The sequence below is a fragment of the Odocoileus virginianus genome, chromosome 31 (assembly GCF_023699985.2).
Source record: "Odocoileus virginianus isolate 20LAN1187 ecotype Illinois chromosome 31, Ovbor_1.2, whole genome shotgun sequence".
Lineage (NCBI taxonomy): Eukaryota > Metazoa > Chordata > Mammalia > Artiodactyla > Cervidae > Odocoileus > Odocoileus virginianus.
Genome location: NC_069704.1, coordinates 8,068,424 through 8,131,600, shown reverse-complemented (window position 1 = coordinate 8,131,600; position 63,177 = coordinate 8,068,424). Strand labels below are relative to the sequence as shown.

Here is a 63,177-nt window from a genome sequence, read left to right as displayed (position 1 = left end):
ACTCACTTCCCATAGGACCCCTTGACTCCTCTGCTTCTCCCAACTTCCTCCTCCCCTTCTGGGGATGCATCTAATGTGCCAACTCCTTCCAAAAGTCCCACGTGACTCTGTGTTTGCCAGAAGTCTCTCCCGAAGCAGTGAAGGAGCTCCAGTTCCACACAGTGGGCTAGTCACTCCATTAGATGCCCTTGTTTGGGGTCAGGGCTCCCTGACTTGCTGTCTGCAAGGTTCTATGCAGTGCGCTTCCTCTCCATCTCTTCTCACTTCTTCGACAACCAAAGACAGAAAAGCTCAAAGACATCACTGGACGGTGAGTGAGGGGAAGGACAGAGGAGGGCTTCCCTGCCTGCTGGAATACGGTGAATCAACCAAAAGTAGGTTGTCTGGTCAGCAGGGCAAAGTGGAAACAGCTTTGGTGTAGAGTAAGTTTGAATCCTGAAGCTGCAGACTTTACTGTGTGACGCTCAGCGAATCTCGCCTCCTTTACGGCTCTCAGGGTACGCTGGTTACCAAACGAGATCCCTGAGGATGTTAGCAACTTCAAAATGTTAAGTAAAAAATTCAAAAAATAATTTAGAGGCCTCTAAGCCTCTGTACATTCCCATTCCCTTAAATAACCTGCCCTGGACTTTAGCCTCATGGCAAGTTCCTATTTTTCAAGATTTACTTCTAAGACAGTTTCCATGACCTTACCTTCAGAGAGAAGGATGCCTCAACCATGCTCATTATATTATATTACATTTTTTATTTTTAGTACATTGTATACTGGCCTTTTTTAGTTCATTAGGTCGTAAATACTTTGAGGGTAGGCACCGTACCTTTCCACATGCTTACTGACAGATCTGCCTGTAGCCAGCATCTGTTTATTGTTGGCACCTATGCCATACCACTAGTTAATTATTTTGAATATTACTCCTGCATATCATGGTTTTCAGAATGGCTTCTGATCTGTGGCAGAATTTTTAGGTAAACCATAAGCTTTCTTGAAATGATTTCTTACGTGATGAGAGCCTTTGCCTTAATTGTTATCACTGACTTACTCATCCATTTCCTCAAAGGCACTGTGAGAGTTCCCTGTGGCCAAGAACTGTGCCTTGCATCTTGAAGCACTGAGAAGTCAATTAACGTTCCTGTGAAAAGACTGAATGATGAGTTGAATGATGGAAAAGGTGGAAAAGGCCTAAGACTGGAACAAGCAGTTTTGGAGTCCAGCCATCTTAACTATTTTCAAGGTGAATTATCTTGAGAAAATCATGTCTCTTCTCTGAAACTCGGAATCCTCATTAGTGAGACCAAGTGCTGTCTTGCCTGCTAATTCTTCCTTCCTTCCTGTCTTTCTTTCTTGTGATTTTTTTGAAGTGAATTTTCTTTTGTTTGTTTATTTTAAAAAATTTTATTGGAGTTGATTTACTCCAGTGGTTGATTTACAGTGTTGTGTTTGTTTCAAGTGCACAACAAAGTGACTCAGTTATATACATATATCCACTCTTTTTCAGATTCTTTTCCTGTATAGGCTATTACAGAGTATTGGGTAGAGTTCCCTATGCTATACAATAGGTCTTTATCAGTTATCTGTTTTGTACATAGTTGTATGTGTCAATCCAAATCTTCCATTTTCCCCCTCCCCCTCTCCCTTACCTCCCGGTAACCATAAGTTTGTCTTCTGCATCTGTGACTCTATTTCTTATAGATAAGTTCATTTGTAGTCTTTTATAAGATTCTACATATAGGCTATATCATGTAATATTTGTCTTTCTCTGTCTGACCTGCTTCACTTAGTATAACTGTTAATACTTTCTGAGGATGACCTCTTAGCTGGAACCGAAGAAGAGGGGAGAGGGGAGGAGTCGAAAGACCAGCATTGACCAGTGCTAAGTTGGAAGGGCTGGAGTCGTGGAAGGGCTGGGGAGCTGGTTTTGGTCACGTTTACTGGTGTGTGTGCAGGCAGCTGTGATGAATACAAGTGAGTCAAACCATCTCAAGACTTAATGCAAATTACAGAGGGAATGCACGGCTCTGAGTCAAAGAAGTTTTTTTTTTTGACGGATTTGTCACAACTGAGTTAGATACTAGTAAAGATATTTCATTTGTCCCTTTTCCTTTTTCTCTTCTTGGTTTCTCTTAGATTTCTTTTGTGGACAATGATGCATAGCAGTGGCTCATGTTGACAGTGGTTCCCACAAGGCACTTTTTACGTAGTTTGCACATAAGAAGTACAGTGATCTTTACAGTGAGTACATTGAGTAGATATTATCATTATTCCTGTTTTACAGATGGAGAGAGGGATGAGGAATAGAGAGCTTAAGTAAATTGTCCAAGACACATGGGTAATAAATGGCAGCAGGAAGATCTAAATCCAAGCTGTGGACTCGATCCTCAACCTCCTGTGATTGTGGGTGCTTCCTTATGTATTTAATTTAACAGTTACCTAAAGGCAAAGATGTCATTCTTGGACTCAGTTGGACCACCGTGAATGATTACAGAGTTTGTGCATAACAGTCTAATGAGGCAAGAAGAGCTTTGCTTGTATTTCTACAGGCCGTATGGCCATAGGAAGCAGTGAGGAGTCCACATCTTCGGTGCTAATGCAGGAATTGTGAAAGTTTCTGGCATGGATTTGGTTCCATTGTAATTAACCACTAACTAGTTAGCACTCCAGTCCTCTTGCCTTGAAAATCCCGTGGATGGAGGAGCCTGGTGGGCTGTAGTCCATGGGATCAAGAAGAGTCAGACACGACTGAGCGACTTCACTTTCACTTTTCACTTTTATGCACTGGAGAAGGAAATGGCAACCCACTCCAGTGTTCTTGCCTGGAGCATCCCAGGGATGGGGTCGCACAGAGTCGGACACGACTGAAGTGACTTAGTAGTAGCAGTTAGGAAAAGGCTTGGCATCTTAGACAAATTATTTAACTTCTTTGTTATCGGTCCCTCATTTGTAAGACGGGTACATTAACAACCAATACTTCTGAAAGTTATTCTCAAGTTTAAATAAAATACACTTAATCAAATGTTTATGCTTGCCTCACTCTTAAGTAATCTCAAAATGATGGCTATGGGCTATTCTAGGCCTTTATTTTCTCATTTTTTTTAAATGATGGAAAAGTTAACCTCAAGCCATGTTCCAGAAATGTGCTCAGTAAAGTAAAAAGGGTTAAGGAAAAAAATGTGCAAGCATATAAAGAATACACAGCACCTTTTGTTACAGGCCTTGGGATTCTAGGCTGACCAAACTGAGGTTACTTGTTACTCTGTTTACTCAAATATCTTTCGTTGATTCCCCCTCCATCTTGCTGCGCGCCTGCAGTCAATGGCAGGCTTTACGGGTCCTGTTCTTCCCTTGTTTTCCCAGTCATCATGCATTCTATGTCTTTGGGTGATGCTGGAAAATTCTCACTATTCAGAGTCAGATGGATGGTATTGCTTGCCTCAGAGCTAGAGGCTTTCCCAGCAGGGCCTTGAGGTTGACGTACAGCTATCAGAGAGGTATGGGAACCACTTTCCTCCCCGGCGAGTTCCCCTGGGCTGGCCTTGGTCCTGAGAAGCAGTCTCATCAGTACTCCTTTCCTAGCCCACAAAGGAGCTGCAGTTTTCCAGGCACTAATTATTGACCAGACTGTCTTTTCTCCATTGTATATCCTTGCCTCCTTTGTCACAGATTAATTGAACAAAGGTGCGTGGGTTTACCTCTGGATTTTGTATCCTGTTCCATTGACCTGTATTTCCATTTGTGTGCCGGTGAAGGTAGGAATCCTGTCTTGATTTCTGTAGCTTTGTAGGATCCTTTGAAGTCAAACAGCCTGATTCATCCACCTCTGTTTTTCTTTCTCAGAATACCTTTGACTATTCAGAGTCTGTTGTATTTTTATACAAATTAAATTTTTTAATGTTGCAGTTCTGTGAAAAATGCCATTGGTAACTTAATAGGGACTGCATTGAAACTGAGTGATTTCCCAGGTGATGCAGTGGTGAAGAATCCGCCTGCCAATGCAGGAGACTTGGGAGGCACAGGATACGTGGGTTTGATCCCTGGGTCTAGAAGATCCCTTGCAGTAGGAAATGGCAACCCTCTCCAGTATTCTTGCCTGGAAGAATTCCAGAGTCCCTGGGGTCACAAAGAACTGAACATGACTGAGCACATTGAATACATTGAGCACATACACATTGAATCTGTAGATTACTTTGAGTAGTATAGTCATTTTGACCATATTGATCCTTCCAGCCCAAGAGCATGGCATATCTTTCCATCTGTCTCTGTCATCTTCAGTGCTTCAGTGCTTTTCATCAGCATCTTATAGTTTTCAGAGCACAGGCCTTTTGCCTCCTTCAGTAGGTTTGTTCCTAGGTATTTCATTCTTTTTGATGCAATGATAAATGGGATTATTACCTTAATTTCTCTTTCTGATCTTGTGTTGTTAGTGTATAGAAATGCAAGAAATTTCTGTATATTAGTTTTGTATCATGAAACTTCACAAATTCATTGAGAAGCTCTAGTAGCTTTTGGTAGCATCTTTAAGAATTTCTACATGTAGTATCGTGTTATCTGCAAACAGTGACAGTTTTACTTCTTTTCCAATTTGGATTCCTTTTACTTCTTTTTCTTCTCTGAATGCCATGGGTAGACTTCTAAAACTATGTTGAATAAAAGTGGTGAGAGTAGACATCCTTGTCTTTCTTCTGATCTTAGAGGAAATGCTTTCAGCATCTCACCATTGAGCTTGTTAGCTGTCAGTTTGTCATGTATGGTCTGTATTATGTTGAGATAGGTTCCCTCTATGCCCACTTTCTAAAAAGTTTTTATCATAAATGGGTGTTGAATTTTGTCAAAAACTTTTTCAGCATCTATGGAGATGATCATATGGTTTTAATTCTTTAATTTGTTAATATGGTGCATCACAATGTTTAATTTGCAGATATTTAAAAGAATATTTGCATCCCTGTGATAAATCCCACTTGATTGTAGTGTATGATCATTTTAAATGTATTGTTGGATTCAGTTTGCTAACATTTTGTTGAGGATTTTTGTACCCATGTTAATCAGAGGTATTGACCTGTAATTAACAAAAAAAGCTGTAAAAAACACAAACTCTTGGAGGTTAAACAACATGCTCCTAAACAACCAATGGACCACTGGAAAAACCAAAGAGGAAATTTAAAAAATCCTAGAGACAAATGGAAATGAAAGTACAATGATCCAAAACCTATGGGATGCAGTAAAAGCAGTGCTAAGATGGAATGTATTAGTGATCAATGCTAAGAAATAGAAGAAAATAATAGAATGGGAAAGACTAGAGATCTCTTCAAGAAAATGAGATACCAAGGGGACATTTCATGCAAAGATGGGCACAATAAAGGACAGAAATGGTATGAACCTAACAGAAGCAGAAGATATTAAGAAGAGGAGGCAAGAATACACAGAACTATACAAAAAAGATCTTCATGACCAGATAACCATGATGGTGTGATCATTCATCTAGAGCCAGACATCCTGGAATGTGAAGTCAACTGGGCCTCAGGAAGCATCACTATGAACGAAGCTAGTGGAGGTGATGGAATTCCAGTTGAGCTATTTCAAATCCTAAAAGATGATGCTGTGAAAGTGCTGCACTCAACATGCCAGCAAATTTGGAAAACTCAGCAGTGGCCACAGGACTGGAAAAGGTCAGTTTTCAGTCCAATCCCAAAGAAAGGCAATGCCAAAGAATGCTCAAACTACTGCACAATTGCACTCATCTCACCCACTAGCAAAGTAATGCTCAAAATTCTCCAAGCCAGGCTTCAACAGTATGTGAACTGTGAAATTCCAGATGTTCAAGCTGGATTTAGAAAAGGCAGAGGAACCAGAGATCAAATTGCCAACATCTGTTGGATCATTGAAAAAGTGAGAGCGCTCCAGAAAAACATTTATTTTTGCTTTATTGACTATGCCAAAGCCTTTGACTGTGTGGATCACAATAAACTGTGGAAAATTCTGAAAGAGATGGGATTGCCAGACCACATGACCTGCCTCCTGAGAAATCTGTATTCAGGTCAAGAAGCAGCAGTTAGAACTGGACATGGAACAACACACTGGTTTCAAATTGGAAAAGGAGTACATCAAGGCTATATATTGTCACCCTGCTTATTTAACTTATATGCAGAGTACATCATGTGAAACGCTGGGCTGGAAGAAGCACAAGCTGGAATCAAGATTGCTGGGAGAAATATCAGTAACCTCAGATATGCAGATGACACCACCCTTATGGCAGAAAGGGAAGAAGAACTAAACAGCCTCTTAATGAAAGTGAAAGAGGAGAGTGAAAAAGTTGGCTTAAAACACAACATTCAGAAAACTAAGATCATGGCATCTGGTCTCATCACTTCATGGCAAATAGATGGGGAAACAATGGAAACAGTGAGAGCGTTTATTTTGGGGGGCTCCAGAATCACTGCAGATGGTGGTGACTGCAGCCATGAAATTAAAAGATGCTTGCTCCTTGGAAGAAAAGTTGTAATTATCCTAGAGAGCATATTAAAAAGCAGAGACTTTACTTTGCCAACAAAGGTCCATCTAGTCAAAGCTATGGTTTCTCCAGTAGTCATGTATAGATGTGAGAGTTGGACTATAAAGAAATCTGAGTGCTGAAGAATTGATGATTTTGAACTGTGGTGTTGGAGGAGACTCTTGAGAGTCCCTTGGACCACAAGGAGATCCACCCAGTCCATCCTAAAGGAGATCAGTCCTGAATATTCATTGGAAAGACTAATGCTGAGTCTGAAACTCCAACACTTGGGCCACCTAATGTGAAGAACTGACTCATTGGAAAAGACCCTGATGCCGGGAAAGATTGAAGGCAGGAGGAGAAGGGGACGACAGAGGAAGAGATGGTTGGATGGCATCACTGACTCGATGGACATGAGTTTGAGCAAGCTCTGGGAGTTGGTGATGGACAGGGAAGGCCTGGTGTGCTACAGTCCGTGGGGTCACAAAGAGTCAGAAACAACTGAGAGACTAAACTGAACTGACTGAAGATGGAACTTTATAGCTATATGATCTTACCTCAGAAAAAAAGAAAAGTATCAAATAAACAACCTAATCTTACATGAAAGCAACCAGAGAGGGAAGAACAAACAAAGCTGAAAGCTAGTAGAAGGGAAGAATTCATAGAGATCCAAGCAGAAATAAATGAAATAGAAATGAAGAAAAAGAGAAAAGATCAATTAAACTAAAATCTGTTTCTTTGAAAAAATAAACAAAGTTGATAAACCTTTAGCCAGATTCATCAAGAAAAAAATGGAGAGGGCTCAAATCAATAAAATCAGAAATGAAAAAGGCGAAGTTACAACTGATACCACAGAAATACAAAGAATCATAAGAAATTGTTACAAGCAATTCTATGCGGATAAAATGGACAACCTAGAAGAAACGAGTTAATTCTTAGAAAGGTACAGTCTTCTAAGACTGAATAAAGAAGAAGCAGAAAATAACAACAGACCAATCACTTAAGTAATGAAATTGAAACTGTTATTAATAAACTAAAAGTCCAGGGCCTGATGGCTTCACAGGTGAATCCTATCAAACATTTAGAGAGGAGTTAACAGCTATCTTTCTGAAACTATTCCAAAAATTTTAGAGGAATGAACGCTCCCAGTCTTATTCCATGAGGCCACCATCACCTGATACCAAAGCCAGACAAAGATATCAAAAATGCCTTCTGCTTTTATCTCCTTTAGTGTGACTTTTAGGTGTTCGCTGGAAGATAGGCAGGAAAAGGGAAGTTGGAGGGCGCTGCAACCTCCGCCGTTAGCCTCACAGTTTTGAAGTGGCCTCTTCATAGGGAAGCTCTGCAGTGTTGAGTGATTTAGCCCAGGCAGAAGAGTGAAACAGGACTTAAAACCCTGCATCCTTATCATTCCACAGTCAGCCTGACTCTCATAAATGTCAAGCTTATCTGAGTAGCTGCTCGTCTATAAGTCAGGATTCATTCGCAGCCCACTTTGTCAAGTTGAAAAGAGCTAAGAGATCATCCTGCTCAAATCAGAGATAAGGAAAGGGGGCCCAGAGTCTTGCCTTCTCTGCCCACACACTATGAATCGTGGTTAGCTGAGGCTAAACTCCAGGTTTGCTGATTCTACACTGTTTCTCATAGAGGTAGCAACTTGTTGAGATTTCTGTAAGACCCACAAACATCAAAGAAGTTTATAGCTTAAAACGTTCTTCACATAGATCGAGAGTTTTCTCCTTAGAAAGGACTCAGAACGGTGCTTGGGAGGGGCAAGAAGACACGTGATATACAAGCTCTGTCTCTCTGTCTCTCCTGTTCCCCTCTGGTTTTCATTTGGCTCAGTGATCTCATCCAAGGGGGTTTTGGTGTGTGGGGACCAGAGTCGCCCCGTAGTGAGATGTCAAGCAAGTCTTTGGGGAAGTTCAAAGGCTTTCTGAAGGCTTTGGAACACCTTCCCAGGCTAGGGTTGACTTGGCTTGCAGATGAGTGGTATACAGGAGTGTTCTTCTGAGAGTATAGATGCATGACTCATAGCTTGAGGCAGATGATAGACGATTTCCTCTATGAAAATACTTTATAAGGAAATTACGGTGAAGACTTGATAATCCCCATGGACAGGAGGGAGCAGGGGCTGGGATGAATCAGTGAGACAGCTGCATTGTAGAAGACCAGCTGAGGGGTGCTCACCCTGAAGTCTATTCTGCCAGTGGCTCCTCTGAGCTAGTGTAGTATTGCCAGTGTGGATTCTTCCGGGAGCCCGGTTTAGTGAGCAGAAATTAGTAGTGCATGGTTGTTTTCCAAAGAAATAGAAGTGCTTTGGCTCTCTGGCAAGTTGCAGTCTTGTCTGCACACTTAATCAGTAGGTGATTTATATAAAATTACTGGTATTTGATGACATTTTACCTACAGAAATGGCACTTACGTATTAGTTCAACTAATGAACTCAGGCCTTGCTAAGATCTGCACCATGATGGGTTTGGAAAGAGCAGAGCCACTCACTTCTAGGGCTGTGGGCTTGCACAGTAAGGAGACCTGTCATGGCCAGAGAGGAAGGAGGCATGTAGCTGGTTCCCAGATGTTCTGGGCCAGGTAAGAGCCCCTTGACTCCTGAATAAGCCAGTAGGTAAGAGAAACAATGTCCAACACAGCTGAAATTAAGTTTTACCAGTTATTTGGGTTTTATATTTTGTCAGTTACCTTGGTGAGAACTTAGCACAGAAAGGCATGGTTGAGAGAAATGAAGAGAAATAAAGAAATGTTTCTTGTGCTCCAGTACTATATTGTACCTACTCCTGGGTTATATACATAAACCTATCAACTTATGGCCAGCCACAGAAATGCTAGTTATCTACTTTCTTCCCATGGAGAATAATCACAGATGATGTAATAGACTTTTCCTGTTTTCAGGGAAGTCGCATGATAATTAGAGAGAGAACACCTACAGGTATGCCATCCTTTCCAATGCCTGAACATTCTGCTTTGAAGTATCTTCCTCTTTAGCTAGGAAGTATTTGTTGCTTAATTAACTATTTCCTTTAAGCACCAGTTCCCTTCTCCACAAGTGCTGGTACCAGAGGATTAAGAGTTTATCTCCAAGATTTCTGAGCCCCTCTTTTTTGTCTCTCTAACCCAAAGAATCCAATAGGAACATCTGGCTTCCTTTGGGAAACTGAGAAGAATGCCCAGTGTCAAAATCATTCTCTCAGTCTTAAATGACTCAACAGGATTTAACCGTCGTATTTAACCAGAAAGGAAATCAGTCCTGAATATTCACTAGAAGGACTGATGCTGAAGCTGAAACTCCAATACTTTAGCCACCTGATGTGAAGAACTGACTCATTTGAAAAGACCCTGATGCTGGGGAAGATTGAAGGCAGGAGGAGAAGGGGACAACAGAAGATGAAATGGTTGGATGGCATCACTGACTCGATGGACTTGAGTTTGAGTAAACTCCAGAAGTTGGTGATGGACAGAGAGGCCTGGCATGCTGTAGTCCATGGGGTCACAAAGAGTTGTACGTGATTGAGTGAGTGAACTGAACTGAAGTTGAACAGTGGCTGGCACTCCATAGATATTTATTTTATGAAAGGTTGAATTTAATTATCTTTGAAGTGCAAAGTTAGAAATGGAAAGTCTGGCTCACAATCTTCCTTTGTAAATGTGGCCAATTTAATTTAATACAGTTATTGATTGCCTGTGTTTGTCTGAAACAGTAGAAGTAAGAACTTGAATCTTCTGTTTCTGATTGTTGGATGTTGTGTGAGCAGAGTTGTCAGCCCTTACGGTTTCTGAAGCTTAGAACTCGTGACATGGAAGGTAACTGAGTGGCGACTTTGTCTGAGTTCTACTTTGGCTGATGGATGCCCTCTAGGGCCTCAATATCTTTATTTTACACATTTTATTTATCAGACTTGGGCATGTATCCCACCTTGGGACCATTCACGGGGGTTAAACGGTGATCCATTCAGCTCTGAAGTAGTTTATAGACTCACAGGGAAGAAGAAGTGGGTAATTGCAGAACAGTGTGATTTATGCTTAGGGTGAAAGGCCCCCTGAGAGACGACGATGGGGACACAGAAGAATAGAGAATCTAATTGTTCCACTGCTTGAATATCTCCAGTGTCAGGAAACTCATTATCTTAGAAGAAAGTAGAAGGAATGCACTGATGTCTGTGATTTACTCAACATTTTTAAAATGAGTGTCTGCTATGTGCTGGGCTTCCCGGGTAGTGCTAGTGGTAAGGAACCTGCTCGCCAGAACAAGAGATGTAAGAGACATGGGTTCAATCCTTGGGTCGGGAAGATCCCTGGAGGAGGGCATGGCAGCTGACATCAGTATTCTTGCATGGAGAATCCCTTGGACAGAGGAGCCTGGTGGGCTATAGGCCATGGTGTCACAGAGAGTGGGACACGACTGAAGTGACTTAGCACACACAACTACTACGTGCCAAGTACTGTGGCAAGTGCTGGAGAGGCAGTGAATAAAAGAGATGCAGTTCCCACTCTTACAGGGCTTTCAAAATCAGGGTCAGAGATCCATTAAACGTGTAAATATACAAATAAGCACAAACTTACAAGCAGTGGCGAATGTGATGAAAGAAGAGTCAGGCAGAGAGAGTAGGACTCTCTAGGTTGGTTCCCATTACCTGGTCTCAGTTCAGTGTTGAGAGGTGAGTGTCTTAACCTCTATCCTGCTGAGGAGTTAGCAGAGGATCCCAGTTGTAAATTGCCTTGCCCCAAACCACACAACTGGTATGTGTCAGAGCAGGGATTAGAACCCAGGACTGTCCAATGTCAAGTACATGCTTTCAACTCCCAGTCTTCACTGAGGAGCCTCGTGGTATATGGGCCACCTCACTTGGGGACAGATAATTGGAAACAGAGTCATTAAAGCTTATTCTTTTTCTTCAGCATGCTGTTATATGCCTTTAACATGTGCCACCAATTAAGGGGTTAATTATGTACTTTTCTCGTGTTGATTTATAAACGGAATTTGTTTAAGTAAGAGCATGGAAAGTCTGATTCTTTCACTCAAATCCACCCACCTTCTGTCTAGGCTGATGCTGACTGTAGACAGTCTCATTAAATACTCATTGGTTTAAATCACAGGCTTTGGAATTTTTATAACGTTGCATACAGACTCCACAATAATGGACTGAGATAACACAATGGCTCTGAGTTTGGACTTTAAATCATGCAGACCTGGGTTCAAATCCCAGCTCAGTTACTCGTGAGCTGTATGCTCCTGGGAAAGACCTCCCGGGGTCCCAGTGTCTTCATAAGAAGAGATAAGAACACCTGTGCTCAGGTCTGTCATTAGGAGTCCATGAGATGCACTGCTTAGACACATGTTAGGATATAGAACTGCTGAATAGTTGGCGATGATTGTTATGTTTGTATTTGCCCATTTATTGAACAAGTATCATCTGAACGAACAAACAAAGCTAACTCCCAGCTTTCTACTTCACTTCTAAACCTAGATAAGGAGTTGGAGACTTACTGTCTTTTACTTTTTCATTGAATTCTTACCCCTGCCTTTAATAAGAAGAGGTCCGATTTATTTCATTCTTCAGTTTATGCCAATGGTTTTCTGTAGGGGGTGATATTGCACCCAGGGGTCATTTGGAAATGACTGGAGACACATTTGGCAGCCACACCTGGCGGGGGGATGTGCTAGTGTAAACTAGTGTGTGGAAACCGGAGATGCTAGTGAATATCTTATAAGGTACAGGGCAGCCCCCCACTATTAGCAAAGGGTTACCCAACACAAATTATCCAACGCAAATATGTCAGTACTGGCCAGACTGAGAAATCCTGGCTTATGCTCTACAGCAGCACACACACACACACACACACACACACACACACCACCATATGCACGCTTACACACACCCACGTCCCTGCCTGGGAGCTCCAGGATGATGTCATGCCAGGGAGACCCACACGAGCCTGTGGGGAGACTCAGTACATGTGGGGAACCTCACCATTTCCGTGCAGACCCCTCACCTCGCCGCCGCCGCCGCCTCATATCCTGCCCTGGTCCCCCGTGGGGCCAGAGGGAACCCTCGCAGCAGATGGGGCTTCGCTTAGTCACATTCTCTGTGGCCAGATCCGATTACATCAACAGCGGCTCAGAGACCCACAGTTGCCTGATGCTCTCCAGGCTGGCCTTTCACCTTCCAAATCAGCCCAAGACAGGCTAGGAGACAAGTTCCTTTGCAACTCCATCTATTGAAAGGAAGAAAGCTGAGAAACAGAAGCAAGTCAAAAGGTATCGGTATCCTCTTTTGAAGGGCAGGATATTTCTATCTGTGTATTTTTTTCTGTTTGTCGTGACAGGGAAGTATTCAGGAACTTTAAAAAAGAAGTATATAAAAGATAGAAATCTTGAAGGTATTTGTATTTCATAGGAGAGAGTATGAATGGGTACTAGTTATGAGAATTTATAATATTCCAAGAGCTGTGTTTAACAAATGTCATCTTCTCTAATTCTAAGACAGTGATGTGCAGATTAGCCTCTCCACTCAAGAGCTGATAGAATATATGGAAATCCAGGAGCTACCAAGAGGCAAAGCCTGGATTCTAACCTCACTTCCTTTGAGGCCTGGGTCTTAATCACTTAGTTAGATGCTGCTGTCTAATGAGAGAGCTGATCTCTGGCAGAAAACATGGCTAATCCAGGGGCTTCCCAGGTGGCACCAGTGGTAAGGAACATGCCTGCTAATGCAGGAGATGCATGAGACGTGGATTCGATCCCTGGGTTGGGGAGATCCCCTAAAGAAGGAAATGGCAACATGCTTCAGTATCCATGCCTGAAAAACTCCATGGATAGAGGAGCCTGACACTGAATAGAGGAGCCTGGTGGGCTACGGTCAATGGGGTCACCAAAGAGTTGGTCAAGACTCAGCAACTAAACAACAGGGATGACTGTGTGCTCACCTATGGAGTGTGCATTCATTCAGACTTTCTGATCTTCCAAAAGTGACATTGTCCACTTGGGAGCAGGGAGTTTCCTGGCCCGTCATGGCATCGCCCATGACTGGCCTTGGTGAGAACATGCTGTTTGTCCATGGCGATTGGAGCACCGCTGGCACCCCCGTGCCGGTGTGACTGGGCATGGCCCCTAATCACAGGCCCTCCTGGCTGTGATCCACATCCGATCTCTGCCACCTGTTCTCGCAGAAAGATGCGAGCCACAGAGGGCTGTGATCTCGACCTTTGTGCAGACCACTCTCTGTTTCCCACGGGCTCTCTGATACAAGGACATCCTTCTTGCCTCCCTCCCTCCAAGGAGACCCTATTGATAGCTGTTTCTACTCTTCACAGAAGGAGACTGAGTCCCCATAGAGGCCCTTCCTGACTCACCTCCCTCTAGCTTTCAGCATTCACGGAAGAGACGGAATATGAAGATGCGCTGGGAGCTAGAATCTCAGGTTCTCGCTTGTAATCTATTTTTGGATAGAAAGCAGAACCACATGGAAACGATTTGATAATGTTAACAAATGACACAATAGCAACCAGATCAGCCAGCATGTGTTTCTTTCCGTGCTCAAGTGACGTGCTTCAGTTACACAGACTTCAGGGAAAACGGCTTTCTCACCGTATCTAAAATGTCATTTCACCTTCTGATGCTCAGGGCAAATGCCACCTGCTCTGTAAATTATTCCTCAGTATTCAGTCCAGAACATCTCTCCCTATTTAACTTGTCTCTACTCCTTGATGAGGATTCTTCAGGCAAGAACACTGGAGTGGGTTGCCATGCCCTCCTCCAGGGGATCTTTCCAATCCAGGGATTGAACTCAGCACTCCCACACTGCAGGCGGATGCTTTACTGTTGAGCCACCGGGAAGCCCAAGAATACACCTGGATCCTCAGTGATTATTTCCAGATGTGTCTCTCTCATGAGATTATAAAATAAGGTAACATTTACTGTGAGCCCACAGGTGTCAGGCACTGAGATAATTCTTCTACACATTCTGTTTCATGGAATCTTCTCAAATTGACTGTGGATAAACATTAGTAGAAACTTCCATGGTGCCTCAATGGTAAAGAATCTGCTTGCAACACAGGAGACTCGGGTTCGATCACTGGTTGGGGAAGATCCCCTGGGAAAGGAAATGGCAACCCACTCCAGTATTTTTGCCCAGCAGATCCCATGGAGAGATGAGCCTGGTGGTCTACAGTCCACGGGGTTGCAAGAGTCAGACACGACTTAGCACTAAACCACCACCACAGACATTGCTAGATCCGTATTAAAAATAAGTAAATGGAAGTTCCCAGGTGTTAAACTCCACGAAGACTTAAAAATGTATGTCTTCATCTAGATCCGCACACTCCACCAGTATGGCATAACGGGTCCTCAAAACGGTAGGAACAAAATATGTTTTCCTAAAATCCTTGGAATTCTTCCTTTCCTTACTCCCTAGTCTTACAACATACAACAAGGCTCATTTTATATTTAGAATATGGTACTAGGAGAGCTCAACAGTGGGGTAATCAAGGAGTCGGAACACTCAGCATCTTGGACTTCTGCCAGGGCATTTCCACAGGAGGTGCGTTGTTCTGTGCTTCATCATGATAGAAAGAACGCTCAGTGACATCATGATATATTTTAGAATCAGATTTGCAAAACTTCTTCCAAACAGCTGTGTGTCACAGTGTAGGAAGGGCCTGGACATCTGGACCACCTTGTGTTCTGCCCCTTTTCATCTTCTGACCTTTCGCGAGCCCAATGTATCTTTCCCTTGATGAAATGGCTCATCAAACACAAGCCCTCCCCAATTTCGGAAAATCCTCAAACATCTGCTTGTAAGTGCTTGAATGTCTGCGTGCGTGTGTGTGTTTTCGGGAAAGGGAGGGAAGAGTTGAGGAAACGATTTCCACTCAGTAGTAAACTGCACCTCCCCCCCCCCCGCCAAAAAAAAAGAAATATTACAAGAACTCTTCTTTTGCAAAGTTTGGAGTAGATTCCTTTCTGAATTTGGAAAAGCGGGTGTGAATAATCCATCATGTTCTCATCCACAGTCAGAAGGCCTGTTCAGACCTTGAAAACTGCAGAGGGAGTGTTTGTTAGCCCCTGTTTTCAATTAGATGAGCTAGCTCCCCTGCTAAGGGAATGTGTTCCCATAGAAGAGATGAAGCTGCTTTTACCACGCCTGGGAGAGGGAGGCTGGGGTGACCCTGATGAGTTGAAAGTGAAAGTGAAATCCACTCAATCATGTCCATCTCTTTGTCCATCTCCAGGCCAGAATACTGGAGTAGGTAGCTGTTCCCTTCTCCAGGGGATCTTCTCAACGCAGGAGTCGAACCCAGGTCTCCCACACTGCAGGCAGATTCTTTACCAGCTGAGCCACCAAGGAAGCCCAACGCAAGTTTAACAATACAAGCACGCAGCATCTATTGTGAGAACAGATAGCATCCACTGGGCTACCAAGTGACTCAGCAGTAAAGAATTTGCCTGTCAATGCAAGAGACGCAGGAGACGAGGGTTCGATCTCTGAATCAGGAAGAGCCTCTGCAGGAGGAAATGGCAACCCATTCCAGTATTCTTGCCTGGAAAATTCTATGGACAGAGGAGCCTGGCAGGCTACAGTCTAGGGGGTCACAAAGAATTGGACACGACTGGATGACAGAGGACATGGTAGCATCCATTATGAGGTGAACTTGACAATGAAGGTATTTATCCATTTATTTAATTCTTATTTACTGATCACATGTGGTGTGTTTAGCGTTGTTCTAGGCAGTAGAGAATTTAGATGAATGAAGGGGCTTGTCGTTAATAGGCATCTAGCCCCGAAGAGGAGACAAATAAGTAACAATTGTAATTTAGGGGACAGGGGACCATGAGAGCAAGTAGAGGTTGTGATGCAAGGGGGAGAAGTCTTGCTAGAGGGGGTGACACCTGAACAGAATTTGGACTATGCTTTAGAGTATGGAGGAGAGGGGAAGAAGGCAGAGGGACTGGCCCTACCAGGTATGGAGCTGAGAAAGAGCAACACCTTCTAGAATCTTAGACGAGTGAGGGTTGGGGGAGGACTGGGAGGGAGGTTAGTTGGCAGGTTTTCGTGCAGGGCCCTTGACAGCCAGCTGAAGGATTTCCAACTCTTCTCCTGCAGGGGGTTGATGACAGGCCATTCCAGGGTGTCAGCAGCACAAGGACAGGGAGAGTCGGGCTGTGGGAGCATCATCCTGGCTACAGAGTGCAGGGAGACCAGTGAGGGGCAGCCCTGATCAAGTAAGAAGAGGTGGTGGCTGTCTGGACCAGAGTGGAGCCGTGGAGATGGAGGACTTTGGGAAGATTTTATTTATGCTCTTTTTAGTTGCTAAGGCGTGTCCAACCCTTGCGACCTCATGGACTGTAGCCTGCCAGGCTCGTCTGTCCATGGGATTCTTCAGGCAAGAATACTGGAGTGGGTTGCCATGTCCTTCTCCAGGGGATCTTCCCGACCCAGGAATTGAACCCGGGTCTCCTGCACTGCAGGCAGATTCTTTACCAAGTCAGCTATTATGCTAAAGACACACTTACCAGGACTTGGTGACTGAATGGATGTGGGGGATGAAGTAGAGAGAAGCAGCATCCTGGATTGCGGGTCCAGCAGATGGTGATGCCATTCACCAAAATGGGGCCAGGGGAAGAGCAAGGATGACCTCTGTGTGGGTCTGGTCATTTCAGGTCGGTGGTGGCAAAGGGCTTCTTGGTGAGCCTGGCCTGAGCCAGACACATGCCCACGCTCCATTCTTCTCAAGATGAGGCCTGTGAGAACATACACGTAGAACTGCCTCACTTGACCTGGAGCTAAGGATAAACCACATTGATCTCTGGAGACACTCACTGTCCCCACTGGTTTCATGTGTTTTTCTTCTCACTGTCTATAACAGGCATCCTGATAGTCACAGAGAGACGGTTTGGTGGTTAAGTGCATGTAAGCCAGACTGCTTGGGTTTGTAAATAGTCTTATCTAGTTCTTATTGCTATGTGACCTCAGGCAAGTTACTCAACCCATCTGTAACTCAGGGTCCACATCATTAATGTGGGGATCGTAGTTCCTACTTGGCAGATTAGTTGTAGAGAAAAAAAAAAAAAAATTTAGAAGGACATGTAAGGGCGTAGGCACCTGATAAACACTGATGAAACAGATAAACAGTTCTGACCTGTTCTTGGCTCATTTTCTTTTCTTCTCAGCATAAAACATAAATATTTTATTTATACTGGATGTATGGCATTTCATGTATTTGGAGTTATGGTTTTTTTTAAGAGAGGGAAAGGAGTTGAGAGGTCAGCTAAGGGTTTTTTTTGGAGAATCTGTTTGTATGCAGTGCTGGGTTAGGCCTTTGTTCACATCTTTTAACCCATGGTCACCTAGAATTATCACACACAAATTCTGAACTAGTCATGCTTCTTCCCCCAGCTCGAAAGATCAAATCCAAACTCCAGATGCCTTAGCAGGGCTTTCAATGACATTTGTGATGTATTGTCATTGTGTTTCTTGTTCATCTCCCATTCTCACCTCCTACATGCATATTCTACTCTCTACTTTAGCCATGATATAATCTCCATTCTTCAAATGTCATGACCCTACAGGCTTTCATGTCAAAATGTGTGCTGTGTCTTATGCCAGGACCGCCCTTACTTCTCACTTCTTAATTAAGACCCTCCTCAGATATCAACCACCTCTTGTTGAATTAATCACCGCATCTCCTCTGATCCCCAGCATTTTGATGATTCTTCTAATATAATGTTTACTAAGAATATCTTGGGGCTTCCCTGGTGGCTCAGATGGTAAAGAATCCGCCTGCAATGAAGGAGACCTGGATGCGATTCCTGGGGCACGAAGATCCCCTGGAGAAGGGCATGGCAACCCACTCCAGTATTCTTGCCTGGACAGTCCCATGGACAGAGGAGCCTCGTGGGTTATAGTCCACCGGGTCGCAAAGAGTCAGACACGACTAAGCGACTAAGCGTGCACATACAGAGTATCTTAATTTGTTGACGTTTTTGTCTTCCCCTAGGTAAACCATTAGCTCTTCAAGGGCAGAACCTTTGTCTGCTTGGCCTTGAAGTCCCAGATCCTAACCTAAAACTCGGTACAAAGTGAGTGTTGGGGTAAGCTTACTGAATATGAACAATGAATAAGTAAACCCCATTTTAAAATAGAAGTAACTGATTTTGCCTTCACTCCAGCTCTACAATCTGCCAAGAAAGGGAGAGTATCTGGAATTGACCTAAGAAGGAAAGGAGATCCTAAGATGTAGTACAGATATTTACTGCTTTACTTGTGTTTCCAGATAAGGCATTGAATCTAAGACACTGACATTATTTACTGTAGCTAAAGAGATATTTTTTAACCTCTCAACAAAGACCCAGGGCTTTAAAATCTTAATTTTTCTAATGCGAGTTGTTGTTGTTATTCAGTTGCTTAGTCATGTATGACTCTGCGACCCCATGGACTACAGCAAGCCGGGCTTCCCTGTCCATCACCAACTCCCGGAGCTTACTCAAATTTGTGTCCATTGAGTCAGTGATGCCATCCAACCATCTCATCCTCTGTCATCCCCTTCTCCTCCTCCCTTCAATCTTTCCCAGCATCAGGGTCCTTTCTAATTAGTCAGTTTTTCACATCAGGTGGCCAAAGTATTGGAGCTTCAGCTTCAGCATCAGTCCTTCTAATGAATATTCAGGGTTGATTTCCTTTAGGATTGACTGGTTTGATCTCCTTGAAGTCCAAGGGACTCTCAAGAGTCTTCTTCAACACCACAATTCAAAAGCATCAGTCTTTAGCATTTAGCCTTCTTTATGGTCCAACTCTCACATCCATACACAACTACTGGGAAAACCATACTTTTGACTATACAGACCTTTGTTGGCAAAGTGATGTCTCTGCTTTTTAATACACTGTCTGAGTTGGCCATAGCTTTTCTTCCAAGGAGCAAGCATCTTTAATTTCATGGCTGCCATCACTAACTGCAGTGATTTTCGAGCCCAAGAAAATAGTTTCTCACTGTTTCCATTGTTTCTCCATATATTTGCCATGAAGTGATAAGACCAGATGCCATGATCTTAGTTTTCTGAATGTTGAGTTTTAAGCCAGCTTTTTCATGCTCCTCTTTCACTTTCATCAAGAGGCTCTTTAATTCTTCTTAGCTTTCTGCCATAAGGGTGGTGTCATCTGCATATCTGAGGTTATTGATATTTCTCCTAGCAATCCTTATTCCAGCTTGTGCTTCATCCAGCTTGGCATTTTGCATGATATACTCTGAATATAAGTTAAATAAACAGGGTGACAATATACAGCCTTGATATACTCCTTTCCCAATCTGGAACAAGTCCATTGTTACCTGTCCAGTTCTAACTGTTGCTTCTTGACTTGCATATAGATTTCTCAGGAGGCAGGTCAGGTGGTCTGGTATTCCCATCTCTTGAAGAATTTTTCAGTTTGTTTTGATCCACACAGTCAAAGGCTTTCACTTAGTCAATGAAGCAGAAGTAGATGTGTTTCTGGAATTCTCTTGCTTTCTCTATGATCCAATGGATGTTGGCAATTTGATCTCTGGCTCCTCTGCCTTTTCTAATTTCATCTTGAACATCTGGAATTTCTCAGTTCATGTACTGTTGAAGCCTGGCTTGGAGAATTTTGAGCATTAGTTTGCTAATGCAAACTAATGTAAAATGAGTGCAATTGTGCAGTAGTTTGAACATTCTTTGGCATTGCCCTTCTTTGGGATTGGAATGAAAACTGACCTTTTCTAATGCAAGTTAGGGCACCCAGTTACAAAGGGTGACATGCGTCCAGAGTTAGAAACACTCTGGATAGACAAATAGGCTCAGAGTGAGTCCAATCTCAGCCCAACTTGACAGATAATATCTATACTTAGAAAACGTGATATCCTCCCCCTCTTTACATAGACTAATTCACTAGCAAATCATATCCCCTTGAACAACTAACATTTGATTTGACCCTATTATAATTAATAAAGAGAATTCACTTTGGTAAAATACAGTGGTCTTTAGGAGTTTGTTTTAGTACCCTTTAAAATAATCTTAGGAAACTATGTACCTTTTAAAGTTGACAGATGTTTTTATTGTACATTTAAATAGTTACGAAGGATAGAACTTCAAATATATTAAAAATACGGTCATTTAAAAAATAAAACTGTCATATCACTCTTCTAAATAGATTTAATGAAATCTAAATTCCATGGTGATTTGATACTATCATTTACCCATTAAAAATATATGAATAAGATCTTTTTTAACAATTAACCATTTTTGTATTTCCTTTTTCTCCTTAAATGTGTATTTCAATTCCATTTCTTCCACAGGAGTTGATCCTAATGTAGTATATTTTTATACCTGAGAGTCTTTCACTGATCATTTTATTATATTCCTCTGAAATAAAATGCATATAGATCAATATTAAAATTTCTTTAATGTTCTATGAGTATACGGTCTTAGCGAAAAATTCTTTTGATTGAATTGTCTTAACAATTATTAGAAGTACTCAGCTGATCAGTTTGCTATATATTTATTAAATTTTGATAAATGCTTCTGACATGAAACAAAATTCTATTGGAAATGCTTTTCCAAGAGATAAATTTTTTCAATTTGATCATTTATCTGTTAAATATTTACTATTGCTAGCACAAGATTGTATTATACAAATTCTACTCCTAGTTTTCATTTTTTGGTGGTAATCACTAAGAAACCTATTCACCAAAACAAATAAAAGAGAAAGGAGGATTTTTTTTTTTTTGAAAGGAGGATTTTTGTTAGAGCAGAGTTATAACCACCAACCAGGTTATATGCCAAAACTGAATAAGGATAATCCTCAAAAAAGCTTTTTAAAATGATTTCTCAACTGATATTTTAATTAGATTTTTATTCAGTTTCATTTTAACCAAAGTATTAGAAGTCATCTAATTTGCAAAATATTACTGGATCATGAGTCATTCACTTTCAACAGTTACAACAGAATTTTGAATTGTACCTTTGTTTGGTGCCCTGGCTTTTTGATACCCCAAGGCAACTCAAGATGAGTGAGACTTATGACTTCCTTTTGTAAAGTGGGAAAAAGGCATTTATGAGAAGGAAAATCCTTATCCTCAGATTCTTGACAGGGAGTGAAAATGGAAGCTGATAATCTGAAAATGTCCTTAAACCCAACTGGAGCCCTTGGAAAATCCTTGGATACCTCTGACAGTATAGTGCATAACAGTTTGAAAATTGCTATATAAGATATGTTTTCTATAATTATATTCAGTCTCCCTAGAGAGGCAGCATGGTTGTAGAGGTATCAACAACAAGACAGGAGTGCAGAGCAGCCAGAAGTCAAGTTCACATTGACTTATATGAACCAGTTTCTTTAACCCAGAAGTGGGAAAACTAACCTGTGTTTTAACAATCTAGGTTGATGTCACGAATGAGCTAGGATTCAAATAAATCTGTGAATTAAGGAAACAGAATATCAAATCTGGAATAAACTTCAGAGATCATCTATTCTGGAGAAGGTGAATATATCAACTTGTATTAACTGTAAGTGAACTGATCATATAACCCTTCTGTATCAGGAAGGATTCAGAGGATCTATAGGAAAGAATGGTATGAGTGATTGGTTGTATCTGTTGCAGGAAGCAAGAAGAGAAATAGTACTGATGCTCTGTATCTGCCATCCTTGAGCTGATCTGAGTACACATGGTCCCTATCATATAGACCCCAGGAAGAGCTGAAGCTGAGTGAGAGCAGGAAGGTTGATCGAAATTCCACAGCTAACTAGTGGCAAAAAGATCTTCATGACTCAGATAATCATGATGGTGTGATCACTAACCTAGAGCCAGACATTCTGGAGTGCAAAGTTGAGTGGGCCTTAGGAAGCATCACTACAAACAAAGCTAGTGGAGGTGATGGAATTCCAGTTGAGCTCTTTCAAATCCTAAAAAATGATGCTGTGAAAGTGCTGCAGTCAATATGCCAGCAAATTTGGAAAACTCAGCAGTGGCCACAGGACTGGAAAAGGTCAGTTTTCATTACAATCCCTAAGAGAGGCAATGCCAAAGGATGCTCAAACTACCACACACTCATCTCACACACTAGTAAAGTAATGCTCAAAATTCTACAAGCCAGGCTTCAATAGTATGTGAACCGTGAACTTCCAGATGTTCAACCTGGATTTAGAAAAGGCAGAGGAACCAGAGATCAAATTGCCAGGATCTACTGGATTATCAAAAAAGTTAGAGACTTCCAGAGAAACATCTACTTCTGCTTTATTGACTATGCCAAAGCCTTTGACTCTGTGGATCACAACAAACTATGGAAAATTCTTCAAGAGATGGGAATACCAGACCACCTTACCTGCCTCCTGAGAAATCTGTATGCAGGTCAGGAAGCAATAGTTAGAACTAGACATGGAACAACAGACTGGTTCCAAATAGGGAAAGGAGTACGTCAAGGCTGTATATTGTCACCCCACTTATTTAACTTATATGCAGAGTACATTATGAGAAACCCTAGGCTGGATGAAGCACAAGTTGGAATCAAGGTTTCTGGGAGAAATGTCAATAACCTCAGATATTCAGATGACACCAACTTAAGTCAGAAAGGGAAGATGAACTAAAGAGCCTCTTTATAAAAGTGATAGAGGAGAGTGAAAAAGTTAGTTTAAAACTCAACATTTAGAACTAAGATCATGGCATCTGGTCCCATCACTTCATGGCAAATAGATGGGGAAACAATGGAAACAGTGACAGACTTTATTTTTCTGGGCTCCAAAATCACTCCAGATGGTGATTGCAGCCATGAAATTAAAAGATGCTTGCTGCTTGGAAGAAAAGCTATGACCAACCTAGACAGCATATTAAAAAGCAGAGACATTGCTTTGCCAAAAAAGGTCTGTTTAGTCAAAGCTGTGGTTTTTCTAGTAGTCATGAGAGTTGGACTATAAAGAAAGCTGAGCACCAAAGAAATGATGTTTTTGAACTGTAGTGTTGGAGAAGACTCTTGAGAGTCCCTTGGACTGCAAGGAGATCCAACCAGTCCATCCTAAAGGAAATCAGTCCTGAATATTCATTGGAAGGACTGATGTTGAAGCTGAAACTCTGATACTTTGGCCACCTGATGTGAAGAACTGACTCATTTGAAAAGACCCTGATGCTGGGAAAGATTGAAGGTGGGAGGAGAAGGGGATTACAGAGGATGAAATTGTTGGATGGCATCACTGACTCAATGGACATGAGTTTGAGTAAACTCCGGGAGTTGGTGATGGACAGGGAAGCCTGGCATGCTGTAGTCCATGGGGTCACAAAGAGTCAGACACGACTGAGTGACTGAACTGAACTGAACTAGTGGCAGGAAGAACAGAATTACTTATTTTTTCCTTAATATTTGGTGCTCACCATGAACTTGGTAACATGGTGACTAGAAAAAAATCTGAATGTTTTAGAGCTCAAAGGGAGCAAATTCTGATTGTGCCAGTAGGAACTGGTGTTTTCATTTAGGGAGTTATTAGGCTCCTTTATGTTTGTTCTCTGTGCTGTTTGTTGAAAGAAGGAAATAGGTCATCCATTATGAAGAGACTGAAAACCTGAAAATACTGAGAGTCGAGTTTTAGTTATCCATTCAAATAAAGCTCAGAAAAAGTCATAAACTGTCTAAACAAATTACCACCTATCTGGCTATTGAGTCTATTTCATCCTGGTGCAGAGAAACAGATCTATAAATGGAGCAGACTGAACAGAGACTTATGGGAACTTTTATTCTGCCATCTACCTATGAGACGTGTTAATCCCTAGCATTTTGCACACCTGTAGGACCCTACATGGGTCCTTTTGCCATGTGAGATGATCACATCTTGGGATATAGATAGAACTATAAACAAAAGTGCCTCAGGATGTCTACACTGATAGAGTGAGTTAACTATAACAGATTGATTTTCCCATATGTAGAAAGTTACATTTTGCTTTACTCTTTTTTCTTTTGCATCTCCTTCCACTTAAATCTACAAGTGTGTGTGTGCATGCTAAATCGCTTCAGCTGTGTCTGACTCTTTGTGACCCCATGGACTGTAGCCTGCCAGGCTCCTCTGTCCATAAGATTCTCCAGGTAAGAATACTGGAGTGGGTTGCCATACCCTCCCCCAGGGGATTTCCCCAACCCAGGGATTGAACCTGTGTCTTTGGGGTCTTCTTTCATTGGCAGTCGAGTTCTTTACCACTAGCACTACCTGGGAATCCCAAATCTACAAGTAACTCATTTTTTTTTTTAGCTACAACATAATATTCAGTTGTTTCCAGCTGTTGGCTAGTTCAAATGATGCTGCAATAAAGATCCCCCTGCATTTTTCTTGGTGCACTTCTGATAATTTATCTGGAGGATAAATTCCTAGAAACAGACTGCTGTAACAAACTTTCAGTTTCCATAAATACTGTCACATGGTTCTCTGAAGACGCTGCGTCAGTTTAGAGGTTACTCCTAATCATGGTATATGGGAGTGCTGGCTCTCCCACAGCCAGCTAACACGCATTTTCTCATGAGAAGAGGATTTGAATTGTTCCAGTTTTGAAGCAGAAACGAGACATCCCTCTTGGCTATCCCAACCTGCGTCTCACCAAGACAGCTAGTGGGTGATGCCACAGACTCTGTTCAGAGGCTGAATGTTCCTGCTTCAGTGGGAACAGGGGGTGTTTCTCCAGTCTGTGCCCTACTTGGCGTCTGTCCCCGACAGAGCCAGCCAGTGTCGGGGAGCCAGGCTCTCTGACGGTAAGAGAAAGTGAATTGGAAACAAATTGATCTTTTCACAGCTGGCTGTTCCCTTCTTTCCCTTCGACTTGGACCCAGCTCAGAACAAGGTAGCTGATGTTCTCCAGCAACAAAGATGGCATTATTGAGGACTGCCTTCTTTGAGGCAAAGTCTCATGCCCCAAGAGTTGTCTCTGTCGTGTCAGCTATGACAAGTCCAGAGACAGCATAGCTGCAAGTCTCCAAGGGTCTCCAAAGAGACACCGAGGCTGTCCATCCTGTTGAGCATGTACTTGTCTATTGGTGTCTACCACTTTATTTCAAAGATGTCAGATGACTCAGTTCAGCAGACTCTAACTTTTTACTCATGCTTCCTGGGGGCCAAGATCAGAGGGTGGGAGAATTTGGAATTCAAAAGGAGAAGAAATGTGTGAACAAAGGGGAAAAAATCTTGTGTTTATTTCTGGCACCATCACTCTTACCACTGTACACTCTGCTTCTTTCCCTTCACAGCACAATTTACGGCTGGGAGAAATCTATTTGTTTATCTTTTAATTGCCTGTCTTCCCTACAGTTCATGAGGGCAGAGGCAGGGCTTAGCTCACGACTGCATCACAGGTCCCTAGGGTACCTCTGGGCACCCTGGAGGTGCTTGATGCCCATTCGTTGCATGAATGAGTGATTGACAGAAGGATATTGAATGAGTGAATGAAAGACTGAAGTTGATGAGCACCTCCTGGACAATTTCATATATTTGATAACTTCTAATGTTTAAACTTTAGGAGGTATGGATATTATCTTCATTTATGGCAAAGGAAATGGGGTTTCAGAGATTAAACAACACTTTCAGAACTACACATGGGTAATTGGTAGAACTGAGATTTTTGTCCTAGGCACGACTGACCCCAAAACTATCATCTAGACCCAATTCTGAATTTTCAGTGTTTAAACTAAAAAATATTAATGATTTTGCAAGCAGTGTGGGGCACAGCCATCAAGACACTTCCAGGTGGGCATGACGCGTTCACCGTGAGCAGATGTTCCTCCCTGCCCTCACCAGCAGGGGCCATGCCTGAAGGCTGTGCTTATTAAATCCTTGTTCCCTTGAGGACAATAGTAGAGTTCATTTATGTTCATTTGCTCAAATGTTGGAACATCTGAACTGAGTAACAGTTCAGTACAGTTGCTCAGTTGTGTCCAACTCTTTGTGACCCCATGGACTGCAGCATGCCAGGTCTCCCTGTCCATCACCAACTCCCAGAGTTTACTCAAACTCATGTCCATTGAGTCGGTGATGCCATCCAACCATCTCATCCTCTCTTCCCCTTCTCCTCCTGCCTTCAATCTTTCCCAGCATCAGGGTCTTTTCCAACGAGTCTGAGTTACAAGGGGACTTTAAAAAGGCCCTTCTGTTGACAGTGAGCAAATGTAAGGAAGGGCACTAATCATGTTGTGGGCACGGGATTGTGCTTTCAATATGTGATTTCATTTCATTCTCACAGCAGCATAGTTCTGTTTGATGATCTTTGCTCCTTTCTTTCTCTTCCTTCCTTCTCTCCTTCATTCTATTCTATGTTTTTTTTTAATTTCCAGACAAAATTTGGAAGATTTAGCTTGGGTAAGCAATGCATAATGATAGGACCAGCAACTGAAAGTACATCTTGATGTCTGTAGGGACTCTTCTCTTTCTAACCACCATGTCATGAGTGTTGGGCAAGGACTGCTGTCTCAGTACAGTCATAGACACAGAGGGTGCTGTGTAAGTATTGATTGGCAGACCCCTGTTGGCCTGATTCTTAGCCAGTGACCCTTAGGGCTACTTGGTGTTTGGCACCATGCCTGGTATGACTCTATCCTTTAACTGTTTCTTTCTTCTGCCAGCCAACCCCCAAAGGGAGCCTTATCTCCTTGAAAGCCTGGGCTGGAATGAGAGGTCTCCATGGGATCCCAGAAGCCCACACTCAGTGCTGTGGTTTTTTCTGAGAACTGGCTGCAAGGTAGTACTCTGAGGTCAGTCCTTCCAGCTCCCAACTTAAAGATCCACAAGCTCCAGGCCCTGAGGCGTGTTGAACTGCCAGCTGTGATGAAATAATAGCACAAAAGAAAATCACTTTTTTCTATTTTGGGATTCTAATCAGGACAACATGACTATGGATGATTTATGTACTTCTGTGTATTTTCAAAAAGTTTCGTTTAATGTTGTTCCTTCTCTACTCAACTCTCTTATCACTTGGGCTCAGATTGATGCTTACTCAGAATCTTCCTCCTTTTTTTTTTCACATCTGTAAAATGACAAACACATGTCCCCACTCTGGCTCCCTGAAACTGGAACTCTTTGGTGACTTCTTTAGAAAAAGTCCTATCAATTGTTTTCTGGACACAGTGAGCCCTGGATAGTCTGTACCTGGAGTGTTTGGGGATAGAATTGTTCCTCTCAAATATTAGAAATCCTTAAACATAAACAAAAGGAGTTTCTGTGAAGTCCTAAGAGCATTCTGCTCTATATCCATAGCTTGTTCATTCAAGTAATCATTTGAAGAATACTCACGAGGCTTCCCTAGTAACTGAGATGGTAAAGAATCTGCCTGCGATGCAGGAGGCCCCAGTTTGATCCCTGAGTTGGGAAGATCCCCTGGAGAAAGGAATGACAACCCACCCCAGTATTCTTGCCTGGAGAATTCCATGGACAGACTATGGAGTCGCAAAGAGTCAGACACGACTGAGTGACTAACACACATACACACACACATTAGTTAGTTAGTCTGTGCTAGATTGTGCTGGGTAATGAGGAACACGGAAGCAATGAGACGACAGCATCCCTTTCTCAGGAGTCCTGAGTCACCTGAGTGGTGAGGCCAGTGGAACCCTCCCTGCTGACCACCCCTCTTTGGCAGCTCTCCCTGACTCTATGTCCTCCCCATCCCATTCCCCAACTTTTCCGGCCTGCATTCTCATTCTGTCTTTTGATCATGCACGTCTCTCCACTCTAGAAGATTTTTACCACTTTTCTCCATCCAAATAACCCATTCTCCAAGTCCAAACCTAGATGCCACATCCCTCAAGAAGCCTTCTGTTCGCCCCCTCCCAGGTTGGGTTGTGCCCCATCCATTTGCTCTCAGGGCCTCTCCTATTCTGAGACTTGGTCTGTTGTATTGAAATCAGCTGCTTCCTTGCCTGTCTCTCCCGTTAGATTGTAAGCATCTTGAGGACAGAGCCAACACTGGGTTCAACACTGTGAACATTTGTTCACAGAAATGACAGGAATGGGCCTAATGCGTGGCCGTAAGTAGGTGCTCCACAACTATTCTGAACAAACAAGTGGGCTAGTGAAGAGATAAAGCAAATACATTTAGAGAACTTCATAGGGCTTCTTATGAGGACTAAATGAATTAATATTTGTAAACTACAATAATGCCTGTTCTTAAAAAATAGATTCCAACTCTGTATAATAAATGCTAGGATAAACCATGTTAGAAGAAAAGAAAAAAGAAAAAAAGCTGCTCTAATGTAGCCCATGAACCAGGATGGAGAGAAGACTTAAGAACCAATTTTAAATGGAGAAGAGGGGACCACCCTGAGGGATGGGGTAGGGAGAGAGGTGGGAAGGGGGTTCAGGATGGGGAACACATGTCCACCCACGGCTGATTCATGTCAAGGTATGGCAAAAACCACCACAATATTGTAAAGCAATTAGTCTCCAATTAAAATAAATTAATTAATAATAAAAAAGATAAAAAGGAAATGAATGACAAAGGATGAGTAGGTCTTACTGAGATGAGCAGAGAGGTAGGGTCTATAGGGTAGAAGAAATGGCATATATAAAACCACAGAGGTAGCAGGGAGCCTGACTTGTTTGGGGAAATGTAGCTTTTTTTGGGTGGGAGGAAAGTGGGTTTGGGTAGGTGTGAGTAGGTAGAGGGTAAGAGGAGATTTGTAAATGAATGACTATGGTTCAGTGGCAGAAGTCCCGGAGGGAGAATGAGGGGACGAGAGTTCCAGCCCACACTGTGACATTAACTCCAGGAGATCTCACGTGGGCCACTTCACTTTCTTGAGCTTAGTGTTCTCACGGCTATAATGTGGGCATGTGCTAGATGATCCCCAAAGCCCCCTTTCATCTTGGACGTTCAGAGGATCTGGGGGACTAGGGGCTCCTTGAGTTCAAGGGCCCGTGTCTGGTGCCTGTCAAATACTACTGCTATTACTGCCGTGCTTCAATACTATTATTTCTGCAAGCCCTACTTTAAAATTTTATTCTAATGTTTTACTAGCTTGATACTACTACCATTGCTACTATATAACTATACCTGCCATTCCTACTACTATGAAAACTATACCACTATAGTATATTGCTATCAGTATACTACTACACCATTACTATGACATGGCCACTACTACTATTATGTCCTGCTACTATGAATACTATACTACTAGTGTTGTTAGGCTCCTCTGTTACTGTACTGGGCTTCCCAGGTAACTCAGTCGGTAAAAGAACCCGCCTGCAAATGCAGGAGACACCGGAGATAAGAGTGTGATTCCTGGGTCAGGAAGATCCCCTGGAGGAGGGCATGGCTACCCACTCCATCCCCTGGAGGAGGGCATGGCTACCCACTCCAGTACTCTTGCCTGGAGAATCCCATGGACAGAGGAGCCTGGCGGGTCATAGTCCAGGGGGTCGCAAACAGTCAGACACGACTGAAGCAGCTGAGCACACACATTGAAAGAGAAAGGAATGGCCATTTCCTAAGTTAGGCTGGCCAAGAGTCTTTATTTTAATAATCTATTCAGCACTTACCTCTGCATTCATTGTGAATCAAGCATTAGCTAGCTACATGGAATGGAGGATGAAGTGATTTATCAAATTGATTCTTGATTCAGCAATATGAGAACATGTGGGTAGGCACATGCCTGACATTCCCCGAGACTTTGTGGTCCCCGTGAAGAAAGAAGAAGGGGGGGGTTACATGAAAGCCCGCACGCCTGTGTGGAGGGGACTGCTGGCAGGCTGTCAAGTAAGGCATCATATGCACTCTGCGGTCTGCTTAGCTGAAGTCCTTTCAAGGGTCCCCAGCATTTGGTGAGAAGGAACATCATTCGTGGCATCAGGGTCTGCTGAATGAAAGTGTCTAAGAGAGGACAGGTATTAATACTTTCACATTTGATCCATTTTCAAATCCTCTAGAAGTGTATCTAGGACCTCATTTTTTTTATTAAATTTATTTTTAATTGGAAGATAATTGCTTTATGATGCTGTGTTGATTTCTGCCATACCTCAGGATGAATCAGTCACAGGTACACGTATGTCCCCCAACCCTGAACCTCCCTCCCAGAACTTCTCATTAACTGTACTTCAAGGCTATGCCATCTGCTGACTTGGAATTTCCCCTAATGGATTTGGAGCCTGTGCATTATCTCCCTGGATCCCCTCGGCTCTGTCTTAGGCTGCTGGAACGCTTTGCTCCCACAGCTGTTGGAAACAACCCCTTGATGTAGCCAGAGACAGTTGCTCAGCATCTTAACAGCAAGACCAAAAGGGGTGAAAAAAAATGGAAGTCTCGGATAGTGAGCGACTGACCTCATTCTGTAGGAATCCTTTCTGGAAAGAGAGCTGCAGAGTGTTGTGGCAGGCGGTAAGTCATCTGTAAGAATGTTTACTGTGGAATTCTAGCAAGGAAATGGCTCCAGAAACTTCCCGGGTAACACAGATGGGGTCTGCTCAGGGGCCCCAAGGGGAAGATCTGGAAAACTTTAGTCTTGTGAGGGGGGCTGTCTCTTCTCGTTCTGAGGTCGGCTGACTCTGAAGCAGCATTTGAGATCTTCATTCTGCTGAGTGGTGTTTATAGAAGAATTTTCTAGTTCTTAAGGCAACTTGACCTAAAAGGCTTGTCATGGGATATACAAAGGAGGGTAAAACATGGTACCCTTTATTGAGCTGTGCTCTGCTTAGATGCTGTGTCTGACTCTTTGTGACACCATGGACTGTAGCCTGCCATGGTGCTCTGTCCTTGAGATTCTCCAGACAAGAAGACTGGAGTGGGTTGCCATTTCCCCCTCCAGGGATCATCCCAATCCAGGGACTGAACTAGTCTCCTGCATTAGCAGGTGGATTCTCTACCACTGTGCCACACAGGGAAGCCCCTAGACTAATTAACGCATTTTCGTCAATTCACAGAATTTGTAAATTCCAGATCCAGTTGGCCTTGGCTCTAAATCCTTGCATGGTTGCCTTTTCTGAGGGCAGGATATATGCATTCTCTATATTTTTCTTACTCCATTGCAGTGTTCACTGTCCTAGGTATGTCAAATCCTGAAAGAACGTGGACACTTCTAGACATTGCATGGCCTAATCTTCTCACTGTATGGATGGGGATGGCCCATGACATAAAGGCCATGGCTAGAATAGAGAAGACTGTCCTTCGATTCAAAATGCTGCTTTCTGACCAAGGATATCACTCTGAATGATTATTTAATATATTTTGTTGATTGATTTAAATGTCATTTATGGCAGCACCATCTCTCCTTCTTCTAGGTGAATCATTGCTAAATCCCAAGAGTCTACGTTTTGTCCCACTGCTCAGTTATTGGTATTTAGCGTGTGAAACCATTCCCCTTCAGTCCAGTGAACAATGACACCATGTGAGATGCCAGAGAGACAAAGATAAATCAGCCATGATTCATGAGTTTCAAGAACTTACCAACACCTGGGAGAGCCAGCCACAAGAACATTTTATTCTCATACATCATATAGTCACGTGGCATAGACACCTGGACGGTGTGGAAGCAGAGATGAGAGGCACCTACCCAAGCCTGGGAGAATAGAAATGCCTTCCTGGAGGATTAATGGATTCAAGCAATTCATGATTTCACCCATTCACTAAATATTTATCGGGCACCTCTTCTGTGCCAGGTGCTCATATTAGGGGATGCAGTACTAAGGCAAAATGCTCCTCTATCTAGTGGGAGAGACGAACACATGCATAATTATTCAAGTAGCAGTATTGTGAAGAATATAACAAGGCAAAGTTATAAAGAATGATATGGGGTTAGGATTTATTTTTTTTTGTATGTATGTGTCTTTTATTGAAGTATAGTTGCTTTACAACATTGTGTTAGTTTCTGATGTATGACAATGTGAATTATGTTCTGAATTGTATGCATGCATATGTGAATTATATGTATACAGACATCCCCTCCCTCTGAGACCTCCCTCCCACCCCCCTACTCCACTCATCTAGGTCATCACAGAGCATTGAGGTAAGCTCCCTGTGCTATCCAGTAGGTTCCCGGCAGGATTTATTTTAAAAAGAGTAGTCAGAGAAGGCCTTTTCAGGAGCATATCTTTTGCTCAAAGAAGAGATGGAGAAAAGCCTTGAAAATACCTTCTAGACATAGGAAAAACAAGACTGATGTCTTGAGCCCAGTCCAGTTTGATGTATTTGAACAACAGCGAAAGCCAGTGTGGGTGGAGCTGGCTTAGTGAGGGTTACTGTTGAAAGTGATGGAGATGGAGATGTAGGCAAGAACCAGGTCACCGGCTCTGTGGGTCAGAGATAAGTGAATGGCAGTCAAACGGAGAAGGGCTTTTCCATCTTTTCCTTCCCAGGAGTCATCACTGACAATATCTCAACATTAACACACAGAAAGACAGAGATAACAGCAAATGAATCATTCTGATGACCCATCTTGAGATGTTCCTACAGGTTATGATTAATGTGTCCCTGCCAATAAGGTCAAATTCCCTCCAAACATCTCTCTGGAAAATGCAGTGCTCAGAAACCCCTGCCCCAGGCACTCCCACCCACCTCACCAGGCAGCCTGCATTCATCATCTTGCTCTTGTTCTTTGTCATGTGCCTAAGATTCCTTGAAGGAGATGGTCCAACTCCAAGTAAAGCTCTCTCCATAAATATTTAGACTGAATAGAAGATGTGCCAGAGATGCAAAGAATCTGTCTGGAGGGAGAAGAGACCTTTCTCTTTGTTGTCTCTTCAGTCTTGTAATTTAATTCATGGATACGCGTCTTTGAATAATACATAAGCATCAATTTACCACAAAGAGTTCCACAGAAACCTTAGCTTCTCATCCTTCTGCTGTGCGCTGCGTGGCATTTTCTTCTCATCCTGGAATATGCATTCCTCTGGTTTACCTTTATCACCTTCTTCTCTACTCCCATATTTCTGATCACACACTGTGTGTTGGGCTCTGTTAAATGTATCATTGCAGTCTATATTCAGGACCTCCCCTCTTCTCAGACTCACTTGTCAATTCATTTTGTTCAGGCTTCTCCCTCTGCCCCCGCTTCCCTGTCTGTTCCCACTGGGGTCAGTTCAGTCTCCATGTTACTAAACCCAGCGGCCTTCTTTCTTGTTCATATTTTGCTAGAACTCATCACTTACATGGATAGTGTTAACTGGTCCTTGCCGAGGCGCATATCTCTTTTGGTGTCTGTTTGTGCCACTCTCTGGATTGGACCCCTCTGACCGGTCCTTCTCTGTCTCTCAAATTTTTGGCTCCTGGTGGCTTTGTCTTTGGCAGACTCCTTTCTCTCACTCCATCCATCTTTGCCACCAGGCTCTCAACCATGCCTTGGCTTCGGCTCTAGTGGCTTCCAGCCCTCTGCGCCCCTGCCCAGACCTGATAGCTGGTTACCATCTGTGGGCTTGGAAAGCTAAGCCTAGCCAACCAACACTCGCAGCTGATGAATGGGTTTTAATGTGACCCCTGATGAACCTGCCTCGTTCTATTCCAGGGCTGGAACTCTTCCACCTCCAGTTAGTTTCCTGAATGAACTTGAGTAAGTATCTTCCCCTCACTAGGCTTCAGTTGCCTTAAGTGTAGAGTGAGTGAACTGGACCCCTTCAAATCTCCTTCAGCTTTACATGGGCATGGCATCTGGCCATAAGGAAACATAAATAACTGTTGCGGTTATAAAGGGCCCAATAAATGATACCCCACCCTTCTCCCTAAGTTCAGGACCAACAGCATAACAGAAATTAAAGCCATATTTAAACAAGAGGATTCAAATGTCAGCTTCATCAGATACAAGGAGACCCATCTACTGGGTCCTCTTTACCTGTCTCCAAATCCTCCTAGCAGATATTTCCCCAAGCAGGCAGAGAAACCACACTCTCCTAGCGTGATGAAAATTATTCCTCTCAAATGCTTGATGATAACAAAATTTTGATTTGATTTAGCTTTTTCAACCTTGGGAGATATTCTAAGGCTGGAGGAATGTTTAAACTCCTTCTGGCTGCTTGCTTAGCATAAAGATCTCTTCTCTAGACCCAGGAGTGGGAGTCACTCTTATCGTCTCCTTTAATCAAATCAGTTCAGGCTGAAAAGAAGGCCAAGTTGACAGTCAGCATTTCAGCAGACTTCTACCTCCCTAGTAGCCATTTTTTAAAATTTGTTTTTCTGCTTTACTGAATGAGATGAGTTACTTGATTTCAAGGGCTCTCAATCAGCAAGAACCAGATGAACTTGTATCATGAAGAAATAGAAAGTACTCAAGGCTGAACAGAGGGAGATAAGAGGGTAAAGACTTTTCTGTTGTCTTTTACAGATAAGGAAAGTGGGTCAGAAAGAGGATGTGACACCCCCAAGGTCAATGAACTTGAAAAATAGCCAAGGTGTGCAACAATCCTGATCCCGTAAGCTCCTAGTAGGACTTTTGCCAGCACACAGTGTAGGGGAAGATACTAATCCCCTCAGTGTTCCTTTAATGAAGATTGCCAACTGTTCAAATCAGTGGCACAAGTGTAAAGTCTAGAGCAACTTCCAATTCAGCATTGCTTATAACTTCAAGGAGAAGAATTATAAGAATTCTCCCCTTGTCCCATCTGTTATGCTGTTTCATTTTAGATCAACACATTGAAAATTATGAAACTTTATATTTAACTAGAAGAGTAATATAACTATTCTTAAGAATTATACTGGTATTGTAACAAATGATCTTGTAGTTAATACAATAAAGTACAATTATAATATCATTGCTTTTATTTTTGTCAGTAAATCATAAGTACTCCATGAACAAGAATCACTGAAGATGCAACAGGCTGGGCTTGTGGGGGCACCCATACCTCACTCCATGCAGAAAGCTATCTGCCTGGGTCTCTGGAGACTCTGTACTTCCTCCCTCCTCCCTGCTGCCCCTCAGCAGGGGAGCAGTGACTTGATCAGGTTGCTGAGTTTGAGAGAAGTTGTGGATACTTAGATCAGTGGCTCTCAGCTGAAAATACTGAGCTTAGATTAGAGGCTTCCTGGGTAGTACAGCTGGTAAAGAAATCGCCTGCAATGCAAGAGACCCTGGTTTGAGTCCTGGGTCAGGAAATTCTGCTGGAAAAGGGATAAGCTGCCCACTCCAGTATTCTTGGGCTTCCCTGGCGCCTCAGATGATTAAGAATCTGCCCGCAGTGCCGGAGAACTGTGTTCGATCCCTGGGTTGAGAAGATCCCCTGGAGGAGGGCATGGCAACCTACTCCAGCATTCTTGCCTGGAGAATCCTTATGGACAGAGGAGCCTGGCGGGCTACAGTCCATGGGGTCGCAAAGAGTCAGACGCGACTAAGCGACTAAGCACAGCACAGCTTAGATTAGAGGCCCCGAGACCTGCAGCATCAATATCATTAGGAAAGATGTTAGATATGCAAATTATCAGGGCTCAGCCCAGCCTATTGAATCAGAAGCTCCTTAGGATGGGCCCATGCATCTGTGTGTTAAGGCCACTAGGTAGTTGTGATGCCCACTCAAGTTTGAGAGCCATTGGTTAGTTGATTTTTCCTTTCTCTCTTTGGATCTGCCTGTCTGCAGAGGGGCAATGTTCCAGTCTGTTTTCTGCCATCTGGTTAAGAAAACTGTCTGGCCTCATGGGACTGAGGAGGGTACACAGTCATGTGGAACTGCCCTTGACTGGGTGCTTTCAAATGCTACTTTCAGGTGAAGTGTTAGGAAGCCCATGATTTCACAGACTTACATGCTCAAACCAAACTTTTATCTGATGAATCTGACATTTGGATTCTCTTGTTTAAATATGACTCTAATTCAATCGTGCAGTTGGTTCTGAATTTGGGGAGAGGCATGGGGTCTTGTTTATTTGTTGTTGTTCAGTTGCTAAGCTGTGTCCAACTCTACAGCCTCTTGAACTGGAGCACACCAGCCTTCCCTGTTCTTCACTAGCTTCCCGAGTTTGCTTAAACACATGTCCACTGAGTTGATGATGCCATCCAACTATCTCATCCTCTGACACCCACTTTTCCTCCTGCCTTCAATCTTTCCCAGCATCAGGGTCTTTTCCAATGAGCCAGTTCTTCATATCAAGTGACCAAGGAATTAGAGCTTCAGCATCAGTCTTTCCAATGAATATTCAGAATTTATTTCCTTTAGGATTGACTGGTTTGATCTCCTTGCTCTCAAAGGGATTCTCAAGAGTCTTCTCCAGCACCACAGTTTGAAGCATCAATTCTTTGGTCATTTATGGGGCTGAAGGATTGATGTTTTTGAACTGTGGTGTTGGAGAAGACTCTTGAGAGCCCCTTAGACTTTAAGGAGATCAAACCAGTCAATCCTAGAGGAAATCAGTCCTGAATATTCATTGGAAGGGCTGATACTGAAGCTGAAGCTTCAATACCTCAGCCACCTGATGCAAAGAACCGACTCATTGGAAAAGACCCTGATGCTGAGAAAGATTGAGGGCAGGAGGAGAAGGGGACGACAGAGGATGAGATGGTTGGATGGCATCACCGACTCGATGGACATGAGTTTGAGCAAGATCCAGGAGTTTGTGGTGGATAGGGAAGCCTGTTGTGCTTTAAGTCCAAAGGGTCACAAACTGAACTGATTGGGCCCCTTAAAATGACAAGTCAGTTATTTATGTTTCTTTATGGTCACATGTCATGTCCATCTAAAACTGAAGGAGATTTGGAGTGGTCCACTCACTTTACACTTAAGATAACTGAAACCCAGAAAATGTAGCAAGTGAGCTTGAGTAAGCAGCTCCCAGCCCACATGTCTAATTAACATATAACCACCATGCACCTTAACCAGTTCCAAGTTGAAACAGAAGAAATTCATATTCAGAGAAATTGATCTCACCACGTTGAGGATTTCCTAATTTACATCTCAGCCTGGGAATCATGGATGCCTCTGTATCTACCTCATTTCTGTGGCCCCCCTGGTGAATATGGCCTCTCTGGATGTCACGTCCTTGCATTCCTGCCCTCGCTTCTTGCAACCAACTGTCTTGACAGGAATTGAAAATGAACTGCAGCTGTTCAGCGTATCCATGGAGAAGACCAAATTCTTAATCCGGAACTGAGCTCATTCCCAGGAAAACAGTAGTGCAATGAGGACGTGCTCTCAGCTCTGACACTCAGCTACCCTTTGTCCTTTTAGTCATTATTGTTTCCAGTGTGCAGTAGAATTATTTCTCCAAATTGGGTTACTTGATCCACTGCCAGAGACATTTCCTATGAATTAACAAATCTGCCTTTCAGAAATGTGTTTTGGCCAATCTAATTTTTATTGGCCTTATGCTTTTCTGAATCCTTTCCTTGGTCATCTACTCATGCAATTTTCATGTCCAAAAGGTTCACAGATGCTCCCAGCTTTGGTGATAGAGACAACCAATTTACCTTTATCTTCCTAGCTTGATAATGTCCTAGCTAAAATTTATTGAGCAATTATTATGTGCCAGACAATGTGATAAACATTTTACATATGTTAGCTTAATTTACTCTCCCTGTAATCTATGAGATAGATAGTGTTATAATCCCCACTTTTAGATGAGAAACCACATCACTGTGACATTATTTAACTTTTTCAAGGTCACACAACCATTAAGTGGTAGATCCAACATTTGAGTCCTGGTTATCCAAATCCATAAGCTGTGCTTTAGCTCTGGTTATACCATGATCTCTACACACAAGGGTCTGGAAGATGTTCTCTACACTGCAAACCCCCTTTTTGAGATGATACTCTTTCTTTTGCTCTGCTGTGGTAGAGGTTTGAATCTAGGGCTTGAGCTTCCCAGACAGTTATACACCAGGAGATGTGATGGTTTTCTGGGAATGACCCAAGTGGGCAGGGTGGGGGGAGGGTGTGATGGGTTAGAGAGCAGTGTAATTGACAGCCTCTGCAGAAGCCAAAGTGAGGGCATATTTAGTTCAAATCCCATGCCAAGAAGAACTGGAGAGTGATATTCTTGGGGGGAATATTCAAGAATTTATCAGTAGTGTACCATGACCAAGACTCATCCTCATGGACATCCTTGGGTCTGAAAATATCCAGGAACCTGAGTGTGTAATAGATTCTGGAGATCTTGCTGCTGGCCTGCTGTCCCATGTTGTCCCCAAGTGACAGCCAGGCCCCTGGGATTTTATAGAAGGGACACTCAAGTCCATAAAACAAACAAACAAACAGAGAAACCTACAACAACAAAACAAACAAACGAAAGAACATGATGTTTGTGTTGAAAGAGAAATTTCTAGTAGACAATACGTGCCATGTATTTTTTATATAGATTGAAAACAAATAAAAATTTACCATAAATTGTTTATGCAGTAATTATATATGTGAAAAAATGAAGAAATGACAGCAATAGTAGCTACATCTGAAGGGAAGACTTAGGAATGAATCAGGAAAAGCTTATAGAATTAACTATAAGTAATAAAGAATGTAGGGCTTTCCATTCCCTGGTGGTGCAAGTGGTCAAGAATATGCCTGCCACTGTAGGAGACACCAGAGATGCGGGTTCGATCCCTGGGTCCAGAAAACCATCTGAAGTAGGAAATGGAAACCCATGCAATACTCTTGCTCAGAAAATTCCTTGGACAGAGCCTGGTAGGCTACAGTCCATGGGGTCGCAAAGAGTCAGATGTGACTAAGCATACACACACAGCAAAGAGTATAACTAGTTTTGAGGTTGGATAGTATGTATGATGATTTAATATATTATGACGTTTGTGAGTGCAATTGCATAAAATTGACCATTAAGAAAAACTGCAAGTATATCCACAATAATGATATGTCATGGACTGAAGATGGTGATAAATTTAATTCTATGTATCTAAGTTTCAGTTAAGGGAAAGAGCAATCAAGGGAACAAATAAACTCATTTGTGTTTTCAAATTCTTAGTGTTTTGCTAATTAAAAATAAACTTCTGTCTTTCAATCTAAAAAAAATGGGGAGAGGAAGGTTAAAAGTTGCAATCCAAGAAGAATGGATTAGTTGGAGACACCTAGCAGACATCAAAGATCTGAGCAGCATTTATCATTAGGAAGAAGTGTAGGGATAAAGCAACTACTTTTTCATAGCAACTTCACTTGGCAAACATTTCCATTTATAAATGAGCTTGTTTGCCTGATCTAGGCAAGCTAGATCTAGGGTTTTGTAAATAGACCTTAAAAGGATTAAATAACCAAGCTGTGTCTAAAGCAGCAGTAGGAGTTAGATGATGAAGGCAAATGACAAAGATTGGTATTCCAAAAATAACCGACTTATTTCCTGTATTGTTTAGGATGTATTTGGTTGCTAGTGACAGAAAACCTAACAATGGGAAAAAACAACTCTGAATTTATTTATTTTTCACCTATCAGGAAGTCCAGCCTTAACAATGTCAAGGCAGGTTTCTGCTTTTTTTGTTGTTGTTTCTTATTTTGTTTTCCCTCACCCCATAACCATGTTAAGTAGGCTGTCAGAGCTCTAGGCATCTTACTCACCTTCAGATCAGGAAGAAGAGGGGTGAGTGACATTATGGACACTCTATCCTTTTATCAGGAGAAAGACAGTTTTCCTGGAATAGTCAGAACATTTCCACATATTTTTCATTGTCTGGAACCAAGTAACATGACCATTCTTGGTAGCTTTTCCAGCTTTCACAGAGGAGGTCAGTAAGGAAGAATACCAGCATGAGTGTGTGTTGGGTTAGCTAACTGACAGTGTTTGCCACACCATCCCTGCTCTCCTGGGAGCTTTATGAGGGCAACATTGGTATCTACATTATTGCCTTATTTCTCCCAAGTATAGAGCAGAATGTTATGCCCAAAGAAGGGATAGCAGAAAACATTAATTGCAGAATAAAATTCAGATAAATAAATTCAGTTTATTTCAATAAGCTTGTATTAAATGGGGTCCATATGTTACTAACTGTTTAAGTACAGATCAAGACTGAGACTCTGGGAGCTGGTGGATGGATAGTCAACATATGCTATGGCACATGTTAGGAAATAGGGGCACATGTGGAACTCTTTCAGGGAATCCAGAGAGGAAGCACATGGCCCACTTTAGTGAGTTGGAGAAGGGAAAAAAGAGAGTCAGAGATAGTCAGGATAGTGTAGGTGGCGCTTAGGTAACAAATGGCCCCTAAATCTCAGTGCATAACCACAGAGTTTATTTCTCCATGATGGTAGGTGGACATCGTCCTCAGCTGTGGTTTTGGCCCACTTCAACCACAGCCTGGGACTTAAGCCAAGTGAGCAGCGTCTCTCTGGAGAATGGACAGCAGGAGCAGAGAATGAGGCAACCACACATTGGCCCTTAGAAGCTGCTTCTTAGAAGTGACACATGTCAGTTCGCCCATGCCAAACTAAGTCACATGTCTCTAACAAAATTAACGCTGTAAGGGTGTACGATCCTCCACTGAGAAGCACAAGGTGGATGTTCAGTAATATTGTCTAAGGGCAGGGTCTAACCATGCTCTTTGTGGCTCTGTTCTGCCTCTCCCAACTTCTCCTTTCCTAGAGGCCAGCTGTCAAGCTCTCTTAGTGTGGGAGAGCCGTGGGCTGGGGATGAGCTGAAGGAGCCAGGACACTGACTTCATCACTACCTGGTCCAGAAAGGGAGACTGAAAGAAGAAGACTATATCCAGAACTAAGAAGATCCCAGCAGGATGTGGCTTTTCAGGAGGTAGAAAGAGATTTCACCATCTTTCCTATTGCTCTTATCCCAGCATAAAGAAGCTGGTGGCCCAGACCCCTGAGATTTTTTTTTTTTTTTCTTTTTGGCTGCCAGCACCAGCTCAGCAAATGCCAGTTGTGCGGATAGACCTGGTGGCATGCGTGGGGCTTGGAGTCTGCGGAAGCCAGAGGAAGTGAGCCAGGCACAGGGACAATGACCAGACATTCGATTGTTGTCAGTGGAAATAAACATGCACAAATATGGATTTAGCACACGAAGAGCCAGGTTAAGATTGAGTTTTGGAGGAGAGACCGTCTTAGGTTTTTTACTCCCCTGCTGGCTCAGACGGTAAAGCGTCTGCCTGCAGTGCGGGAGACCCAGGTTCAATCCCTGGGTCGGGAAGATCCTCTGGAGAAGGCAATGGCAGCCCACTCCAGTTCTTGCCTGGAAAATCCCATGGACAGAGGAGCATGGTAGGCTACAGTCCATGGGGTTGCAAAGAGTCGGACGCGACTGAGTGACTTCACTTTCCTTTTCTTTCCTTTAAGGTGTCTTAAGCTTCCTTGCCTTTCTCCTGCTTCTCACCTGGGATTCAAATCCTCCTTTAAAATCCTCTCTATACAACCAGTTTTAAGATTGACCGTTATTAAGGTTCTCACAAACTCAGGGTCCTGTCTGTGGGTGCCAAAATTATCCCCTTGGACTCCAGCATGGACGTGCATAGAATACCTAGCTAACACCACATGAAGTTTAACTTCATTCCTAGCGCTGGAATTTTCTTGGGCCCTCACGTTCTCATTAACTTCTCCAAGCCTCAGTTTTCCCATTTGTAAAAGGAAGATGCAGATTACAACTTTCCTGCTTATCGCAAAGAACTATTTGGGAAATCTAGTGAAAGCCTGTATTTATTAAACACCTACTGGATAACAGACTTAACTGGACATAAGTGGGAACACATTACCACTTAAAATATTTATGTAAGTGTAATGTAGGAGATACAGGTTCGATCCCTGGGTTGGGAAGATCCCTTGGAGTAGGAAGTAGCAACCTGCTCCAGCATTCTTGTCTGGGAAATCCCATGGACAGAGGAGCCTGCCTGGCTACAGTCCATGGGGTCACAAAGAGTCGGACACAATTTAGCAACTGAGAATGTACATGTGCAAGGAATTTTTGTTTTTTTAATTGTATTTGAGAAAATTATAGTTGCTTCCACAAAGGAACAATTATGGCAAGTAAATGATTAATTCTGGCATCAGAATCTATACTTAAGCCTTCAGAATATTCTGAACAGTCTCCAGTTGTCCAATTGAGAACATGAAGCTTCTGACACAGAAATTGCTTAACTTAGGTCGTCAACATTTCCCACTTGGCTTATGATGGTAGACTCCTGTCTCTCTGCTCCCAACTGCTCCAATCCTTTCTATATGCAGCAGATGAATCTAAAGACATTTTGCTCCTGCTGAGAATATTTTCGTGACTTTCAGCTCTTCCAAGAAATTCACATTGTTTAGATTTTCCATATTTTTAAAAACCTAGACTCTGTCCATCTATCCAGCATCATCTCTTAACACATCTCTTCCTGACTCCAACAATGCTGTCCTATGCATTCCACACACAGACTCACAATTGTGTATGCATTTTCTCTGGGATCCTCAAACCCTTGAAGAGATCCCAGTGCCTTGAGCCTTTGCATACTTCTGTCTAGACCCTCTTTATGCTTGTAAATTATGATTTAGGTTCAACTAAAATGTGTCTTCCAGAGCTCAACTTGAAAGTCACTCTGGGGAGCCCTGCATGACATCTGTCTTTTTCTTCTGTCTTCACAGCCTGCATCACAACTGACATCTAATGATTGGAGTCCCTATTATGTGTTATGTTTCTTTTCCAGAAACACAGTGTTATTAGACTCTGAGTTCTTTGAAGATAGGGATGAAATCTCATTAATTTTCTCTTTCCCTCACTTCTTTCCTTCCTTAAGTAGTGCATGAGTTCCTACTTTGGGCCAGACACTGTGTTCTGAAGATTCTTACATCTTTAGGCCTAATATGGTGCCAGACACAAAGCAAGCCAGCAATAAAGATGAGTGATGGAATGAAGCAACCGATTAGTCAAAGGCTCAGTTCAAACAGGCTCAGCCCTTTCTCCCATCTAAAGCTATGTGGAGGTTCAGGAAGATCAGCAGGTTTTCTGACCTTTGCTTTTTCCCACATTGTTATTTATTTCCTGGTATTAACTTCTGGCAGACAGAAACAGACTGCCACATTTTTCTAGGATATATGGCCTAATTAGTGAATCTCCCAGGCCCTTGATCTAGCTTATTATTTTGCTTTATGGTCCTTTGAGCTTGCTCTCCTGTATAGTAGGAAGGGCACAGGCGTGGAGTCCAAGAGTTTCGGCTGCTCCTGCTTACAGGCATGACCTCTGGACCAGTCACTTACCTTAACGAGCATCCGTGTCCTTATCTATAAAAAGAGCATGCTCTTATGTGGTCCTGTGAGGAATAGTTTGGAAGATGGGCTTCCCCTAAGTCTCAGCAGGTAAAGAATCCAGCTGCTATGCAGGAGACTCAGGAGAAATGGGTTTGATCCCTGAGTCGGGAAGATGCCCTGGAGAAGGAAATGGCAACCCATTCCATTATTCTTGCCTGGAAAATCCCATGGACTGAGGAACCTGGCAGGCTATGGTCTAAAGAGTTGCCAAGAGTCAGACATGGCTGTGACTAATGGCTAATGTTTATAATAAGTAATTGACCCAGTGCTTGGTAAGGAACGGATTCTCCCAAAATGTGTCTGCCTGTGTCTTTCACCAACACCCACCCTGCCAGAGGAAGACTCTAAAGAGACAGAGGGGGATTAAAACATACCAGTTAATGGATATTATCTACCGAGAAGGTGGGGAATTAGAAGCACTGGCTAAGAAGAAGTGTCACATCAGTCTTAGAATTGTTGGGCAAGTCATTACACCTCATTATTATCACGTCTAAAATTGAGATATTTTGCATTCTATGAGGGTGTCATGATTACTCAATGAGAGAATGAAAGCAAGGTCCTTCCCCAAGTCTCTGTAATAGAGGGAAACCTTCGTCAATTTTGGAAACAGTAATATTGTATTGCCCATCTTCATTCTATCAGTTTGGATGGCTAAGCTGCACTTTAATTCTGAGATTCTTTAACTCTGACGGCTGGTCTAGGCTGGCATAGATCCTGGGGGCAGTGACAAAGTCCAGATACCCTCCAGAGTGTGACCCACAGATTCTATACTCTGAAGGAATGTGCTGAGACAAGAACCAGACCACACATCACTTTATTCTCAAGCCAACCGCAGAGCCCAAATGTGTCTTCTGACACCTCTGAACCTTCCTGGGGATGGACTTTCTGGGCCGGGTGCTGGGACATGTGGGGCTTTTGTTATTCTCCATCTCTCATGGGTCTTAATGGAGAAGATCTGTCACCGACAACAGAAAATGAGTGGTGTCAGCATTGTTGAGACTTTCCATGAATTCCGATTACACATCACTTCCAGTTACCAAAAAAAAAAAATAAATAAATAAAGCAGAGGTACTGGGCCCTGTTGCCCAACCGCGGTGTTCAGAATGCCCTTTTACCAGAATGCGTTTCTCAACATGGCACAGTGACCAGTGGTCTGCAATGTGACCTTGCATAAATCTATAACTCTGCATGATCCGGACAGTCACCAGTCTGGGAGAAGTAGAGGCCGTGTGAGGGGCTCAGGCTCATGATTACAGCTCAGGCTCTGATGCACGCTTAGAGTGCAGATCCGCAGAGACTAGTGTGTGCCACTGGTAGCGTGAGATCTCCTGTTTTCCCTCCTAGTCTCAGCTTTAACTAGCCTCAGTTTTCCCTCCTGTTAAATGGGCATCCTGGTCTTTACTGGGAGGATTAAATGAGATCATTTTATGTAAATGCTTTAGTCAACTGCCTGGTACCAAGAGATCAGTCCACTTCTGTTTCAATTATTATTAGATACTCATTGAGAACCTACCATGTTCAGTAACCTCTGAGTGGTTATACCGCATTCAATCCTTACCACAGCACTGCAAAACGGGCTATTTTGGTAATGCTGAATACAAGAAAAAAGAGACTTCAGGTAACTCACCCAGAGTCACCTGAGGGTAACGGGTAGGGCTGGAATTTAACCTGTGGCCTTTTTGATGCCAACACCTATGAAGATCTTTCCACTGATAGAAAGATGTTGACCTTTGACGCTTCACTTTTCCTGACACACACAGACAGGGAATGACTAATCAGAGGGAGCCAATTCTTTTCAGACAAACAAACACTTTGTAGAGCACTTTGTACGTGCCTAGTGGTGTGAGAGATGAAGAAAAGTGGACGTCCTGACCCTTGGCCACAGTTTATTGTTTATTTGAGGCTGTAAGACAGGAAGATTGATGGGAGTGCTCTGGGGCCCTGAGGATGCCAGGATCACAGACAGTGTCTGAATATCTATAACCAGAACACCATAGGCTGGATGACTTAAACAGCAAACTTTATTTCTCATGGCTCTGGAGCCTCAGAAGCCCAAGACAGAAGAGCTGGCAGATTTCATGTCTGCTGGGAACCCGCTTCCCTGTTTGTAGATGGCGGTCTTCTCTCTGTGTCCTTATACTCTGGAAGGGACAGGAGAACACTTTGGGATTTCTTTGATAAGGACACACACCTCCTTCATGAGGGCTTCACTTCCAAAGGGGCCTCACCTTCCAAGACCATCACCTTGGAGGTTAAGATTTCAGCCTATGAATTGTGTGTGTGTGTGTGTGTGCGCTCAGCTGTATCCGGCTATTTGGACGCTACAGACTATAGCCCGCCAAGCTCCTCTGTTTATGGGATTTCCCAGGCAAGAATATCAGGGTAGGTTGTCATTTCCTTCTCCAGGGGATCTTTCTGACCCAGGGATAGAACCCACATCTCCTGCATTGACAGGCAGATTCTTTGCCATGGTGCCACCTGGGAAGCCTTATGAAATTTGAGGGGAACACAAATACAGCAGATAGTGATTCCTGGGTCATGTGGTCAAAATATCTTCCAAGAAGGGTTGAAGAACTTGTTGGAGATTCTGGCAGAGTCATGGGAGCTTCCATGGGAGGTAGGAAGGTCACCCAGTCCTTGGTGATGTGGAGTTTCTATAAGCAGTCAGGAGACAGCTCAGTTAGTCCTTCTCTGAGAGGTCTTCCCTGATGCCCAGGTAAGATCCCCCCAGAGTAGGAAATGGCGACCCACTCCCATATGCTTGCCTGGAAAATCCCATGTACAGAGAAGTCTGGTGGGTTACATCCACAGGGTCACAAAGAGTCAGACACGACAGAGTGAGCATGCACACACATCCACAGCACACCCCTTGGTGCATAATAGATGCAAGTCTCATTCTCACAGACTTGTAGGGAGTAATGAGCATCTGCCTTGCTGGCCAGATTGCCCTGATCCAGGCTGATGATGTGGGGAGCTGTTTCCCTGTCGGCTTTCTGGCAGAGGGTTAACAAGTGCTGGACTTCAGAGGAAAGAGGCACTGCCTGAGTCCTGAGCTTTCCCTCCAGCTCTTTGCAGTGGTGAGTTCTGCCTGTTCCTGCAGCCATGGGCTGTGATGTGTACAATGAGCACAGTCCCCACCTTGTCATGCTCCCTATGTGAAGTTTCCCTGTGTGACCAGACAGCTCCTTGCGATAGTCTCATCCTGCAGGATCCCTGGGGCTCTCATAAATACCCACGTTAGGGTGGTTTAGGACCAGCTGGGTACATATAAGCGAAAGTTAGCGTCCATCCTTCAGCTTTCAAGATATATTGTTTTCTTTTGCTCACAGACATTTTTTTCTTTTCTTTCACTTCAATAACTCCTACTACGCTTTTGAGCTCAGCATCTTCCATTGGAAGACTTTGTACCCTTAGGTACCACCTCTTCGGGCCTTTCTCATCTTGGTCGTCATCCTGCGACAGATTAATTACTGAATTACTTTTCTACAGTGTCAGTTATCTTTAGCTTTGATTAATTTATTAAGTGAGTTTATCATCTGTAGAACTTTGGAGACTTAAGAGAAATCTTTCACAGAACTGACAGTTTTTGATGAAGGAGAATTGAAAGCAAAATGGATATGTGCCCCAGTGGGGGTCTTGGAGCCTCATAGCATTGAGCAACTTTCTGAGTGAGTCCCAGGAGGAGAGGCTGGAGAGAAGGAATATAACAATGGAAAACTTGACTCACTTGAAAATTCGTCTATGAGCCAGTCCTGAAATCAAATATGATCTCATCGAAGCTTTCCCTCTTGATCATAGTCATATATTAATGCATATGTGTGTGTGAATGCATGTGTGTGTGTGTATGTGTGCTTTTCAGACAGTATAGGGCTGTCACACAGTGTTTCAGCAGCCTTGTGTATTAAGCACAATAGAGTTCCTCTCATTTGTTAGTGAGGAGGAGTCTAGGGTTTAAGGAGTGACCTGCCCAAGCCCTGCAGCGTGGACATATGCCCCTGGACTTCTGACCCCCATGGCAGCTAGTCTATTTCATTTTCATGCCTTAAAGCTGAAAGGTCTTTAGACACTTAAGAAGTAGGTATTTGCTTTCATTGCTTTCCTCAAAGAACTCAATGCACCTTATTGTATTGAATGTTAGCAAGACAATTTACAGTGATATTCCATAGTAGTATCATATGGTATTCTTTACCATGGAATAAGATGGCAAAAACCCATCTTGACAAAGGGTGAGTAAATGCAAGATATCAATGAACAAATGCAGAGACGACCTATGGACTGGGAGAAATAGTTTGCAAATGATGCTACTGACAAGGGATTGATTTCCAAAATATACAAACAGCTCTTACAGTCTAACACTTAGACTGTCTTACAGTCTAAGACAAAGCAAGAAAAACAACCAAATCAAAACTGAGAAGACCCGAATGCACATTTTTCAAAGAAGTCATACAGATGGTCATCAGGCACATGAAAGGATGCTCAATATCGATAATCATTAGAGAGATGCAAATCAAAACTACAGTGAGTACTGGCCACTCAGACCAGTCAGAATGGCCATTATTAAATTTAAAAGTCCTACAATAAATTTACATAAATAAAAGTCTACAATAAAGTCTATTTATAAATACTGGAGAGGGGTGTGGAGGAAAGGAAATCCTTCTATACTGTTGATGGGAATGTAAATTGGTTCAGCCACTATGGAGAACAGTATGGAGGTTCTTTAAAAAACTAAACCAGAGTTACCATATTATTCAGTTCCACTGAAATGATCACATTCAATCCCATTCCTGGGCACCTATCTGGAGAAAATTCTAATTAGAAAGGATGCGCACACCCCTATTTTCATAATAGCACTATCTGCCATAGACAAGACATGGAGACAGCCTAACTGTCCATCAACAGATGAATGGATAAAGAGGATGTGGTTCATATACACAATGGAACACTACTCAGTCATAAAAAAGAACTTAAATAGTGTCATTTGCAGCACCATGGATGGACCTACAAATTATCAAACTAAGTGAAGTCAGCCAGAGAAAGATATATGATATTAGAGAAATATCAGCCAGAGAAATTTATGATATCACTTATATATGAAATCTAAAATAAAACACAAATGAACTTATTTACAAAATAGGCTTATGGACAAATTTATGGTTACCAAAGAGGATAGTGGAGGGTGAGAGGAGAGATACACTAGGAGTTTAGACAAACAGATACACATTACTATATATAGAAAACATAAACAATAAGAACCTAGTGTAGAGTACAGACAACTATTAATATATTCAATATCTTGTAATAATCTATAATAGAAAAGAATTTGAAAAAAACAGATATATACATATACACACATATAGGTATAACTGAATCACTTTTCTGGGCTCCTGAAACTAACATAATACTGTAAATCAACTATACTTCAGTTTTAAAAAATGGTTAAAAATGTAGGAAATCAAGACCAAGGGAAGAGAAGATACACATATGCAAACCCCATGTATCCCCAGGATTGGAATATTTGAGCCTCACTGAAGGCTTTGACTTCCTAGCAGCCAAGATAAAAAAGGAAAATGTATTTGATCACTTGTACTTAGGAAAGCAATAGTTTCTGAGCCAAAGGAATCATTTGCAACCCTTTAGGCATCAGAGAATTCTTTTCAAGGGGCTTTAGCATTTATTCAACAAATACTTACTAGTCACTGTGCACCAGGCACTGTGCTAAGACATGGGCACAGAGGATGAACAAATATCGTCCTTGTCCCTGTGAAGATTAGTCAATGATTAATAATGTCTTTCTTGCCTCAGTTTGCTCAGCAGGCGCCATTTAGGGAGAATGTGTGTGTTAGGCACTCAGTAGTGTCCAACTCAATTGCACCCCCATGGACTGTAGCCTGCCAGGCTTCTCTGACCATGGGACTCTCTAGGCAAGAATACTGGAGTAGATTGCCATTTCCTTCTCCAGGGGCTCTTCCTGACCCAAGGATCGAACGCAGGTCTCCTGCATTGCAGGCAGATTCTTTCCACACTCAAAACCCAGATGTGCACCCCGCACGGCCATTGTAGCTCTCATCTGGGAAAGTTTTCAGCAAGCAATTGAAAAGAAGCTATTTTCGGTTCTTTCCTTAAGCTGTTTTGGTCCTAAGTGGGTAGTTTGGTCCCACAGTTGCAGCAGGGAGAAACTAGATTGACAGCTTCTGGCACAGCCGAGTAGAAGAATCGCAGGCAGACATTTTCCCCTGGGCAAATGGGTCTTTCTCTGAGGACAGATGCTGGCACTTCTTGATGACTCATTTCTGAGGGGCTCAGCCCCATCAGGGTCTGAAGAAAGGAAGAGGGCTGGAGCCAGGCCCAGAGCTGGTGACATCCTGGCTTCTTGCCTGCCTTTTAGAATTGCCCCAGTAGGCACATCTGTGCCCGGAATTTGTCGACTTGTGTCAAAAGACAATGAAGTTTTGTTGCCTGCATCCGAAACGATGACTTCATGGTTCTTTTAAGGGAGAATAACAGTTAGGATGGAGGAGGTGAGAGATTTGTGGAGTTAAAGGGGCACATTGCAGTGTCTGAGTTTCATATTAGATAAAATCTAGAATGCTTCTTATCTGGGAAACTGTAAAGTCCAAAGCATTAACCCTGTTGGCCATAAATGAACCCAAGTTTCCTCCCATTTAACTAATTTTGAAAGGAATTATGAGTCTCCAAGTCGTTGGGGTGATGTGAGTAGACTTATTTTCCTTTCCTGTGCTGAAAAGCATGATGTAGAGCAGTGGCTTTTAAAATGTTTTGACAATGATCCATAGCGAGAAGTACATTTTATATTGTGACTCTGAACTTACAAATGTACTGAAAGAGGTTTCATGGAAAATGCCACTGCAATGCGTAATACCCGAGAAGAGTTTCTGTTATATTTTATTTGTTCATTTATTTCATCTATAAAATTCAGCTTGTGATTTGGTTCCAGGACTTCCTAACAGGTCATGACCTCCAGTTGGAAAATATAAATGTGGAGGAAAGACCGTGGGGTCTTAGAGGTCTCAAAACAATAAGATACTTGTCTGTTATTGACATTAGGGACTCAGGGACCCAGGTGGCTGGAGTCTCCATGTTAATCCCTTTCTCCAAGGGCTTGGAGAGCAATTTGACTTCCAGCCATGGACCTGGGGCAGTCATGGCCCCAGGCCTGGTTTCACAGGTGTGTGACCTGTGCAGTCATAGGCTCACTGTTCTGCTGTCACTATCTTGAATTATTAAAACTTTTTGAAGAAGCCCCTCATTTTAATTTTGCCCCAGACCCCACAAATTATGTAGCCAGTCTCCATACAATGTCATCTGTAAAATGGGTGCTCTTGATAAAACCCTTAAAATGATTAAAAGAAGAATGGCCAAGGGTTTGTATATACGAGCTACTGTTTTCAGCTTGCTGGCCTCATCTTCAGTGGTACCTCCACGGAAAAGCCCTACTTAATTAAACGTGTCTGGTCACGCTGAAGTGCTGCACTTCCTTATACTGCCTTCCTTTCTCCCTGCCATTTATCTGAGTTTTGTTCATTACTTAAGAAATCACTCTGGTGTCTCCTTGGGGGCCATCTTCCATGACTTCTCAGCACCCCTGCAGCATCAGTCATGGGTCCTCCCTTCATGATCCTATCACTTTAATTCCATCCTCTCCATCTGACTCCCTCCACCCCAGCTCAGGACTCCTCACTTCTTGCCCAGAACATTTAAGCAGCCTCCTAATTAGTTGTCCCATCTTTAGTTGGCCCTTCCATTCTATCCTCCACCATGCCAGGGTCATTTCCCCGTTATTCTCAAACGATGTTTCTAGGGTGCCACTTCCGTAGGTAGAAAGCCTCAGTGGCTCCTGTCACCGGTAGGCCCTGGTCTCGCAGTCATCGGCTCCACGGCCCCCTCTATTCTGCTCTTCCTCTGCTCCCCTCTTGAGTCTTGCCTGCCTGCTCCACGCACCATCTCTGGAATAGAGTTTATTCTCCAGCCTTTGGTTCTTCACACATTCTCTTCCTTCGGCCGAAGTGACCTGCCCTCAACTCTCCCTGGGAAGATTTCAACCCACCTTTCTCTGCTCCTGTGAGGTTCAGCCTCCTCCCCGAAGATCTCCTGGGCAGGGTGGAACGACTCCCTCTTGTCTCTGAATTCTATCATGTTTCTTGGAATTTAACCTTCATCTTGAAGTTATTAGGCAATTCACCCAAGATCTTAATTGCATTTTCAGCTGGGTCTGTGTTGCAGAGAATAGAGACAATTAGGTGGTATGCCTGTTGCATCAGCCATTCTTTAGGGGAGGCCCCTGGAGTGCAGACTCCTGCAAAGATTGCTTGGGGCTTGGCCTGGTCCCCTCAGCTGGTCTGAATCACCCCTCCTCCTCTGGACCTCTTGGCCCTTTGCACACCCCTCTAGCATAGCACTCACCACTTTCCATTTGAGTTATTTCTTGACACGACTGGCTTCCCCACTAGGCATGTCTTATTCATTATCGCAGCTCCGATTCCTCTCCCGGGGCCTGGTGCTCAGTTAGCACTCAGGAAATGGATGAATAGATGAAAAGGACAGAGATCTGGAGAGAAGGGGAAATTGCTGGCTACTGTGGGGGTATGTGGAAGGAGGGTCTTGTGTGTATCTCTAAGATAAGTTAGGCTGAGATAACAATTGTTTCTTAAATCTTACTGACTCCAAACAACACATACATATTTCTCATTCAGACTTGTGTCCACTGTGAGCAGTAAGAGCTCTGCTCTGTTCTTTCTTCCTTCTGGGACCAAGGCTGATGTTGGTCGCAGAGACATGACAGTCTATGGCAGAAGAAAAGGACAGATGGCGGAGGCATGCAGTGACTCTGGGGAGAAATGGCTCAGATCATTTCAACTCACATCTTGTTGACTGAAGCAGGTCTTAGGGCTCCAGGAAAGAGAATACTCTCAGAGGGATGGGCCCAGTAGAGAGGGGCGGTGGGTATTCTGGAAATACAACCTGCTACAGTGGGGCAGTGCTTCAAAGTGGGGTAGTAATTTTGGTGCTGGTTACTGGTAATAATGAGTTACTGGTTACTGTGTTACTGGTTACTGGTAATAATGAGTCACTGGTTACTGGTGTGATGCTCTGGCTCTCTGTTCTCCCATACTCACCCTGACCCTGGCGGGGGTGCTGGGGGGGCTCATCCACTTGGTGTCTTTGGAGCCAGGACCTGGGCCCACAGATTTCTGCATCTGGTCCATTCTTTCTTATCCAGCATGGGTTGCCCATAGGGACTGTATTTTCTACTTTGCCCTTTTAGGGATGGAGGGAGAGACACGCTCATCCAGGGTTCCTATGACTTGGTAGGTTCTGTCTAATCCTCGTTTATCATTGGTAGAAGCCACATTCTCCGATATCAAGTGTACACATAACAAAGGTGATGAATAAGGAGATGCTTCCTTCTCCTTATTCTTCTGTCCCATTTCTCAACTGGTTTGGAGCCTGGATGAGGAAGAAGGTGCAATTTTTTGAGACCCTTCTAGTGCCTCAGTACCTGAGTTTGCAGAAATACCAGGTTCTGAAAATGATGTTTACTCCACCAACACAAAGAAAGGTTCTGATGTTGCTACTGCTAGTATTGTTTCACTTAAAGGACTTGGCCAGTGGGAAAGGAAGACCGATTCTCAAACACAGTATCTAAACTTGCTGCTTCCTGCCTCAAGATCATCTACCAAAGACTCTGTTCAGGACTTCCTTGGTGGTCCAGTGGCTAAGACTCTGAGCTCGCAATGCAGGGGGCTCGGAGTTCTGTCCCTGGTCAGGGAACATGCCACAGCTAGGACCCAGAGTGGTCAAATAAATAAATAATAAATAACATTAAAAAAAAAAACACAACTGTTCATCCTGGGCCATCTGATTCCTGTATAATCAGAAATCAGAGCACTCTGTGGTGACCTAAATTGGAATAAAATCCAAAAAAAAGAAAAGGATTTTTATACATATATGCATATATATGTATATGTGCAGCTGATTCTCTTGGCTGTGCAGTAGAAGCTCATGTAACATTGTAAAACAACCATACTCCAATAAAAATAAACTAAAAAAAGAGAGAAATCAGAACACTGTAGGAAATGGCCATGGGGGACATCTGAAGTGAACAGTATCCTTTTTCACGCAAAGCAGACCCTCAGGGAAAATCCTGAAACCTGACTATTCACACCCATTTTGACCAGTACATAAGGCATCCAGAGGGTCCTTGTGAGGGGAACACACCTATCCTTACTTAACAGAGTGTTTTGCAGAGGCCAGGCCTGGGATTCATATATTTCTGGCAAGTGGGGTCAGTGATACCCTTCCCTACCAAGCACCTCTTTGTATCAGCTGCTATCCATGACCTCTTTGTATCAGTTGTTATCCATGGATGGTGCTTCAGTTCTTAACCAGAGGAAGAGGAACACTTTCTGATGAGAGGAGGAGGTTGGTGGGTGAGCAGAGAAAGATGAGGCAAAGATGAGAGGGGACATGTCATGATTTGTTTCTAATCAGTCTGACTGCATGAGAGAGTGTGGGGAGGGGAATGATGTCTAGAGCAAAAGTCCTATTTATGGAAAAGTGCAACATGCAGGGAAGAAGCCGTGCAGCTTTGGGAACAGGCACCAAATTTGGCAATTTGCTCAAAAGATTTCTCCTCCCTCTGGTTCCAGAGCTCAGTCTTTGGCAGGGCTTGTAGGCCACGATGTTGACCACAGGAGGGGCAGAGAGAGAAGCAGGGCTCTCACCAAGGGGACCAAGGATCTGTGGCACTCAAGTTTTTTTTTCCTAAAACTGTTTGCTCATAGAATATTTCAAAGAGAGACTGGGTGAGCTTGTTCCTGAGTCTGTTCAAAGTACGGTGCTGAATGGCACTGCCTGCGTGCTCGGTCGTCTCTGACTCTTTGCGACTCCATGGACCCTCCTCTGTCCATGAAATTTTCCAGGCAAGAATACTGGAGTGGGTTGCCATTTCCTACTCCAGGGAATCTTCCAAACTTAGGGATTGAACCCACATCTCTTGTGTCTTCTGCATTGGCAGGTGGATTCTCTACCACTAAGCCACCTGGTTAAAGACTAGGTTATCAAGAATTGATGGTGGAGAGTAGTTAAGAATCATTATTGTTTATCCATTGACGAATCTACAACCTCATATACATTCCCAGGATGTTGGACCCTGAGACATAGGGGTACACCTACAGGTAAGCCCTCAATACTGGGGTGACTATTGTGCTTGTGATATATCCTTCTGTATTAGTTTCTTATTGGTGATGTAACAGTTTACATTGGAAGGATTGTTGCTGAAGCTGAAGCTCCAATACTGTGGCCACCTGATGGAAAGAACTGACTTATTGGAAAAGACCCTGATGCTGGGAAAGACTGACGGCAGGAGGAGAAGGGGCTGGCAAAGGAAGAGATGGTTAGATAGCGTCACTGACTCAATGGATGTACATTTAGGGGATAGCAGAAGACAGAGGAAGTTGGCGTGCTGCAGTTCATGGGATTTCAAAGAGTTGGACACGACTTAGCGATTGAACAAAACAACTTAGCACAAACTTAGTGACTTACAAGAAAAAACAAAACAAAACATAAATTTATTATCTTATAGTCCTGGAGGTCAGAAGTCCAAAATCAAATTTTACAGAGCTAAAATCAAGGTGTCAGCTGGCGATGTTTTTTCTGAAGCCTCTAGAGAAAAGCTCATTTTTAATTTTTTTGTATTTTCTATATTCTGGCAATCACCGACTTTCCTTGACTTTCATTCATCATCAAAGCCAGTGGTATAGCATCTTTCAGTCTCTTTCCCCTGACTCTGACACTCCTGCCCCCTTTCTTAAGGACCTTGTAAAACTATCCTCATCTCAAGATCCTGAGCTTAATCCCTTTTACCATACAGCCTACTATATCATCCAGTTTCCTTTGGCTTTGGTTCAACCTTATATCAAGAGGACACACAATTGCAACATTTATTAAGCACCTGCTGTATACCTTTTCTCTGCTAGAAAGTCTTCATACTCTTAAAATTGAATTCCCGCTGTGACTCTGCACATGTACACATGTTCGTGCTCACTCATATCCGATGCTTTCCAACGCCTTGGACTGTGGCCTGCCAGTCTCTTCTGTCTGTGGAATTTTCCAGGCAAGAATACCCAAGTGGATTGCCATTTCCTCCTCCAGGAGATCTTCCCAACTCAAGGACAGAACCTGAGTCTCGCATCTCCTGCATTGACAGGCAGATTCTTTACCATTGAACCACTTAGGAAGCCTCTGCATGAGAGGCATTTTTTATGTCTGTTGTATAAATGAGGAAGCTGAGGGTGGCATATGTTAGATTACTTGTTTATTTTATAAGAGATGGAAATAGGGTCTGAGTGTAAATGGGTCTGGCTTAAAAACTCACTCTTTCCCTACGATTTCAAATACTCCATCTCTGAAGCTGCTGCTTTCTCATGATTGAAACGATTCAGTTTAAAAAAAAAAATGCCGAGAAATGTCTTGTCCATCCTCTGCTGGTGGCTACAAAGCAATGTTCAAGGGGGCTTTCAGCACTTCTTGATAGCCGCGTTCTCGATCCTGGGAGTAGGGGAGACCCCTGATTTCATCTTTTGCCCGGAGTTTTGACCAGGATACCCTGGCTTTGTGGAAGAGACACACCCAGATTCTCCAGATGAGTCATAGACTGTGCCCAGAGCTAAAGTGTGGTGAAGAGGGAAGCCTTCCACTGCCCCAGCCTGTGAAATGGTTTCCATTACAGTATACTTCTGCCGAGAGCAGCAGACTGCTGCCCTTTGATCCTCCTCCCCAGGACTACGGAGCCTCAGGCATCTGCCTGAGTTAGCAGGAGCATGAATAGGGCATTGGGGAAAGCCCGGAACTGGAGCCCAGCGACCTGGATGCCTGTGTCAGCGTCACCACTGATTGATCCTTTGACTGCTCCATCCTCTGAGTCTTGGGTTCTACCTGGACTGAATGTCTGCAGCCTTCACTTTCCTTACAATTTAGAGTGTCACTGCTTAGCCAGAGGTACTGCTCTCAGTGGAACAGATAAATATCAGAAAGTTACCGTGCATATGGAGATAGTTTTGCCACATGCTGCACTCTTTCTCCATAGAGTGGCTAAGAGCCCTGCATTGGAATTCTGGTTCTTCCCTTACTGGCTGGGTTATCTTGGGCAAACCTCACTTTATTCACTTATGAAGTGGGGATAATGATAATTATACTGCCCTCCTTCTGAGGTTGTTGTGGGGATAGCCCAGCCACTAGAATATCACTGGTGACTCTTCCGTTCTGTACGAATGCTCATCTCATGCCTCCCTATCCACTCTTAATGGAAGTTCTAGTAGAGAAAGGAACTTGGTTTCTTGAGTCAGAACCACTAGCCTTTTCTATTAGACTCTGCTACTCATCAGCTGCATGACCTTAGACAACTCAAACACTCTGATCCTTAGGACTTTTCGTCTGTAAACTGTGGACAATGATAATAGAGATGTTTTAATGGGGGGATGAGAATTAATAGGATAATACATGTAAAGTTCCAAGCAAAATGCCTGGCATATGGAAAGTATTTGCTCCCCTTGGGTCACGTGACAGACTTCTTTCACATTTCTAGGATGCTTTGAATTTCATTCCAGTTTCAAAGGTGTCAAGAAACATTTTAACATTTTAGGTAAAGTCAAACTTTTATATTGAGGTCACATACTTGTAAATATGTGCATTAAACTACATCCTGATGTAAAACAAGTGGTACTGATTTTTCCAGTGCCTTCCACCCCCTAACTTCTAGCCTCAATGTCTGCAAATAATTAATGCAGAGAGGAGGTTTACAGTTGGCTACACAAATGCACGTTAAATATTTAATTTGAAAAAGTGAAAGGATGAACCCAACAAGCTGCAATAATCTTCAAAAGCTCTGTTAAGAATTTAGACATATGGTATTGACTTATGGATAAAACCAGGACTTTTGGCTTTGAATCAGTCCACTAGAAAATCGTGGAGCCACTGTTTCTATGTGGAGTGTCAGAAAACTGCAGAGGTGGCCCTGGGCCCTGGTTTCTGGTTCAGACTGGCCTTGAAAGTAGAATCAGTTAGCAGTAGCCTTTGCTCAACTTTTGTCTCTTCCAGATGCAACCAAATATTCAGAAGATTTAGGGCAGTGAGAATATACTGGACAGAGAAGTGCCAAAGGAAGATAACAGATTGGCTCTTCTTTGGATTTAGCTCTTTTCTACTTGGAATAGAGGCAATGGTAACTAAGGCAACTAGCATTTAAGGAATTTTAATTTCCTGGGTGGTTTTATATTATTCCCATTTTACAAATGAGAAAACTAAGGCTCAGGAACATTTCATAACTTACTCAGAGCCACATAGTTCATAAATGGAAATCAAGAATTTGAATACAAGTCTATTTGAGCCTGGACTGCTTTTGTGAAATTGTTAAAGGGAACTGTTAACATCTAATAAGAATGGTTCATCCATTGATCTATTAAATACTTGCTTAAAGGCTGAGCAATGGATCCAATGACCTCTTGGAAAGCCAAGATTTTGGTAGTTTAAGGCTCCTTTCATCTTTCTGAGTTGAGTATGCTGTACAGTTTCATGAGCCCTTCCAAGTAAGCTGCTCCACATTCCTGGCCTGTGGATCCCTTGTAACTGTTGCCTCCTTTCAGAAACAAAGCATTGATTTGTACCCACTCAGAAGCTATTTGTCTGCCTGCTGTTACCTGGAGAGTAATTTTCTCTTCTGACCAAAGTCCTACAAAATTCTCAGTAAAGCCCAGGACATGTTTTTGAATTGATAATAATGTTTGTTGAGCTTTTATTCCCCTGGTTTTGATGGAGGGAGGAACAGAATGTATAAGGTTCCGTCAGACCTTATACAATGACTATCGCTGTCTGTGTGACCTTGAGCCCAAAGTTTGGGGATGGCATTTTCTGCTCTCCACCTTGGTTTGCAATGTTTCCTGAGATGTGGCACCCATCCCCACACTCCCACCATCCACCACCTATCCGTCATGGTTCAAACTACCACTGTGCTTCACCTAAAATATTGAATGACCTCATTGTTCCCCCTGCCTAGAGCTCTACCTCCTCTAATTCATTTACAAAAAGGTTTTTGTATTATAAAATAACACAAGCACATGCAAAAGTATCACATGATATAATGAATTATATTATAGTTCACTTAGGACTAGAAACTTTAAAAATTACACATATGCATTCACAGAAGCAATATATAAAGAATTGCTTCCCATACATTTAAACTTGGCATAAATTGTATCACACTACACATATCCTTTGGTAAGTTGTTTTTTTTCCAGGGCAGCCTTGTGTCTTGAGAATTAGTCATGTTGTTATGTGTAGATAAAATTTATTCATTTTGAAACTGCTCTATGGCATACCCTTGTGGGAATATCCCACAAATTTAGTTTTTCCACTCTTCCATTTGTTGGTGTTCATCTACTTGGTTTCAATGGTACCCGATTACGGATAGTCTTACACTAGGGATGCTTGCACACATCTCCTTGTGCATATTTGTGTAAAGCCCTGTGGAGTGTATACCTACATATGGACTTTCCATGTTATATAATATGCCCATATTTATATTTACTAGATGATATCAGGGCTTCCATGGTGGCTCAGATGGTAAATAATCTGCCTGTGATGCAGGAAACCTGGATTCGATCCTTTGGTTGGGAAGATCCCCTATAGAAGGGAAAGGCTACCCACTCCAGTATTCTTGCCTGGAGAATTCCATGGGCAGAGGAGCCTGGTGGGCTACAGTCCATGGTGACTGTAATCGGACATGTTATCAAACAAATCGGTTTCCAAAATGTTGTGCCAATTTACCTTCTCAGCTGCACGTTATGAAGAATCGAGAGTTTCCGTTTCCCTACATCCTTACTAGTAGTTAATATTGTCAGATATTTAACAATCTGATGGATCTGACAGAGTATCTCATTTCCTAAATTTGTATTTGTTAGTGAGAATATTTTTCTTACTTATTATATTTTAATTTGCTTTTGTTAGTGAGCATAATTATCTTTTTAGGTACTGAGAGTGGTAAAGAATCCACCTGCCAATGCAGGAGACTCAGGTTTGACCCCTGGGTTGGGAAGATCCCCTGGAAGGAAATGGTTATCCATTGCAGTATTCTTGCCTGGGAAATCCCATGGACAGGGTAGCCTGGCAGCTGCAATCCATGGAGTTGCAATGAGTCGGACATGACTCAGAAACTGGCTGCTGGGAGTTTTCTCTATCATGTAGTTACTATTTTTTTGTCTTGCATTTTTAGTGTCTTATTGTTTTGTAGAAATATTTACCCTATGTGGACTGCATATTAATACTTTAAAATTTGCAAATAACTTCTCCAAGTCTGTGACATTTGTTTGCATTTTTGTTGTGTCTTTATCATGTAAAACATTTTTAGTTTCTCTGTAGTCAAGCATTTTGCTTTGTTTGATTTAAGCTTTACTATCTGCTCAATGAATTCTTCATTCTGAGATCAAAGAGTTATTTTTCAAACATTTTCTTATAAAGGTTTTACTTCTCATGTTGTGATCTTTGATGCACATGACATTTATTTAATGTAAAATAAATAAATAAACAATAAAATTAAGCAGTTTATTATTTTGTTTTGTCTCCATATGGAAAATCAGTTGTCCTTGTACCATTTATTGAATAGTCCATCTTTTTTCTGTTTATTTATAATAGAATAAATCTTGGTATCTGATTTTGGTAATCTTTGTTATTCTTCAAAATTTTGTTATTTCTTTATGCTTCTATAGGAACAGTATGAGCTTTGGCCTGCCAGTTTCAATGAAAACCTTACTGAGATTTTAATTGGAAGTACAACAAATGTATAAATCATCTTTGTGGCAGAACAGAGGCCTGTTTAAAGCTGAATCTTCTCTTCCATAAATATTTATTCAGGCTATCTTTTATGTCCTTTAAAAATGTCTTAAATTTTTTTCCCTAAAAGTTTATTTACATTCTTATTCGAAGTATTTATAGGAGCCCTGAAATTTTGCTTGCTATTATGAAATTATCTTAAATTTCCACTATATTTTATAATTGATAGGGTGGTTTTCTGAGAACACTAATGAATTTGTGATCTTGTAACCTGCAGAATTCTCTTATCTTTTCTAATATTTTCTCTGTAATTTTCTTGGATTTTTCTAATGATATTTTCTGCAAGTGGAGATCCATTTTATGTCTTTTAATCTATTTTAAAAATCATTTGTTTATTTTTCTTATTGCATTAGCCAGGTCTCTTGGATAATGTTGAACAGTAGGGGTGACACCAGGCCTCCTTGGCTTCCTCCAGAATTTTTTTAAGGAAATATTTCTAGCGTTCCATTCAGTATAGTGGTTAAAAATGCAAGCTCTGGGGTCAAGTGAGTTTGAGATTAGACTCTATCACTAAAGTGTTGTATTACTTGAAGTATAGGAACTTCCATACAGTTCTGAATATTGGCTGTATCTATTTATATTCCCACCAACAGTGTAGGAGGATTCCCTTTTCTACGTACCCTCTCCAGTGTTTATTACTTGTAGATGATGGCCATTCTGACCAGAGTGAAGCGATGCCTCATTGTAGTTTTGATTTGCATTTCTCTAATAATTAGCAATGTTGAACATTTTTTTCATGTGCTTATTGGGCATCTGTATGTCTCTGAAGAAATATCTATTTAGGTCTTCTGCCCATTTTTTTGATTGGGTTATTTGTTTTTGGTTTGTTTTGATATTTAGCTGTATGAGCTGTTTGCATATTTTGGAAATTAATTGCTTGTCAGTCACATTGTTTGCAAATATTTTCTCCCATTCTATAGGTTGTCTTTTTATTTTGTTCATGATTTCCTTTGCTGTGCAAAAGTTTTAAGTTTAATTGGGTCCCACTTTTTAATTTTTTGTTTTTATTTCCATTAATCTAGGAGATGAATCTAAAAAGATATTGCTGTGATTTATGTCAAAGAGGGTTTTATCTATGTTCCCCTCTAGGAGTTTTATAGTATCCAGTCTTGCATTTAGGTCTTTAATCCATTTTGAGCTTAGTTTGTATATGGCATTATAGAATGTTCTTATTTCATTCTTTAACATGTACCTATCCAGTTTTCCTAGCACCACTTATTGAGGAGATTGTCTTTTCTCTATTGTATATTCTTGCCTCTTTTTCCATAAATTTATTGAATTTATGAGTACATGGGCTTATTTCTGCACTTTCTATGTTGTTCCATTGATTTGTATGTCTGTTTTATACCAATACCATACTGTCTTGATTACTGAAGCTTTGTAGTATAGTTTGAATTTGAGGAGCCTGATTCTTCCAACTCCATTTTTCTTTCTCAAAATTGCTTTGGTTGTTTGGGGTCTGTTGTGTTTCCATACAAATTTAAAACTTTTCTGTTCTATCAAATGCCCTTGATAATTTGATAGAAATTGCACTGAATCACTGAATCAGTAGATCGCTTAAGGTAGTATAGTCATTTTAACAATATTGATTCTTACAATCTAAGAACACGGTGCATCTTTCCATCCTTCTGTGTCATCCTCAATTTATTTTATCGCATACTATAGTTGTTGGAGTATAAGTCTTTTGTCTCCTAGGTTGTTTTTTTGTTTGTTTGTTTGTTTGTTTATGTGATGGCAAATGGGGTTGTTTCTTTAATTTCTCTTTTTGATCTTTTGTTGTTAGTGTATAGAAATGCAACAGACATTAGTCTGTAGATAAGGCATTGTTGTTAGTGTATAGAAATGCAACAGACATTAGTCTGTAGATAAGGCAATCTTATAATGATTTATTTCTCTCTTTGTTTCTTTTCCTTACTCAGCTATTGTGATATTGATTTATCATCTGAGTATTTTTAAATTATTTAAATCATATTTTTCAATTACACACTTTTCTTAGATTCTTTTTCCTCTTCAGTATTCCTGCTCCCATTTTACCTATTCTTGGTAATTTTTGTTCTTTATTGTCTCTTTGATGATTATAACATTACTTGCTACTTTTATTAGATTAAAAAAATGTACTCTGTGTAATTTGTTTATCTCATGATCATTGTTTTGATTTCTGATTTTTATATGGTTTGATGTTATTTTAAATTTTTATTTGGTTTAGGTTTTGCTGTTTGGATGGTGTGCTTTCTTTTTTAAGATTATTAATAGCTTCTTCATGAGTTTTGTAATTTTGCTTTGCAGGGTAATCTTACACAGAAAGAGTTTTGTTTTCTTCTGATGTATTTCCTCCCTTTTCTAGAAGATTTATAATGTTTTCCTCCAGTGGATTTTGGGTCTGCTATCCAGAACTATGTTTTATGTCAACCATCTGAGATTGCTGCTCCATGGACACTGGGAATATTTTGATGCTATTACTTCAGGGAGCTTATGGCTTGGATCACCTTGATTCCTGGCTACAAGGCTGGGTCTGCATACACTGGTCTCTTTTTTCAAGTGGCTGTAGCCCCAGACAGTGGTCACAGCAGTAGTTAATTTTCCATCTCTTCTTATTAACAGGGAAGCTCAAACTCCAACTTGACTCTCAGCAGGGAGCCTAACTGAAATCTTCAGCCTTGCTTCACATTAAGCAAATTGAACTT

General features: G+C 42.3%; 1 long non-coding RNA gene across 1 annotated transcript; it reads left to right on the top strand.

Moving 5' to 3' along the window:
* Positions 1-12,419: 12,419 nt before the first annotated feature.
* LOC139032391 (uncharacterized) lies at positions 12,420-35,200 on the top strand. The gene is made up of 2 exons (XR_011484913.1): positions 12,420-12,756; positions 31,742-35,200. It is a non-coding gene; the product is annotated as an uncharacterized lncRNA (long non-coding RNA).
* The last annotated feature ends 27,977 nt before the right edge of the window (positions 35,201-63,177 follow it).